A 64,085-nucleotide genomic window follows, 5' to 3' on the forward strand; every position below is an offset into this window, starting at 1 on the left:
CACTAAAGGGTTTATCAACTCAAACTGGAGCAAAATCTGGTGCAGCTCTGCATAGAAACCAATTAGCTTCCAGGATTTTTGTCAAACCAAATTAAACAAGTTGAAGTTATAAGCTGATTGGCTACCATGCACAGCTACACCAGATTTTGCAATCTCCGGTATTAGTAATTCGACCCCATGGTGTTTTGTACTAATTTATGAAATCTCAACGGCCAAAAAAAGTGAAATTTAATAAAAAAAAATAAAAAAAATCACTTCAATGCTCCAATTACATAAAAGCATTTGCATATGATTGAGTGTTTAAGGTGAACAGAAATTAGCTTTTTCGTGTGATTGTATAATTCAAGGTACTATTCACACAACTGATTTAATAAAGGAAAGATTCTCAAATACTTTAAAGAATCAGACTAATTGCATACAAATAAAAAGGAAAACAAATACATTTGCAAAAAAAAAAAGAAAAAACAACCATGGTGTCTAGGCTGGGTTCACACTGTTGCGGTCATGAGATCAGATGTAATTCGCACCGCACTGCAGTGCAAATCACATCTGATCTCTGTGCGATGCGAGTTCAGCCACACAGATAGTATGGCTGAATTCGCATCGCATCCGGCCCAAACTCGCACAGGACCCTTTTTTTGGTCCGCAGCAGAATCGGATCGCATGGGTGTTCACACCATGCAATCCGATTCAGATGAAGCCCACACATGATCGGAATATCTGATGAAATGATTCCATCTGACCTTTTCCGTCTGAAATTCCGGTCGTGTGTACGCGGCATTAGTGTCATAGTGTGTACACGGCATTAGTGTCATTAGTGTCATAGTGTGTACGCGGCATTAGTGTCATTAGTGTAATAGTGTGTGCGTGGCATTAGTGTCAAGTAATCCAAAAAGTCCCTGTGCTAGTCCATGAAAATATGAGTAAGGCCGCGTACACACGGGCGGACTGTTCGCCCAACCTTGTCCGCTGAACAGTGTTTGGGCGGACAGTCCGCCCGTGTGTGGGCTTTCAGCGGACAGTTTCAGCGGACAGTTGGACGGACAAAGTCTTTCGGAAATTCCGAAAAACTGTCCGCTGAAACTGTGTTTGAGCGAACAGTCCGCCCGTGTGTAGGCTACTTTCGAAATGAGCAAACTGTTCCCGCTCGGAAAGTCCGCCCATTTCGAGCGCGTGTACAGGTAGGCGGGGCCCGCGAAGGAGACGTCGCGGGCTCCGCCGCCTGGAATGGGCTTAAAGGGGAACCCAACGCCGAAAAAAATCGGCGTGGGGGTTCCCCCAAAGTCCACACCAGACCCTTGTCCGAGCACGCTACCCGGCCGGCCAGGAAAGGGGGGCGAGCGAGCGTGCCCCCCCTCCTGAGCCGTACCAGGCCGCGTGCCCTCAACATGGGGGGTGCCTTGGGGAAGGGGGGGCCGCGCGGCCCCCCCACCCCAAAGCACCTTGTCCCCATGTTGATGAGGACAAGGGCCTCTTCCCGACAACCCTGGCCGTTGGTTGTCGGGGTCTGCGGGCGAGGGGCTTATCGGAATCCGGGAGCCCCCTTTAAGAAGGGGGCCCCCGGATACCGGCCCCCCACCCTATGTGAATGAGTATGGGGTACAATGTACCCCTACCCATTCACCTGTGAAATAAAGTACAAAAAAAAACACAACACAGGGAAAAAATATTTTATTGCACAGCTCCGGGGGTCTTCCGTCTTCGGGGGTCTTCTCGCCGGACTCCTCCGCTATCTGTGTGTAGCTCTTTTGCTAGCGGAGGAGTCCGGCTTTCTTCCTCCCCGCCGCCGGCCTCTTCTCCCGACTTCGGGGGTCTTGTCCCCCTCTTCGGTTCTTCTGCCGGGCCACCGCGCCTTCTTGTAGCTCTTTTGCAGGCGGTGGCCCGGTCTTCTGTCGCCGCTGCCTTCCGTTCTTCTGTCGCCGCCTTCGGTTCTTCTGCCGGGCCACCGTGCCTTCTTGTAGCTCTTTTACAGGCGGTGGCCCGGTCTTCTGTCGCCGCTGTCGTCGCCGCCGCCGCCGCCTTCCGTTCTTGTTCTTCTTCTTGTTCTTCTTCTTCTTCTCCTGGAGATGTTGACTCGACGAGCTCTCCGGCCGGAATGCCAGGGACACGCTCCGCTGCCACTTATATAGTGACAATGGGGCGGTGTCACATGGTATATGTCACATGGGTTGGTCACATGGGTTGATGTCACATGGGGACTATGACATCGTAAGGGGGCGGGGTCACCATGTGACCAACCCATGTGACATATACCATGTGACACCGCCCCATTGTCACTATATAAGTGGCAGCGGAGCGTGTCCCTGGCATTCCGGCCGGAGAGCTTGTCGAGTCAACATCTCCAGGAGAAGAAGAAGAAGAACAAGAAGAAGAACAAGAACGGAAGGCGGCGGCGGCGGCGACGACAGCGGCGACAAAAGACCGGGCCACCGCCTGTAAAAGAGCTACAAGAAGGCGCGGTGGCCCGGCAGAAGAACCGAAGGCGGCGACAGAAGAACGGAAGGCAGCGGCGACAGAAGACCGGGCCACCGCCTGCAAAAGAGCTACAAGAAGGCGCGGTGGCCCGGCAGAAGAACCGAAGAGGGGGACAAGACCCCCGAAGTCGGGAGAAGAGGCCGGCGGCGGGGAGGAAGAAAGCCGGACTCCTCTGCTAGCAAAAGAGCTACACACAGATAGCGGAGGAGTCCGGCGAGAAGACCCCCGAAGACGGAAGACCCCCGGAGCTGTGCAATAAAATATTTTTTCCCTGTGTTGTGTTTTTTTTTGTACTTTATTTCACAGGTGAATGGGTAGGGGTACATTGTACCCCATACTCATTCACATAGGGTGGGGGGCCGGTATCCGGGGGCCCCCTTCTTAAAGGGGGCTCCCGGATTCCGATAAGCCCCCCGCCCGCAGACCCCGACAACCAACGGCCAGGGTTGTCGGGAAGAGGCCCTTGTCCTCATCAACATGGGGACAAGGTGCTTTGGGGTGGGGGGGCCGCGTGGCCCCCCCTTCCCCAAGGCACCCCCCATGTTGAGGGCACGCGGCCTGGTACGGCTCAGGAGGGGGGCGTGCTCGCTCGCCCCCCTTTCCTGGCCGGCTGAGTAGCGTGCTCGGACAAGGGTCTGGTGTGGACTTTGGGGGAACCCCCACGCCGATTTTTTTTCGGCGTTGGGGTTCCCCTTTAAGCCCATTCCAGGCGGCGGAGCCCGCGACGTCTCCTTCGCGGGCCCCGCCTACCTGTACACGCGCTCGAAATGGGCGGATTTGCCTCCTCCTTACGTGGGCGAGTCCGTTCATTTCAAAAGTTGAGCGAACTGTTTGCCAAACAGTTCGCTGAAACAGTCCGCTCGTGTGTGGGCAAGTCCGCTCATGCAAATTTTGAGCGGACTGTTTGCCGAAACTGTTTGACGAACAAGGTTGGGCAAACAGTCCGCGCGTGTGTACGCGGCCTCACAGTATGTATGACTTTGTATGATTATTTATGGTTTACATGACCATAGATGTCTACATGTGTGTGTGCTTATCTTTCATATATTTTGCTTTAAGCAACGTTTAGACCCCTTTCACATCACACCACCCATAGCGTGGGCAGTAAGATGCCGCTATTTTTAGCGGCGGTTTACCCCTGGATTTGCGGCGCATTTCGCCCGCTAGCGGGGCGCTTTTACGCCCGCTAGCGGGGCGCTTTTACCCCCGCTAGCGGCCGAGAAAGGGTTAAAACCGCCGGAAATATGCCGCAATAGCGGCGTTTTGCCAGCGGTATTACAGCGCTGCCCCATTGATTTCAATGGGGAGCAGTGGTGGAGGAGCGGTAAACACACCGCTCCTTCACCGCTCCAAAGAAGCTGCTGGCAGGACTTTTCCCTGACGTCCTGCCAGCACACCGCTGTAGTGTGAAAGCTCTCGGGCTTTCACACTACAAACAATGGTGCAGCTTTTTTAGGGCGGATTGCAGGCGCTATTTCTAACGCTATAGCGCCTGCAAAACACCCTGGTGTGAAAGGGGTCTTAATGAAATGAAGAGATGTGTTTATCATGTGTGGCACGCTTTATCATTTTTGAATTACCTTAGGTCTTTATTTTTCAGGTGCTTATGTGCCTGCAAAGATTTAGCTGCAGCAGTAGTCACAGGTTCAGAGTGTAGAAAACCAGGTTCTGAGATGTGTAATTTAGCATCAAAAGTAGTGCAGTTATTCCTTAACTGTTTTGTTAACCACTTCAGCTCCGGACCATTTTGCTGGCCAAAGACCAGACCACTTTTTGCGATTTGGCACTGCGTTGATTTAACTGACAATTGAGCGGTCATGCGGCATGGCTCCCAAACAAAATTGACGTCTTTTTTTTCCCCCACAAATAGAGCTTTCTTTTGGTGGTATTTGATCACCCCTGCGTTTTTTTTTTTTTGCGCTATAAACAAAAATAGAGCATTTTTTTCCCTCAGTTTAGGCCGATACATATTCTTCTACATATGTTTGGAAAAAAAAAATCACAATAAGCGATTATTGATTGGTTTGCACAAAAGTTATAGCGTTTACAAAATAGGGGATAGTTTCATGGCATTTTTATTAATATTTTTTTTTTACTAGTAATGGCGGTGATCAGTCATTTTTATTGTGACTGCGACATTATGGCCGACACACCAGACATTTTTGACACATTTTTGGGACCATTGTCATTTATACAGCAATCACTGCTATATAAATGCAGTGATTCCTGTGTAAATGACACTGGCAGTGAAGGGGTTAACCAGTGGGTGGCAGTGTAGGGGTTAAGTGTTCCTAGGGGTGTGTTACTAACTGTTGGGGGCTGGGCTTTAATTTAGTGAACACTGATCTCTGCTCCAATCACATGGAGCAGAGATCAGCGTCACTAGTTGCTAGGCAGAACGGGGAGATGCTGTTTACAATGGCATCTCTCCGTTCAGCCTCCCCGTGAGACGATCGCTGGTATGCCCGCAGCGATCGAGTCCGTGGGACCCGCAACCGGACTCACAGGGGTCCCGACCAGCTGGCGCACTCGCAATGGCAGGGCGGCAAATTCTACTGGGACGTACAGGTACGCCCATTTGCCTGCCCGTGCCATTCTGCCGACGTACATCGGCGTGCGCTGGTCGGGAACTGGTTAAAGAGGAAGTAAACCCTGATGGGTGTTACTTCCTCTTTGTCTCCCTGCAAAGCTAAAGCATAATGGGCTACTATGCATCACATAGTAGCCCATTATGTGTCACTTACCTGACACAGGAGCCAGCGATGTCACCGCTGTCCCCTGTAGTCCAGAGCGTCCATCTTCCTTCCGGATACCGCTGCTCCGGCCACTCACAGTGCCGGAGCAGCAATGACGTCACTCCCACGCATGCGCATGGGAGCCGCCACTAACTGCATATCACCGTTAGCAGCGGCATGCCGCTAACGCCGATAGTGCACCTGCGCGCCGCTGTTCATCCATTAAGGGCGCACGGGCGTGGCCCCCTCTCTCCAGCCACACCCTCAGTGTAGAATGGGTAGATTCATGCATAGTATGAATCTATCTATGGCCACTGTAGCCACCCCCTATTCAGGTGTCTGGCCCCTTTTTTGGACACCGGGCGCCTGAAATCCAGCGGTGGGGGTGGTTTTTTGAAGCACCTGATTAGAGCCATAGGCTCTAATAGGCTTCAAAAAAGTTGGGCATTGCGCTCGCCCAGGTGTGTTAGCAAAGCAAATGAATATTTGTTTTGCTAACACTGAACTGCCTCTCAGCCAATCAGGAGGCGTGGATCTAATACCTGATTGGCTGAAGGCAACGGAACAGAAGAAGACACACGCAGGAGGACAGAGAACCATGGAGGACACAGGAGCTCACCGCCATCGTCACCCACTGCCTGACCCGCCACCAGGAATGGGGTAAGTGTGTATCGGTCAGACGGTGAGCAGGAGAGGTCACAGAGGCTGCATATGATGGGCACAGGCTGCCTATGATGGGCACAGGCTGCCTATGATGGGCACAGGCTGCCTATGATGAGCACAGAGGCTACATATGATGGGCAGAGAGGCTGCATATGATGGGCAGAGAGGCTGCATATGATGGGCACAGAGGCTGCATATGACAGGCACAGAGGCTGCATATGACAGGCACAGAGGCTGCATATGGCATACGTTTTCAATCTATTTGTGATAATAAATTAAAATTTTAAACAGAATCACACTATGGAGGTGTCTCTTTCATAAATGTGGGTGATGCAGAGTGAGATTTAAAGGAGAAAAGTACATCTGACAACGCAAGCACGGATAGATATATCTGATACCACAGATACAGACCTGGAGATTGCTGCACAGTGGCAGATACTGTGAAAGAAAAATACCCCTGTGTGGGGTTAGTAGTTCGGGTGAGTGTCATACCTATAGGGGGCCTATAAGGATCACGGAGCACATATTTGAAGAGCACCTGTCACTTTATCTTTATTTATTTTTATATTTATTTTTATTTTTACATTTGACCATTTGGTTATGAACTTATGAACTGTATATGATCACAAAATATTTATACATTTTTCACATGAATTTTATTTATGTGTAAGGATCACCAAGGCACGGTTTTGAAGAGCACCTGTCACTTTATTATTTTTAAACATTTGGATCGTTGAATTGACTTTATATGATCACAGAATTTTTACTTATTTTGTATATGTGTACTGTCAGTACCAGCACACACTAGTATATGCACCAGGCACTTGGCACTTTAAGCACGTTTATTAAATCTGATGAATTATTATTTCATTAATTATATTGGGGGTATAATATAGGGACACACAGATTTTTCCACGGTGGTATGCAATTACAACACCCCAGAACAGCGCCACACCTACCTTTTTCCATTCACACTGGTGTTTGTATTCCACCTAGGTTGTTGTACCAGTAGGGGCAGCAGTTGATTTTCAATTCAATTTCAATATCTATGACCATAAGCGCGGGACCACCCACAATTTTATATACACAGCCATTAATGGCTAAACCGCTGGCAACAACAGTGAGTGCACCCCTAAGTGAAAATGTCCAAATTGGGTTCAAAGTGTCAATATTTTGTGTGGCCACCATTTTCCAGCACTTAACCTTCTTGGGAATGGATTTCAAAAGAGCTTCACAGGTTGCCACTGGAGTCCTCTTCCACTCCTCCATGACAAGATCACAGAGCTGGTGGATGTTAGAGACCTTGCACTCCTCCACCTTCCATTTGAGAATGCCCCACAGATGCTCATTAGGGTTTAGGTCTGGAGACATGCTTGGCCAGTCCATCGCCTTTACCTTGTGTTTGGGGTCATTATCATGTTGGAATACTGCCCTGCGACCCAGTCTCCGAGGGGAGGGATCATGCTCTGCTTCAGTATGTCACAGTACATGTTGGCATTTATGGTTCCCTTAATGAACTGTAGCTCCCCAGTGTTGGCAGCACTCATACAGCCCCAGACCATGACACTCTCATCACCATGCTTCACTGTAGGCAAGACACACTAGTCTTTGTACTCCTCACCTGGATGCCGCCACACCCGCTTGACACCATCTGAACCAAATAAGTTTATCTTGGTCTCATCAGACCGCAGGGCATGGTTCCAGTAATCCCTGTCCTTAGTCTGCTTGTTTTCGGCAAACTGTTTGGGGGCTTTCTTGCGCATCATCTTTAGAAGAGGCTTCCTTTTGGGACGACAGCCATGCAGATCTATTTGACGCATGGCTGCATCAAATTTTATCGTCTGAGCACTGACAGGCTTACCCTCCACCCCTTCAACCTCTGCAGCAATGCTGGTAGCACTCATACGTCTATTTCACAAAGGCAACCTCTGGACATGACGCTGAGCACATGCACTCAACTTCTTTGGTCAACCATGATGAGGCCTGTTCTGAGTGGAACCTGCCCTGTTAAACCGCTGTATGGTCTTGGCCACTGTACTGCAGCTCAGTTTCAGGGTCTTGGCAATCTTCTTATAGGCTATACTACCTTATGTAGAGCATCCATTGTTTTTTTCAGTTCCTCAGAGAGTTCTTTGCCATGAGGTGCCATGTTGAACTTCTAGTGACCAGTATGAGAGAGTGAGAGCGATAACACCAAATTTAACACACCTACTCCCCATTCACACCTGGAACCTTGTAACACTAACGAGTTACATGACACCGGGAAGGGAAAATGGCTAATTGGGCCCAATTTGGACATTTTCACTTAGGGGTGTACTCACTTTTGTTGCCAGTGGTTTAGACATTAATGGCTGTTTGTTGAGTTATTTTGAGGGGACAGCAACTACTTTACATTGTAGCAAAGTGTAATTTCTTCAGTGATGTTACATGAAAAGATATAATAAAATATTTACAAAAATGTGAGGAGCTTACTCCTTTTGTGAGACACTGTATATATATATATATATATATATATATATATATATATATATATATATATATATATATATATATATATCCACACACACAAATGTTTATTTTTGTGCTTTCATTTCTATTTTAAACTTACATGGTAAGGGTTTACATCTACTTTAAAGTCAAAGGGCCAGCTAACAGCCAAACAGCTTGCATTTTCAGAAGGAGGTCAGCAATGACAGCCAATGTATTCTCCCATCATACTGTAAGTTAACTTTAAATAATGAATAGCAGCATAGAAATTGTATATTTCAGTCATGCATTTAAAGTGTGGAATAACATCAAGAATACATATAAAATCATGACATTTAATTCCTCCCATTGCCACAAATTTAGGGAAACTTTGCTTGAAATTGCAAGGTCCACTTATTGCCTTGTCCCTCATCCCCTGAAAAAGATGCAAATTATCCATTAAAAATCATTAGAATAAAATCCTTACTTTAAGCTCAGCTTACAGTCTATGTGCAGGTGACTTCACTGGGGAAGTGAGGAGTCCAAACCTCACACAGCTTTGAATCATTTTGCAAGATTTGGGAGTTTTGAACAATTTTGTCCGCCTCTCTTTTTTTTCATCTCTCAAGAATAAGTCTTCATTATGAAATACTGATATGAAAGCAGCCATCAGATGTCGAATGGCTGTTTCACGCCACAATTTCAGCATTCCGGAAATGTTTTTTCAGGCACACTTATGCCCCGTACACACGAGCGGACTTAAATCCGAAGGAGTTTCCGCCGGAGTTCCGCCGGAGTTCCGCCGGAGTTCCGACGCAACGGACTTGCCTACACACGATCCCACTAAAGTCCGCCCGTCTGGTCCGCGGTGACGTACACCAGGTCCGACGAGACTATAAAACGGAAATTCAATACCAAGTGCGCCACCCTTTGGGCTCCTTCTGCTAATTTCGTGTTTATCACGTGTTAGTAGAAGTTTGGTGAGAGACGATTCGCGGTTTTCAGACTCGTATTTTTCAGACCGTTTTTCACTGCTTTTCAGTTTGTGCTTGTGAGGTTTGTATCTGTTTTTTAGTGCGTGTAGTCAGTTCGTGTCTGTATTTTGCAGTGCGATCTAACTGCGCTCGCTGACTTTCAGCTCGCTCTTCACAGGCCTTGCTGTTCTTCAGTGACGTCTGTTAAGTTCGCTCTGACAATCCGACCGTTTTGAAGCCATGTTGCGTGTACGTACTCGTCGTCGAGTTCGTGCTTTGCTTGCGCTTGGTGTTGTAGTTCATTCTGCAACCCAAGAACAGTCCGTGGATGGGGTGTTGAGGAGTTCATGGACGAAGAATTGGTTGCTCCAGCGTGACCAGTTCTCGCACATGCCTTTGCTTCGTGAGATCCGGGAGAATAATCCTGATGATTTCAGGAATTATCTCCGGATGACGGACCCCGTTTTTCACCGTCTGCTGGCTTTGCTGACCCCTTATATCAGCAGGCAGGATACCTGCATGCGGCAAGCCATCACTCCGGAGCAGAGGCTCGTCGCCACGTTGCGCTACTTGGCGACAGGGAGAAGCCTTCAGGACCTGAAGTTCTCGACAGGCATCTCCCCCCAGGCTCTGGGGATCATTATCCCAGAGACCTGTTCTGCCATTATACAGGTCCTGCAGGAGGACTATATTAAGGTAAGATTTAGCATTTAACATCACATTTTATTGTCTTTAATGTTTGCTAATGCCTTGTATTTCTTTCCTCAATCTCTAATTACCATGATTGCAATATGCTGTGAATGTCCCCTTTGTCCTCATGCATGCTGCAATCTTTTAATGCTCCTTTTTTGTTTTTCATGCATATTTGCCTTCATTAAACCTCACCAACATGCTATGGTAGGCCCATATCCACCTAGTCTAGTCACTTAAAATGTCTTTTGTCAGCTCCATTCTATTGCTTTATCCTAAAACCAAACATTTTAAAGATTATTCCAAATGGTCTGTGTCCCCTTAACTGAATCCCCCCCCCCCCCCTTAATAGTATCCCAAATGGTCTGTGTGTCCTTTAACTGGATCCCCCCCCCCACACACACTTAATATAATTCCAACGAGTCGGTGTGTCCTTAAATTAATGTTGAATTATATATTGTATTTTTAACACACTTCAACCCTGGAATGATTTTCCCCCCTTCCTGACCTTCATCACTTTTTTGGGTGATTTGGCAGTGCGTTGTTTGAATTGACAATTGTGCGTCCTTGTAACATGGCTCCTCCTAGTAAATTATCTTCATTTTATTAGCACAAAGAGATTTTGTATTTGGTTGTCTTTGATCACCTCTGCTTTTTTAGTTTTGGTGATTAACCACCAACAAACCCAAAATGCATTTTTCTAAATATGCATTTTTTTCTCTCTTTTCGCTCTAAAGAAAGATAGGCACAAAAATATATCACCATGATTTTTTTGGACATCATTTGATGCTGATACGTAGTCTTTTAGTAAACAAAAATGTGTTAAAATGAATCACAATTTAAGCGTTTCTTGATTGTTTTGGTTAAAAGTTCAATCGTTTCGTAAATATGGTCTATTTTGCTGGCATTTGTAAAATCTTGCCATTTTTGAAAATAGTAATGGCGTTGCTAACCGTTTTTTTTTTTTTTTTTTTTTCTGGTGACTGCCACATTATGGCGGACACATTGGCCAATTTCCATACATTTTTGTGACCATTGTCATTAATACAGTGATCAATGCTGTCAAAAATTGTCTTGATTACTGTAAAAATGTCACATGCAGTGAAGGTGTTTTATTAAGCACAAGGGGGCCAAGGAATGGTTTAAAGTGTGTTCTGGGTGAGTGTTTTTCTTAACTGTCTGGGGGATGGGCTAGCAGTGACATGACCCTGATCACTGCTCCCAATGACAGGGAGCAGACGATCGGTGTCATGTGACTAGGCAGAAGCGTGAAATAAAGTTTGTGTTGTAATGTACAATGTTTAATGTGCAAAAGTACTTATTTAGTTTTTTTTCTGCTTTTTGCCTCCCCAGTTTCCTTCATCGCCACAGGAATGGCAGACTGTGGCATCCCATTTTGCCACCCGTTGGGACTTTCCTAACTGCGGTGGTGCGATAGATGGGAAGCACGTCCACATTGTGCCACCACCCCATTCGGGGTCATACTTTTTTAATTACAAGGGGTTTCACAGTATTGTGTTAATGGCGGTGGTGTCGGCACAGTATGAGTTTCTATATGTGGACGTGGGGAAGAATGGCCGGATGTCGGATGGAGGAGTCTTCGCCCAGACGGAGTTCTACCGCCGTCTACAGACAGGTGGCCTGGGCTTGCCACCTGATTCGGAGAATGTGGAGGAACTACCCTTCGTATTCATTGCTGATGAGGCTTTTGCTCTTGACGACCACATCATGAGGCCATTCCCCCAAAGAGCCCTCACCCCGGAGAGGAGGGTTTTCAACTACCGGCTGGCCAGAGCGAGAAGAGTTGTGGAAAATGCATTTGGAATAATGGCCAGCCGGTTCCGTGTATTTCTGACTGCTCTAAACCTAGCGGAATACAAACTGAACTATGTCATACTTACGTGCTGCATTTTGCACAATTTTTTACACAAATACTCAAATACTTATTTATCCGGAATAATGCCGGAGGCTGGAGTTGGTCCAGAATCCATGACAGGCCTGGATACTGGCCGTACTGGCTTGGCCCCCCAAAGTGCACGTGAAGTTCGCGAAAGATATGTGACTTATTTTAACGGTAGGGGGGCCATTGCAATGCCACCCAATCTTTAATTTTTAAAAAGAGGAAAATAATAAAAGAACCTCAAATCTGAAATGTGTTTTCTTGCTTGCTTTTGGTTTGTGCTGTCTCCTATGTTATCCTAGTGCACTTGTAGTGCCAAGTGTATTTTCATTAAATTCAATAAGGCCCATTGTCACTGGATACACAAAATCCCTTTTCCCAAACTGGTATTAAGCATTGAAAGAATACGCCACACATTCTTGATTATTCAAAATTTTAATTTGGCCACATTCACATGTGCCATTGAATATTTAGTGATGTAAATTTTTTTTTGGGTTTATTTAACTTTCTTTGCCAAACATTTTTTTGTTTCCTTTTTTTTTAAATTTTTAAAAACATTTTTTTTTTTTTTTTTTTGTGGTTTTTTTTTTTCTATAAAAAATATGAAAAATGTATAACAACAATCAGCCACAATCATAAAAATTGGTGAAGTAACAATCTTTGAACTAAAACAAGGGAAATGAAGAACATGATCGATATTATGGAGAAACGGATTATATTCTCCCCAAAATATCGATCATGTTCTTCATTTCCAGCTGCATATTGTCAATCTGAGTCTTCATGAGATCCAGGCTAGTTCGCATGTCATCTAGTTCCCCATTCCAGCCCATTATCTGGCCAATCAGCCTTTGTGCGCTGTCACTGGAAAATGGGGCCCTTTCCACAAACAGAACATCACCTACAATAGATGGGAAACATTTGGTCAAAAATTATGCAGTCATACATGGATTTCAACAAGCTGGGGTGTCAGACACTCACCTGGTGGGGTGCCCATCTCCCCTACTTCCTCCACCTCTCCTTCCTCAACCTCTCCTTCCTCGACATCCTCGGGGGGGGCACTGGTGCTTGGAAATGTGTCGCTTTCCACAACCACAACATCACCTAAAATAGATGTAAAAACATGTGTTTGGAAATATGCAGGTATACATCGATTACCTGAAGCTGTGGTGTCAGACACTCACCTGGTGGGGTGCCCATCTCCTCTCCTTCTTCCACCTCTCCTTCCTCCACATGCACATCCACGGGGGGGATGGGGCTAACCTCACATTCCTGCTGGCAAGGGTGGCGGTCCCTGGGATCCTGCTTTGTGAGGCTTTTCTGCCCTATGAGAAATTAACAAACAAAAAGGTATACTTTAGCACACAGATATTTAAGGCCAGAACTAGGAAGATGAAACCTTGATTAGAAGTGTTGTACAATTGTCGGTTTATGAAGAGATGCAAAATGTGAAGACATGATAAATCAATTCACTTTGCCCAAAAATCAAATAATTTGCTTTTTGTGCCAAGGTTCACACATGCCCAACCCCCCCCCCCCCCACCCAAGTATACCAGGGAACCCCGTGTGGCGTGTGGTTTACCCTAATAAATGTTCTCTGGTGTCCCACACCTTTGCTCATGAGTGCAGATGTGTTTTTACCCAGCTGCCAAGTGTCCTCTCCTTCAATTACACTGAATGTTCTTTTCTAGTCATTGTATTTTGAAACACATCTAAACCACAATGTCCTAATCATTTTTTGTGTCCTAAAAATTACACAGCCAAAAAATGCTGTTCAAACCCTGTATCATAAATGAGGTTTGCCACGAACAATTTACGAGGGTTTGTTAAAACGATACGATTATTTTACTGTATACAACATGAAAGCAGCAATTTTTTACATTGTACAAAGGTAAAGCATATGGATCTGTATGCAATAATCATAAAATAGGAACACACGACAAGTACTTACTTTTTTTCAGAACTTTCTTGATCCTTCTGTATTGATCCGGCTCCCTCAATTTCAGGTCGGACCACCGTTTCCTTAATTGGTCTTTTGACCGTCGTACCCCAAAACGATTATGCAGGGTCTTAACTACTTTGGCCATGATTCTGGCCTTGCGCAAGTTCGGATGGGTGTATGGTCCATACTTGCCATCATAATCCTTACTTCGCAAGATTGCCACCATCTCCACCATCTCTTGAAATGCCAAATTTGAGGCCTTAAATCTCCTCTTTCCGGATCGGGACGTTTGTGGCTCCGGGGATTCGTGACTACTGGAGTCGTTAAGATCAAGCACCTGTTGTGTTTCCGCCATGTCTCTCCTACTGCGCACCGTAGAGAAAAGGGGGCGGGAAATATTCTTGTAAAAGAACGTCAGGGGCGGGCAACGCAGGCGTAGTTCTACGCGTACGCACTGGATCTTACGCCAAAATGCACATGTCGTACGTACGGTAAGTGCGCAGAAAGGGGCGGGAAAACATGAACTTGACTAAAAGAACGTCAGGGGCGGGCAACGCAGGCGTAGTTCTACGCGTACGCACTGGATCTTACGACAAAATCACACGTCGTACGTACGGTAAGTGCGCAGAAAGGGCGGGAAAACAAGAACTTGACTAAAAGAACGTCAGGGGCGGGCAACGCAGGCGTAGTTCTACGCGTACGCACTGGATCTTACGACAAAATCACACGTCGTACGTACGGTAAGTGCGCAGAAAGGGGCGGGAAAACATGAACTTGACTAAAAGAACGTCAGGGGCGGGCAACGCAGGCGTAGTTCTACGCGTACGCACTGGATCTTACGACAAAATCACACGTCGTACGTACGGTAAGTGCGCAGAAAGGGCGGGAAAACAAGAACTTGACTAAAAGAACGTCAGGGGCGGGCAACGCAGGCGTAGTTCTACGCGTACGCACTGGATCTTACGACAAAATCACACGTCGTACGTACGGTAAGTGCGCAGAAAGGGGCGGGAAAACATGAACTTGACTAAAAGAACGTCAGGGGCGGGCAACGCAGGCGTAGTTCTACGCGTACGCACTGTATATAACGACAAAAATCACATGTCGTATGTTCGTTTGCGAAAATAGGAACAGAAGTTGGGAGCAAGCAAAACGAAGGTAAGTTTAAACCATTTCCCCAAATAAGTGGCAGATCCTGGAGTCTATCTTGGGCTAAGATTAGGAGAGTCTGAGCTAACATTATGTTTTTTGGCTTGTGTATTGTCTTTCAGAAAAATGAATCAAAAATTCAGGGATCCGGAATTTTTAAGTCTGTTTATCGACAAATATAAGGAGATGTCAAATCTGTGGCATGCCAAGCACAAGGATTATTTTAATAAACCAGTAAGGAGGGCAACACTGGAGAGATTTTTGACATTTGTGCAGACTTGGATCCCAGAGGCAGACGTGGACTTTGTGGAGAAGAAAATTCAAATATTGCAAAACATGTACCGAAAGGAAAAGAGGAAAATCGAACAATCCAAAACATCAGGAGCAGCACCAGGTGATGTGTATGTACCCAGGCTGTGGTACTTTGAAAAGCTACGGTTCCTGGACGACCGGTGTAGACCCAGGGAGTCGCTTTCTACTCTTCCCTCCACCCTTCCCTCCACCCTTCCCTGCAGCATTCCCTCCACCTCAGCAGAGGCTGATGAGCCTTCCATCCTGGAAGAAGCGGATGCACCCAGCTGGAGCCAGGTATTTTTTGAGCAAAAATAGTGATATTCATAATATTAATGATGTTAACTAGATGTTATTCGAATTTGTACGCTATTATTGATGTTAAAAAATAGTTAAAATTTGGACATATCAATTTACAGTAGTGGCCACAAATGTTTGTCACCAGCAGAAACAAGAAATAGTGGTGTCATAATGATACTCTTTTATATGTATTAACAGAATTTTGAAGTCAGGAGCTGAAAAATGTTTAGGATTGATGAACAAAAAACTAAAACAATGTCCCTTTTTTATACACAGGAGGAGCTCAGCCAGGAGGAAGGTGGGGAAAGTGGCAGGCAGGAGGAGGCCGTGCCCTCTGTCAGCCAGGAGGTGGCCGGGCCTAGTAGAAGCATGACAACATCACAAGTGCCTCCCCTCCGTCTTCCATCAAAAAGGGCAAAAAAAAATACGCTAGCACAGGAGGAATCCCTGCGCCTAATTAGAGAGGCTACTAATGTCTTAAACAGCCCCCCTGACGCAGAAGAGGCCTATGGCTGCTACATCGCCAGCCGTCTCCACCAATTAGAGATGGGCCAACGTCTCCACTGTGAAAGGCTCATTTTCTTGGCGTTACAGAAGGGGCTGAGTGGAGAATTATCGGCCAACAGCAATATTGTGGAGCAAGTTCCTCCTGTTCCTCCTCCTCCTCCTCCTGCCACGAGTACACCACCGGAGACACAGCCTCCCAGGAAGGCTACAGGGAAGTCTGCAGGGAAGGGTGCAGTGAAGGGTGGAGCGAAGAGAAGAAGGTGATGACCTGGCTTCACTCTGGTCCGACCAAAAAGACACAGCCTGTTGTACCACAGCCTGGGGACATATATACCATCTGATGCTGCTCTTGATGTCTGGGATTCTGGGACCATATTGGATTTCGTAATATTTGAATTTTCTTTTACACAGAGTTTCACGTTTGCCCTGGGGCCAAAACGCTACACAAATGTCACAATTTTCTCCAGTGTTGCCTTCATTTTTTTGTTTGTTCAACCAGAATAAATGGATATTTTTTTTTGAAAATATAATTGCCTATGTGTTTTTTGGTCAAATACCTTTCTATAAAAGACAATGTGAAATTAACAAGGGACACTAACCTCCTTGAGGTTATAAACAAAATAAAAATGTTATTGTGGTAACTTGTCACCAGAATAAAAATAAAAAGGTTATTGTGGTAATGAAAAAAAAATAAAAAAAGTTTTTGGTGTTAACGTGACGGAACAATTAAATATGGAGATCACAATAAAACAAAAATGGTAAAGAATTCTACCAAAAATATGTTTGAAAAAAATTAGTCAACACCATTTTTTATTTATTTATTTTTTTTTTTTTGGAGTAATTTTTTCATCAAGATTTTTTTGGGAATTCTTGAACATTTTTTTTCTTGTGATCTCCATATTTAATTATTCGGTCAAGTTACCAATTTTTTTTTTTTTTTTTTTTACTTGACAGAATAATTAAATATGGAGATCACAATAAAAAAAATGGTAAAGAATTCTACCAAAAATATGGAGGCCAAAAATTAGTCAACACCATTTTTTATTTATTTTTTTTTTATTTTTTTGGAGTAATTTTTTCATCAAGATTTTTTTGGGAATTCTTGAACATTTTTTTTCTTGTGATCTCCATATTTAATTATTCGGTCAAGTTACCAATTTTTTTTTTTTACTTGACAGAATAATTAAATATGGAGATCACAATAAAAAAAATGGTAAAGAATTCTACCAAAAATATGGAGGAAAAAAAGTAATCAAAAAAAAAATATATATATTGAGATGGGGCTTTAAAATAAAAACAAGATCATTCATGAGATGAGGAGAAATAAAACAGAAATGTGTTTGGTGAGAACTCTGTGAGTGAATATGAGCAGCAAAGCAACTTCGTTCTTCTAGCATTATAAATAAAGACTTCGTTCTTCTAGCATTATAAAGAAGATGCGCTATACATTTAAACGAGCACAGAATTTGCAGCATGACGAATGTGCTACTTCCAATACGAACTGGAGTTTTACAAGACCGAGCACTTCCGTCTCGTACTTGCTTCAGAGCATGCGTCGTTTTAGGACTGTCGGAACAGCATACAGACGAGCGGACTTCTACATCAGAACTGGGTCCGGCGGAGTTCCGTCGGGAAAATTTGAAGCATGCTTCATTTCTAAAGTCCGTCAGACTTTTGCGAAGCTAAAGTCCGTTGCAGCCCACACACGATCGGATAGTCTGACGGACTCGGTCCGTCGGAGTTTGGATGTCGAAAAGTCCGCTCGTGTGTACGGGGCATCAGATGCATTTTTGACACTTTTTCAAGCATTCTGGTGCATTTCTTTCCTCTTTTTTTATTTTGACACTTGAATTTTCTTAGAACAATGGTGCGTTATGGTACATTTACATACATTTACACATGTTTTTATGTATTCCGGACAAAAAAAAAATGCAGAAGATTTGTACTTTAGTTGAAAGTACTGAAACCGACCACACTGGTGTGAACTAGGGCAATTGAAATATATGGTAATTACTGAACATGCATTCCAGATGCATTTTAAAAATGCACTGGAAAGCATCTGGAGTGAACCAGCCCTAAATTTATATTTTTATCTTCTATGTTTATAGAAAAAGCTTAAAACAGCAATACTTATTTTTGGTATCTAGCTCTACATTTGATTGACAGGATATAAAACTCCAGTTGGAGAACTGGTGTTATTTGATGTTCAATAAATATGGTCAGCACCCCGACCCTCCTCCTCACCATCAGCAACTCAACACTCTTCTTCCTTCTCATTGCCAGGGGTGTATGGCATTAGGGTGCTATGCATGGTGGTAGTTGGGAGTCTTCCATTGCATAAAGCTTATATGTTAAAAAAAATACCTGAAAAAATCTCCAGAGGTCTATGGACTGGCCTAGGGGATAGTAGTGTAATTCAACCATTTGGCAGGGATATAGTGGGATTAGCAGAAGAGAATGGAAGGAGCTCATGAGTGAGCCTCAAAAAATTTCTGCAATGTACTCTTGAGGAGGAGAGGGAGGAGCGGTCACATTAGCAGTTTTCAAATTAAAATGGCTGCTATTCACCCTTAAGGAAGAGGAGAAAAAAGGTGCATTTGAATCATTATTAAATTAGATAAGGGGCGCATGTCTGGCAAGTGACCAAGCTGGTCATCTGATTTGTGAGCTCAGTTAAACAGCCACCTACCAGCAATGCACAGCAGTCTGGAGCACTGAACCCTAAACACTGCTGCCACTGATTCCCAAACTTAGCACTGCAATGCCCAAGAGAGGGAAAGTGAAAAGAAGGCTGCAGCATCTAATGGACTTCTTTGCAGCCACCATGGTACATGGTCCATAACATAGCACCGCCTCCTCGCTTTCACTATCCTAGCACACTGCCTGCAAACACAATAGGAACTCAGAGCTCTCACAGCAACATGAGATCAGAGGCACCCAGTTGAGTGAGTGTTCTCTTATAACTTGATCTGGGTTGATAAATGTGGGCTCAATGCAAGACAAAAGAAAAAAGAGACCATATAGACACCCATACTATCCCCCACATCTCATCCTACCCTCTCTTCCACCACCACCCCACCCCAATCTTTATTAGAAGGGGGTCCAATGCCAAAAGGGAAAGCAAAAAGGAGAGCAGGTATAGGGCTGGAAGGAGAAGCCAGGGGAAAAAGGAGGAAGCATTAAAAAATACTGGTATTTTTAATCTAAGTAAGGTGTAAATATCAAATAGTGAGCTATCCCTACTCAATAAAGGTCTGAAATATGCCCCCCCCCCCCCCAAGAAATTTGATACATTTGAAACCTCTGTGGCTATAAACAAGTATGTTTGGGTCATTCTGTGGAAAATGTGGATAATATTTTACATACTAGATTGTCCAGCACATCATTATTCAATCCTGCAGGTGTCTTGCCCCCTAATTTGGCTGTTTAAAGACCTGATGATAAAGGACTTGAAAAATGTTAGGATTAAATATAGGTCAGATACTCATATTCAGGAATGTGATGTGTCCCTTTGTGAAAGGAAAGACCTTGTTATCTGCCCCAGTGGGACAAAGGGGGGGGGGGGGGGGGGGTCATGTTGCTTAAAAAATCTGACTACCAACAGGAAATGGAAAAATTGTTATCAGATGATCTCACATATCATATTTTGAATAAGGACCCCCACGTATAGTTTCAAAAAACTCTAGAATGTATAGTCATAATGGTTTTAGAGATGGAGATTTTCTAGTATCCCACAATCCTAGGATTCCTGTTATTTATTATCTGCCCAAAATGATATAATTCAGGAGTAAGGCATACCCCCAAATATTTAATGGCATGGGATTTCCACGCATATGAAAAGTTTTCCGACAGGCGATGTACTTCCGCGGGAGGGAGGTTGAGTGGGATAGCTTTTGATTTAGTTGGGTTAACCTTGTAACCCGGCAGGGATCCACATTCCTCCAAGAGTTTATGGAGGTTAGGGAGCGTAATGTGCGGTGTGTTAGGGTCAGGAGGACATCACCTGCAAACAATGACATTTAAATTCATGGCCCCTAACCATTACGCCGCTGACATTGGGGTCCCGCCTGATCTGGGCCGCCAGGGGTTCGATGCACAGGGTGAAGAGCAGCAGGGAGAGCAGGCATCCTTGACTAGTTCCATTTGAAATAGGAAAGCAAGTGCATGCCTCAAAAGGTGATTTGACGGAAGTGGATGGAGTTGCGTATAGGTACATAATCGCCCTGAGAAATGGCCCCCGAAAGCCCAGATGTTCAAGGGTGGAAAACATAAAAGGCCAGCTAAGCCTATCAAAGGCTTTCTCAGCATCTAAGGTGAGCAGCAGCACTTCATTTTTTTTGGCTGTTTATGATATCTATTAAATTGATGACTCTTCTGGTGTTGTACCCTGCTTGATGTCCTGAGACAAAGCCCACCTGGTCCTTATAGATCAGGGAGGGGAGGACGTAATTTTGTAAAAATTTTCAAGTCTGCATTTAATAAGGCTATGGGCCTATAATTCCCGCACAGTGTGTGAAATTTATCGGGTTTGGGTATGAGCGTGAGATGTGATGCCTGCAGATCTCTTGGGATTTCTTATTTGCCCATGAATCCGTTAAATAAACAGACCATATGTGGGAGCAGGATGAGTAGAAAAGATTTGTAATATTTATAAGCCAGAGGCCTTATTTGGAAGGTGTTCCCAAGTATCGGAAATGTCTTCGTCAGTGATCAGAGAGTTAAGGGAGTGCAAGGCCTCTGCTGGTAAAATGGCCACCCTGGTGGTTGCAAGGTAGGCTCGTACGCAGCCCTTGAAAATTTCTTGGGTCGGTAAGTTCGGTATGGAGGGGTTGTTAAAAAAGGTCCGAGTAGTAGTCTCTGAGTAATTGGGCAATGTGGTCGGGGTGACAGTGAAGGGTACCAGTTGGGTCCCGTAGGGCCTGGGGAGCCGATGTATGAGTGTTTTCCCAGAGTTTACGCACTAGTAAGGTTTGGGCTTTGTTGCCTTTATCAGTATAACTGACGCAGCCTCTGAAGGGCTTTATCTATCTTGCCTATAACTATATATTTAAGAACTGCCCGTAGGCATATAATTTTTCTCAGAAGATGGATTGAGGATGAGGTCTTGAGTCTGGATTCTAAGTCCCGTAATCGCTGTGCTGTCTGTTGTCTCAGTAGCCTGGTATTTTTCTTCCATGCCGTGGAGATCGCTATGCATTGTCCCCGTAAAACCGTTTTGTGTGCTTCCCAGAGAGTTCCCACAGAGATCTCCGGGGTATTGTTTTGTACAAAGTACAGTTTTAAGGTGTTCTCCAATTCTGACCTAAGGGTGAGATCCTTCAGGAGGAAGTCATTCAGCCGCCAGTGGCGGTGTTTGAACTTAGAAGGGTTCAGTTTAGGTTTCAAGAGGATTGGCGCATGGTCTGACCATGATATAGGCAGGATATCCACGTCAGTGATTGCTCACAGGGAGGGGGCATTAACAAAAAAGTAGTCTAGTCGCACGTGTGTGCGAAATGAATGGGAATAATGGGAGTATTGGCGTTCCGTCGGGTGTTCTATGCGCCATGCATCAAACAGAGCAAATTTGCGAGTGACCTGATGGAATTGTTGGGATTGTCTGGAGAGGCACAGAGAGGAATTTTTTTTGGTGAGGGATGTTCTGTCTAGAGTGGGAGAGAACAGAAGGTTGAAATCACCTCCCATGACTAAAGAGGAATGTTTGGTTCTGAAAAGGCGGTTGTACACCTTAGTCACAAAGGGTATCTGGTTCACATTTGGCAAAGAGGATCAGAGAGAGTCATTAAAAGCATCCATATATCTTAACAGGAGGGGATGATTGACGTCTGAATGTCCAAGTCTCGTAGTATATCACAGGAAGGGCCTACCAACTGTTCATATTGCAAGATGTTTAGCCTGAACCCAGGCTGCCCAAATTTGGTCAAATTTCTTCAGACAGTTAAGCCCCATATACGTACGTTTGTACAAGGGCAAAGTACTTTAGAACTATATTTACCTAGAAAAATGGTGACGTGTTCAATACTTATGTTACACACTGTATATATGTCACTGTGATGCACATTGTACCACCCCTTACTTATTTATTATTAAAAAAATTCAAAAACTGATTTTAACAAAAAAAGGAAAACTCATTTTAGCTTCTAGAAAAAATCCTCCTCTGACTGAAAAAAAATCTTAACAAGATTTTGTATAAATGGAAGGAACGCTACAAAACTTCTAGTATGGGAAAATATTTGCTATCAACAACCTTGATTTTGGCCTCTAGCTCCATAAAGAATTGAAAAATACTTTCCAAAGACGATGCTCCTTCATGTCAAAATATCCCCAACCCACTTGGAGTCTGCCTGTACTTGGTTAGTCACCCCCTGCTCTTTCACTCATTCAGTATATTGTGACATATGATTCTCGCTATTATTCTGTTGGCCCACTAGAGGGAGCCAAATTACTGTTCAGATCATATGTTATGACATAAGAGAATGTTTTTACCCCAGGAATAAGAAATGTATGCTGCCCATCTCGTCTGAGATTTTTCTCAGGTTGTTTTCACTTGTTCATTGTTCTTGTTCTTTTACTTAGCAGTAAAATCTATACAACAAAGAGATTGACTTCTCCACATATAAGCAACAAAAAAACCTTAAGACTACAGCCATCGAATTTCAGATTGAGCTGTTTGCCCACCATCTCCTACCACAAAAGTATTCTCCTTGTACTTACAGTATATATAGTAAACCACAGCCACTACACAACCTCTCCTCTGCTAACAATGACAACTAATCACTATAAATGCAGGGGAACTTAATAGTCCTTACAAAACATCTGCTTCACAAAAAAAGCTACTTCTCTAAAAGGAGATGTTCACCCTCAGAGCGTGACGTCCTCTCACACACATCCCCATCATATCGGAGGCTATCAGTGCTGGCTGAGGAGACACTACTGGTGCCTATTATGTGGACTGTAGCTCAAGTTGAAAAATCAGTGGACCTCGTTTTTGGATCTATTGCTCCTTCCCTAAAAACTATTTATCTATATATTCACGTTTTGCGAGTGGAAATAAGCTGCGGGTGAGTGTTTCGGCTCAGCTCGACTCAGGCAGGAGTGGGTCCGCACGGGTTGGGTGAGGAGGCAGGCAGGCCAGCCAGCCGGCTCAGCTCGGGCCGGGGGCGAGTCCGCTAGGCTCAGACAAGCCGCAAAAGCAGCCTCAGGGATTGGTCCCACACATGGTACTCTGGGAATTGTAGTCCTCTCACATGGCAGACAGGAGGCAGCGGAGATGTAAGTGTGCACAGGCCTGCAGTGTACAGGGAGGATGGGTGCAGGCCACCCACTTACTGACTCACACACCTACGTACCTTATTCAGATAAGAAGTGGAGCACAGTGCAACCACCCATAGCAGCCCATCAAATCTCAGCTTGTGATGTTTGGGATGCCATTGACAATGAATAGCGCAGCAAATGTGGTTTGGTTTTAGCACATTTTATAAATGCACGCAGAAATGCACAATTTTGCATGCATTTACAAAATGTGCAGGTGTGAGTGGAGCCTTAGGGACGGGCTCGGTACGAAGCCAGAAAGAAGGTGTCACTTCCGCCTAGTCACCAGCCAGGGCATTCCCTGCTCCCCACAGGTGCATGTACACAAAGGAGCAGAGATGTGCTTGTGACATAATTTACCTAATATGGCTACATTACATCAATGTCATTGACCAAATAAGACCATGTGACCGTATTAGGTCAATGATGTCAAAGGGCTTAAGAAAAAACCTTTTGCTCAAATGCCCCCCCCCCCCCGCTATGTATCCAGGGCTCCGCTTTCTCATCTGCGGGCCTCATTAAAGAGAACCTGCCACCTGTCTTTTTTTTCTCTTACTTAGATCTATGAAATATGCTTTATATTAATATTGTTTAAGTTAATATTTATTTTTGTAACCTAATTCAGCATGAAACATTTAACAGTGTAATTTCATGAGATAATTTTCTAGAGGGTGTGTTTAGGGTTGGAGTTAGGGGGTAAGGGTTGGGTGGGGCAACTGGTGGCGAGTAACTCTTAAGGCCTGGCTAGTAGCTCAGGACTTGAAATGTTGAGCCCTGTACTGTATTTATATATATATATATATATATATATATATATATATATATATATATATGTATATATATATATATATATATTGACAGTGCAAGGTCCTCCAACACAGGATTCTCAAAGTTGCTGTTTTAGAGGCTCCAGAGTATTTGTGAGTGGAGAAAGTTGTGTTTTAAACTTTCTTTGGGTTTTGTATTCCCAGATTGGGGTCTGGGGCTTGTAGGTTTCGAAGTGTCTTGGGAGGGATGGAATCTTCATTCCTGTGTCTGGGTTTTGCTGGATGCCTGCAGACTGTGTGAGTACGCATGTGTACAGGTGGAGGTCTCAGCTAGGGGTCACTGTGCCTTAGCACACTGTCCAGCATGGAGCTGTGAGTCTGAGAACCAAGGAAGCAGTAAGAGAGATGCAGAGGCTGGATTCTGGGAGATGGTGTGTCTCAAGGCAGAAGCCTATACAGTCCAGACACATAGTATACACCACTCAAGCAATCAAGAAAATTGTTGACAGCTGTAGGTGCTCACCCTGGCTTGCCACCGTAGATACAGATGAAAGAAAAACAAAAGGAATGGTGGCACATCACAGTCACACGTTTTGCATCATAGCGATGAGTAAGCATGAGTGATTTGTGTGAAATGCGTCAACCTTCCTTGTTTTCATGTCTGTCTTGTTGACAATAAAGGACTTCTAATGCCGTGTACACACAACCGGACTTTCGATCAGAATAAACTCTTTCTGACGGAGTTCCGACTGAGTTCCGCTGAAACGGACTTGCCTACACACGATCACACCAAAGTCTGTTTGTTTAGAACGCGTTGACGTACGACGGGACTAGAAAAGGAAGTTCAATAGCCAGTAGCCAATAGCTGCCCTTTTGTCGTATTTGGTCCGTCGGAATAGCATACAGACGAACATTTTTCCCGAATTCATTCTGTCGGAAAGATTTAAAACATGTCCTATTTCTAGGTCTATCAGAATTTTTGAAAAAAAAGTCAGATGAAGCCCACACATGATCGAAATATGCGATGAAATTATTCCATCGGACCTGATTCCGTCGGACTTTGCCTGTGGTGTTCCACCATTTTTTTTCTTTCATCAGAAGCCTATACAGCAATGTTGATATTTTTGTGTTTTCTGGAAAACAAAAGGAGAACAAAGAGAGCAGAGGTGATGCTGACCAGCGATCCAGGTGCCTCTGCATTTTTAAGTTGTTTGCTCTGTGAAGTTGAAAACCTCTGCATGGGCAGCAGTTTCTGAATGGAACTTTCATTTCATTTTCAATAAAAGTGAGCTGCCACACCCTCAAACTGATGTTTGGACTAACACATCTCACTAAAAACGCACCTACCACATTGAGTCTAATCACAACATGAACATTTAGTTAGTAGGCAGCTCCTACCTCTAAACCTTAAGCTGGCTAATGGTGGGGCCCAATGTTTAAAATGGTGCACATGAGTATGGTCCCTTTAAGCTCTGAATGCAGTGATTACAAGCTACTAGGTGGATAGTAAGTTCTACTATTCTCAGTTTCTGCTAGAAGCAGCTATTCACCAGTCTTAGGGATAAAGCAATCTCCGATCTGGGCACTTGGCTGTCAGTAATTCTTCTGGCTCTACACTCAGGATCATTACGGGTCTCAGTGCTTCGGTCCGCAGCACTCCAGGCCTCAGGCTACAGATGATGAGTACACACACAGCAACCAAGAGTTGCACAATGCAGTCCCCTACAGCAAGTGGAAGTCCTCTCCCCTGAAGCCTATGAAAAACTGGCCCTTTTTACTCCTCTGTTAGGAGTCTATATCTGGGAGTTGTAGTCCATTGTGCTATTTACTCTTATCCAGGATCCTCTTCCCAGGCTACATTTCCCATAATTGGGTGCGGCCTGCACCAAACTCTTGTTTCTTATGCTCTTTCTGCTTGTTAGCTCCCCCTGCTGGGTAGAGGAAACCATTTGTTAACAAGTTTAGCATGACAGTCTAGTGAAAGCACACAGAGTAACTGCAACACAGTGTCCTAGATTACTCCTGATGTGTAAAGTGTTACTAAACCCAGGACCCTGCATTCACTATGGTCTCCCACCTTACACAGAGAATAGAAATGCAATAGTTTTAGTAAATATAAACTGCTAAACATCTTTTATCATCAGCAGTTAGAGCAGTCTTGTGACTTGTTTCAGTGTCTGGTTAAAGCTTGTATGAGGAGTTTTCATTTTCCCCTGATCCTCTGGCGCTGTGCTGATCACATGTACTCTCCCAAGAAGAAAAAAAACAACTCTCAACAACACACCAAACTGAGCATGTGCAGCTTGTCTCCCAATGCTCTGTTCTATCAGGAGATGGGTTAGAGTCAGTTAAAGAAGAAGAGGATCAGAGAAGATAGGATCACATAGCCTTTATACACAATGCAGAGGATTAACCCCTTAGGTTCACCAGTGAGTATAACAAGCATGTTTTACTGCATATACAGACTGATTTTACTGTTGTGGTTTTAGTAACACTTTAACCAAGCACCTGGCTACACATAATTTGATAATGTAGACACCGCAATTCCCTGTAAACCATTTTTACTTTTATCCTGCCTTCTATTCTCATGAATCCCCCTCCTGTTTACCTTTATTCCTCAACAAGTCATCCTACATTTCCTTTTCTTCTTATTTATTATCTTTTTTACCATGACTTACAGTTTACAGTAATGTTTCTTTTTTACAACGTAATCCTGTATTATCTACATTTTGGGTAATCACCAGTCTAAAACACTTTTGATTATGGTTCTGAAATACCCACTGCATGTTTAAACCTTTGTACTGTTGAAACCAGACAAATCCTTTTTAAACACCTGTATTATCTGTGGATCTACTTTTATATGCAACCATTGAATTTGCTGATTCTGAATGTCAATGCTGTAAATTGGTATTTCTGTCAATAAAACTTTTGTAAAAGAAAGCTCAAAATAAACTCTATCCCTTGCTTCAACTGGCAGCCTCAGTTTTTAAAGATAGCAGAGAACAAGAGAGCAACTGGGAACACTTCTACTTTAAAATACAATCTAAAGCGCCTTAAAGCAAACCATTACGCTTTAAACAACAAAGTTGGTGCTTATTTACTCAGAAAGCTATGATCACAATACCTTAAAACCAGGATAGCAGTTCTTATGAGCCTCACCACCAAAAATCCACCAATCCTAGGGACATTGGTAATGTATTAAGTGAATACAACAGAACACTCTATAACCTCCAGGAGAACCCCTACACCACTCAACCATCACCAATCATTATAGACAACATTTTGAAAGACATCAACCTTACTTCAATCTTCCTTCAACAGTTAAAACTATTATCACAACTCTTTACCCCTTCAGAGATCACAAAATGATTGACTTCCTACCGAGCTATAAATCATCAGACATTGACAGCTTCCCAAGAAAATACTACAAGCAATGCAAAGGAACTCTAGCACCTTACTTGACTGATATTTATAATCTAGCTACATCCTCTGGCCTTTTTGCAAAAGAAATGTTCCAAGTTATAAAAATGGCAATAATGAAACTCAACACTTATTGATAAATTTCACATCTCAATTCTGACATCAAAATCTATGCCAAAGTCCTCACACAGAAACTAAATCACTTGAACCCTAAACTACTAGCCCTTGACCGAATGAAGGCCTCAAATGGCACCAGATGCCATATTAATTGTATCAAACATGCAGACTGCCAAAAAACGCCTACTCTGTTCTTATCCTTGGATGCAAAGAAGCTATTTGACTGGGTCCATTGGGCATTTTTTAGGAGCTTTATTACATTCATTTGGATTTGATGGATGGGTAATGTCAGCTACCATGTCACTGTACTATTCTTCATCAGCTAAAGTGTTAGCTATTGGTATTATTATTATACAGGATTTATATAGCGCCAACAGTTTGTGCAGCGCTTTACAATGTTAGGACAAATAGTGCAGTTACAATACAATTCTATACAGAAGGAATCAGAGGGCCCTGCTCATTACAGCTTACAATCTAAAAGGGATGCGTTCTGCAAAACTTCAAATGGTTTAGCCATCGGGCTGAGCAAAATCACTGAACCATGTATGGCTGGCTTTAGACTTAAATCTTCCTAACGCTCTAAAGAACCAAAGAACAAGAACATTTCAATGCATCTGGGTGCCCAGTGCATTAAATATCTTGAGCATTTTCTGCTTTCTGCTAAAACCTTGCAACTATAAGACCTAAACTGCAAAAAAAATCTTCATTCTCTACCCCAGGAATTCAATATTTTTAAACTATATGAACTATCCAAGGTGGGTAAAATCGCAAATTTTAAGTTGTTCATACACCCCAAACTTCTCTACCAATTTTGTTCTGTTGCACTGCCATTACATTCACAATTTTTAAGCATCGTACAAAATGTTATCAATCACTATGTATGGAATAGCAAACGACCCTGATGTGCTTTCCTTATTAGGACTAGACATAAACAAATCAGGGCCTCTTGAATATAAACTACTATTATCTGGCCGCACTATTTGATTAAATACATTTCTACTGGAGACCCACACTAAATGCTCATGGAAATGTCACTTTTACCAAGCAACAATCAAAGTTCAACTTACCTATCCCATCATCCGAATGCCCATTTATTCAAGTGATCCTGAAGACTTCAGCACAAACTCATTTTCAGTCACCCATGCTAACTCCAACCAGAAAATGTTACACCTGTTGCCTACTCTGGAACAGTTTATCCCAGATCTAAACTCTCAGCTCTGGAAAAGACTAGGTATTATTAAATGACAGCATCTTTTTAAACATCACTCCCCTAAAGCTGACCAAAGAGAGAATTCAATATACCTTGAGCTACACACTGAAAGTTGCGACTTCACCTTTAACCAACTAGTACTAACTATTATCTAATCATAATTACCTCATTGTCGGGTGATTCCGTTTCATACACAAATATATCTCTGTGCATAGGGGACACAATGATTGACAAAACATAGTGCTTCATACACTGTTCTCTGCTTTATTATGGCTCAGACAAGGTGTTAAAGAGGAGGTATACCTAAAAAAAAATATTAAAAGCCAGCAGCTACAAATACTGCAGCTACACATATTTAATAAATGGACACTTACCTGTCCCAGGGTCCAGCGATGTCAGCAGCAGAAACCGATCAATCACTCGGCTCTCAGCAGCTGCCACCCCCATCCTTGGTCACGTTGCGGCTTCACTTCCCGGTTCCCTACTGCTCATGCGCGAGACACGCTGCACATCCTAACTGGTCCCCGCTATCTCATGGGACCCCTATGTGTCCCAGCAGACAGTGTGGGGGGACAGGAAGAAGCATAGACTCCTGTGGGAGACTGTGCCTGGAAGTGGGTGCACAGGTATCTGCACCCCCTCCCCCCTGAAAGGTGCCAAATGTGACACTGGAGGGGGGGAGGGTTTGAAAAGCGGAGGTTCAATTTTTGTGTGAACGTTTAAGTATAAATCAAAGGTGGTCATTACCGACCATCTCCCACCAACAGGAGGTACATGTTCAAATTACACATTTCCTTTTAACATACATTCAACCAATCTTAGTCATTAAGTCTTTACATCTCTGTATCTAAGAAAACTCATTATGTCACATTACATTATGTCACCTAGACAGATATAACTCCATCCCATGAAAACTACATAAATCCCTATGTCTGGTTTTGATTTCAACACAAGCTCACTTCTTAAACAACAATATATATTTACTTGATAAGCAAAATGATACTTAAAGGAGCAGTTGAGCCTTAGATTAAAAAACACAATATGAACATAAGGGGGTCTTTTTACATGCCCCTTTCACCCACCATCAATATACATGAAAATACCATCTCTTAGCCCTTGTACACACGGTCGGACATTCTGACAATCAAATCCGTTGGATTTTGTCAGACGGATTTTGTATGATGGATTTTGTCCGAAACTGCTGCATACACACGGACGGACAAAGTTGTCGGAAAATCCGATTTTACATAACGTGATGACGTTATTTCGTTACGACAGGACTACGTTCAGGCTAGTAGCCAATAGCTTTGGTCTAGGAATTTGATCTGAGCATGCGTGGCACTTTGTCCGCCGGAGTAGGCTACACATGATCGGAGTATGTCTGATCGGAGCATGTTGTCGGAAAATTTTATAGACAAGTTGGAAAACTTGGTCCGTCGGATATTCAGACGGAAACAGTCCAATGGAGACCACACACAGTCGGATTATCCAACAATACGGTCCGATCGGACACATTCCGTCGGAATCTCCGACCGTGTGTACAAGGGCTTACACTATACCTGCATGAATACTAAGAAACCAATAGATGGTTACCATGTATTCATTTTTTTTAACAACCCCTGTTACGTACATGGCAGAAGACCCCTGAAGAGGTACAAAGAGTCTAAAAGACCCTACTAGTTCTTGCAAGATGTTGTTGCTTTGTTGTTGATTTACGGAGAAGTAGGCAGCCTATGGCTATATGAATCAATTGAACTTTTTGCTGCTGCCTGCCTTGGACATAGAATTTACTCCTCCGTTTGCTGCTGCCTGACCCCACCACCACTGCATTTTGGAAGCATAGGCAACCAATGGCCCCCTCCCTATTGCTATAGGTTTGTCCCCCTGAAACATTCTGTAACATCTTTCTATGTTCAGAGCACAAAAAAAGAGCAGGAGGGCCCCCCTGACCCTCACATTCCCTCCGAGCCAAGAGCCCTTCCCATTGATCCCAGGGCCCTTTATTCCCAACCTGGAACCTTTTAGTACGGTCCCTAAAAGCTTTAAGGACCCTCTTTGCCTGGGCCTGGAGTCTCCTCACTTTACAAAACCCTCAGTTCTTCCACCAACTTCACAAAAAACACCTATATGCTTAAAGGAGGGGGATGAATCTCCAACAAGAGTCAAGTTGGTGTGAGATATCACCAAGTTTCATGTGCCTTAGGTATCCTGTACCCTTGACCCTCCTCCCTTCATGAACAATTCTCTGATTTGATATTTTCAGTATGACAAATAAAAAGAAGAGAGGTGCTATAAAAATATTCAACCTCTGTGATGTCAGACACATGCTGTGTAGATTTTTGTGATCTGCCAGCCTTGGCAGCACTGTCTGTGCCACTCTTCTCTCTCATTCTGTTTAGAGTAATTGAGTTAAGGCAAATAACCTGTCCATTCCTTCTCTTTGCCTTTTTTCTAGCTCATTCTGTTGTGCTGAGTTGCTGAATAGCAGCAAAAGAGGCAATGACCCCATGTCACACTTGTGTCTTTGTCACTCACTGTAAATTAAACCTTTTTGTCCTCCTATGTGTACAATGAGTGCGTGTGCTAAACAATTTGGATATGTGCTGTCAGCCTATTCTTCATAGAGTGGCCCAGGGGCATAGTCCATCACAGCCTGCTTTCTGTAACCTGGAGCTACACGATGTGACTTTCACCTATGGAAACCTCTTGCATCCTATTCAAGAGGACACTTACAATAAGGTAAGTGCAGAACCTTTCCAAGCCGATGATTGCATTGTTGCCATCCCACAGACAATACTATAAGTACTAGCTATAGGAATACCAATAGACATCAGGTTTAAGTAGGATACATAACACATGTATTCATAATGGCATTGTTATTACTATATTTTTTATTTTAATTTTATCTTTATTAATATATCACTTTAAACTTCATAACCCTACTATAAAAATGTGAACCTCACGGATGACAACCAGGGTCATAAAACATTTGCTTACTTTACCGTATCATGTAAGAATGTATATATTTATTTATTTCAATAGGTATAATATATCAAAGTGTCAGAAATACCTGCATGTATTGCCTATCAGCAACTCTTCCCATTTAAACAGACATTTCCATGTTTTTCTTTTCTGTTTTAGGACTAAATATGATGCAGGCAAATCTGAATTTGTTCTGAAAAAAATGTTAATAGTAAGAATGCCCATAAAAATGTGTTTGAATCTCATCTGATCCAGTAAAAAATCCAGGCAACGATTTAGATGTCTGCGGAGAAACAGACATCAGCAAACATCCTCTGCAGGCTGATTTCAGGAAGAGGGGGTGTCAGTGGAATTTTTCAGTACATGTAAATCATACAATAAGAAAGTTATCCAACAGTGCTATTATGACACATAGCAGGTGCATAGACCTGAGCGGTCGATTACACTCTGAAGAGCAATCCGCAGTGGGTCTCTTTTTTAGAGGGAATTTGAAAGGTGGCAAAAGGTCGATATGTCACCTACTCTTTTAACCCTTAAAATACCCACCTCTGCAAAGGTGCTGCATGTGTACACCCCCGTCTGTTGCTTTTGCAGCTTAAACTGGGATTGAGATTGAGGGATTGGCATGTGCTCAAGATGGTGAACCTGACCCTGAGTGTTATGCTCGATACAGCAGAAATAGCATTTAAGATTTTGGTTTGGGCTTCGATACTAACCTTCCTTGATCACTAGTTCTTTTGTGGACATAAGAGAATATATATCCCCCATTCAGGAGGTTTTAGAAAGATATACTATTTCCAATTCTGGAGGTGGAGTATTTTCAAGGGTTTTGGTTGGTCTTCTCACAGGCCTGGCAGGCTTTCTACTACCAAACAATTCATGCACAGTACTCTATAATAGGATCCGAGGTCCCTGATGAAGCGGGATTGCCCATAAAATGCATTGGCCCAATAAACAGATCCTAAGGCCAGAAAAACGAATTATCCTGGATGGCTAATCTATGGAGATTTTTTAACTAATTTTTTATATTTGTGATATCTCAAATAAAATTCTATATTTTTATATATAAATAGTCTGTCCTTGTCTGCATTACACCCTAGGAGGTATATGCAAAGTCCCATATCATTTTTGTACTTTTTTATGCATTACCTTGGGGATGGCACCACCAAAATATTAAGAAATTTTATAATGCTCTACCCCTCACAGTAAGTGAAAGTGTACAAAGAATAACTTTTTAGGGCTGATTCACATTTATGTGGCTTATTGAAGAGCATTAACACACACACACGTTAACCCTTGTAACTGTAGTTACATGCTAACATGCATTGCAGCAGTCCATTCATTATGAACAGGCTGCAACCTCACAGGAATTACTGGAAACTTGGATATTACCCTTTTCTATGCAGCATGTCACAACACACTGCATTGTGGTGTGTTGCATTCTACTGTATTAGTGTGTTGGGATGTCATTATAAATAAAAGCTGCCACAGCTAAATGTGCCAATAAATGTGTGTTAGTGTGCATTGCCTCAGTGGTCTAGTGCAGGGATGGCAAACTCAATTTAATTGCGGGCTGCATCAGTAGTATGGTTGCCCTCAAAGTGGCGGTTGTATCTGGGGTGTGCTATGTACAGAGTGCAGAGTTCAGGAGTGCATTACATACAGGGTGCAGAGTTCAGAGGTGTGCTGTGTATAGAGTGCAGTTACAGGGGTGCCCTATGCGCAGATTGAAGAGTTCAGGGATGCACTACATACAGAGTGCAGGGCTTAGGGGTGCACTACATACAGAGTGCAGAGTTTAGGGATGAGCTGTATACAGACTGCATGGTTTAGGGGTAAGTTGTGTACAGAGAGCAGGGTTTAGGGGTGCACTATGCACAATATAAAACACTACTCCCCCCAAGTTGAATTCCAGCACTTTGCAAAAAGTGCAGGCACATTATGGGAGTTATTTATAAAAGGGAAATCCACTTTGCACTTCAATTGCAAACTATAAGTGCAAAGTGCACTTGAAATTGCACTTGGAAGTGCAGTCGCTGTAGATCTGAGGGGGACATGCAAGGAAAATAAATAACAGCATTTTAGCTTGCACATGATTGGATGATAAAATCACCAGAGCTTCCCCTCATTTCAGATCTACCCCTCAGATTTACAGCTACTGCACTTCCAAGTGCAATTTCAGTGCAATTTCAAGTGTGAGAGAGGAGAGAGAGAGAGAGGAACACGGAGCTGCTATGCCTGCCACTCCCTTCTGCTGCCCATTCAGAGAAGCCTTTATATTATGTGAAAGAGATTGCATAATACAAAGGGTTCTGTGATTGGGCAGAAGGAGGGGAGGGACAGCCATAGCAGTGGCATTGACTCTAATGTTGAAGATGCTTAGACCTGAAGTATTAGCATGAGGTTCATGGGAAATTCCAGTGCAATAAAACTGTCAGATGTAAAACATAGAGATAAGTGCAGGAGCTGTTATGTCACTCATAGTGTGCCTTCACTTTTTTCCTGGAATTCATCTTTAAATTGGGTGAAGTTAAGCAGACAAGCTAAGCTCTAAGGAAGAGTACCCTCGAAACGCATCAGCTATGGTTTCTGATGCTCAAGTCTCATGTGACATCTGTGCCTGAGATTGATGTTGTCACTGGGGTTCTGACTACCCCTTAAAACTTATAGCCATACGTCTGTTTTTCCATTTTTTTTATTTCGATTTTAAGATTTCCCCTAAAGGAGCTGCAAAGCCCGAAGCATCACCTGCATATGAAGTGAAGCTCTATGTTCTTTGTCTCAAAGCAGCTTTTTCATTTTGGTTCATATTACTTTAGTGCTGATATGTGTTTTTCCATTTTTTTGAATAGTTTTAGTGCTATGAATGCTTGCCTGGGTGAGTGATTCAGAATCTATAGAAGATACAGAAGCATACAGTTCTAAAAAATTGCAATTACACGTAAAAAATAAAATAAGTCAGAATATGTCAAAGTCCTAATGTCATTTACATCTGTGTGTATAACACTCACTGCCTGGACTGATACAGATATATTTACCTAATTTTGCTGTGCAAGTGTTAGCAGCCATGTTAGGTGTTGGGCAAAAATCCCCCCCCCCAACATCAAAAAAAAAAAAAAAAGGAAAAAGAAAAAACTGTTTTTATCCTATAGAAATAGAGGCAGAAAATGTCTGAGTGTTCATAACCAGGGCTGCTATTGGAAATCACAGGGCCCCATACAGCTTACCTGGTAGGACCCTTCCCCCCCCCTCTGAAAATATCAAGCGACATTTAACTAAAATGCCACGGCCGTGATGTTATGCTTCAAGCCATGGCATAAATTATACCCCCATCAAACCAGACCCATTTAAGAGCTCTGCAAGCACCCCGCATCTGTGTGCAAAGCCATCTGCTAGTGCATGGATAAAGCAGGCGGGCCTACTTACCGCCTGCCAAATGCTCTCTGAAGTGCAATCCAAATGCTGACTGCTCTTCAGAGATCAAAGCACAATTAAACAAGTATTTTGGATTATTTTGTTTAGAATTTACATTTCTTTTGCATTCCTTTTTTTAGGATTGTATTTTTTTATATTCATTTTATTTTATTTTTTTCACATTTTTTTACTTCCCATCCGTGGGGGCTTTGGTGAAATATTTGATGTCTCACATTTTAAAGAAGAGACTGAGGGCATAGATTTACCAGTCCCTTTCTCTGCAGCCCCAGCTACACTGGACAGTGAATGAATGGGAAGGCTTCCAGTTAATTCAAAAACTGAAGCATAGAAAACACAGTTTCTATGCTTTAGTGATAAATGGACACAGGAACAATCAGTACCGATCGCTCACTGTGTTCACGCCATCCTGAAATTGATTTCCCTGTGTGCCCATAGTAGATGCAGGCGGGAGAGGAGAGGAGGGAAGCTGGCAGCGCTTAGGGGGAGGGGGTGCGACAGGAGGTGGAAAGGGGGCACAGATCCAAGAACTGATCCCCATGCAGTGCAGCCGCAGAAAAGAGAAGCCGGAAATACCGCAGGGGGGATGCACAAGAGTCACATATGTCAGCAATAAGGCAGCACAGCTGGCCCTCCTGCTCAGCAGATTGCTTGGGTGCCTTTTTTGGACTGAAAGGGTCAGGGCCCGGTACAGGAGGGTTGGCTGTACTACCTTATCAGTGTCCCTGTTCATAGCTAACACTCTTCACTGACCATCGTCACTATAAATACCTTCTGGTAACCTTTCTGCATAATTGTACACAGTGGCCCAGATGGTGATATACCATAAACTGAACTGGGCATGCCTTGAAAATGCTAGTTACCTATCAGTTAGCGAGGCTTAAATTCTAACAAAAAATTATACAGATAAGGATTCTGACTTCACTTTCTGCATACTTATTTCACATCAGAGGCTTAGGGCACAGACAAGCAAGGCAAGGCAACAAGTATTTTCAATATGGTGTAAGCTCTCAGGTCTACCTGTGATCACACCACATGTTTTTCTTTGCTCAACAAAGTGCATAGACATGCCTAAAAGAACCACTTGACCATATATGAATATGCTCATTCTGGATATTCACAATTCTGTAGTAACGCTTCATTAAATTCTACAGTTTCCAATAAAAAAAAACAAAAAACTCTTACTAGTAAGTTTTCTGATCCTTGTTATAGGTTCCAGAATGGGAGACTGGTCTATCTTGGGACGTCTACTAACGGAAGTCCAAAACCATTCTACTGTAATTGGAAAAATATGGCTGACAATGCTCTTGATATTCCGAATCCTCTTGGTAACACTGGTGGGAGATGCAATGTATGGTGATGAACAGTCTAAATTCACATGCAATACCCTTCAACCTGGATGCAACAATGTATGTTATGACAGCTTTGCCCCGGTTTCACATCTTAGATTTTGGATCTTTCAGATTGTCCTAGTGTCCACACCTTCTATTTTTTACATCATTTATGTACTGCACAAAATTGCTAAAGATGAGAAGACTGAGCTAGAAAGGGCCTACATAATGGAACTTCTTCAAAGTTTATCCATTGGTGAACATTTCCTGAAAACCAAACAAGGTTCAGATGCAGATGAGCAGGTGGAGGTTAAAGACATATCTAGAAAAGGAGAGAGGTTCAAACCAAAGTTTGCTAATGATCCTGTGCGGGGTCCCATTCCTGTGTTTGATAAGATGCATGTTATTTACATTGTCCATGTGGTGCTCAGGTCAATTATGGAAGTGGTGTTCTTAGTTGGTCAATTCTACCTTTACGGCTTTGAAGTACCTCATCTATTCCAGTGTCGCACCTACCCTTGTCCTACCACAACAGACTGTTTTGTCTCCAGAGCTACTGAGAAGACAGTTTTTCTTAACTTCATGTTTGGAGTTGGTCTGGGTTGTTTTATTTTGAATATTGTGGAGCTGCATTACCTTGGGTGGTTTTATGTATTTAGAATCTTAGCGGTTGCTTGCAATACTTGTTGTGAATTCAAGAGCAGGAAGAAAAAGAGGCGCATGGTACTGCACCCTGAGCAGAACAGTCTACTTATACATCTAAAGGACACTATTCAAGAACGATTTGTCCTGAAGACCTCATCAAGCCTTTCCACAGAGAAAATTGGCTGTCTACCTTCCCCGCCAGTAAACACGATTTCCTTCACAAATGATGACACCGATGATACTACCTCAAGGAGGAGCCCAGATATTAAACACTCTAATATAGCCAAAATACCCAAGGGCAAGAAATCATGGCTATAAGTGGTTGAATTTTAAAACTGTCATAGTGTTTTTGGTATTTTAAAAGAAAGTGTGGTATTTGACTATTTAGTTCACACCTAGGTGATTATACATTAGTTTATAAATGCATGCCCCTGTAAAAATATATTTTTAAACTTAATAGTTAGCCATGTTTTTAAATCTGGTATACTAAAATGTGGTCTTCTGTGTTGCTGATATAAGTTTAGGTCAGATTATAAATTCATAATCTCTGAATACCTGAGACAAGAGGCTTTGGAGGTAATTTTTTTGTAATCTGAAGTACTATTTGGATTTATTTAATTTAATGAAGAGGATTAGGGTTGCAAAATGAGAGTGGACACCACACCCCAATTTTTCTGAAGAATACATGAAAAAAAGTAAAACTACAGGACTTTGAAGGTGTCAAGAAGGAAAAGATGATATTTTTTAATTATAAAAAATATGATTTATTAATAACAGTAAAAACATTGTCATAAAAAATCCCTTATTTCATATCAAATTAATTTTGTATACAAATACAGACTCTACTGCTCTACATGTTTTGCTTTAAATTAGCTTCCTCAGGAGATCCTAGGGTGCTGTATGAAATGATTACTACAAGAAAAAGTGAAAGAAGACAGCAACAAAATAGGAATTAATTACTTGGAATTTTTTGTAAATTAAAGATAATTACAAATGATCAAAATATAGGTATACAGATGTACACTTGCTTTATATTAATTTCAGCAGAAAAATAATTTTTCCAATCAAAGAATATTTTTGAAACATAGATGGACCTACCGGGTAGGAGTGATTGCAAATAAGACGTGAAAGCGTTCAGTTTCTGAATACTCCAAACAGATACCTCAATGTAAGGAATAGAGTGACCACAGGGGGGCAATGTAAATATAAAATGAATAAGGAGACATATATGCATATGCAGATATATATATATATATATATAGATATACTGAACACATCCCAATTGCCCATAAAGAGTATATATCTATATTATTCTAAAATGTAACCCAACTGACACTATGGAAGGGGATATAAAATTAGTAAATTACCTTATTTGAATTGATGTTAGTAGGATCAACAAAAAAAGAGGATAACGTTCAAGCAAATAATTTTAGCCTGAAACTAAGGATTTGCCAAATGTGGGCTTTATAGAGTAGAGTCTAAACCGATTCGGATATCTCTCCTCTAGAAATTCCCAAATATTTGACTTCCTCGGAGGTAGATATGCTAGCCTATAAAATAATCCAACTGATAAAGGCTCTATTAGAAATGTATCCATAGTGTATAAAAAGGGGCCAAAAAGAAATCATTCAATGAAATGAAAAAACATCAGTGAGTCAGCATATGAAAACTTACCTATCGGTGGAGAAAAGGCAAAGAGTGCAACTATGGGTACTACTGCGCACACGCAATATCCAAAGGGCGGAAGTGACGTGATGCGCATTAGGCAATCACCAGATTCGCCATTCTGGAAATGGGCTGCCAGCGTCTTGTAACGGTGCTGGGTATAGACGACTCAAATCAGCGCAACGGTTGCAAAGCAGACTACGCTAGAGGGACACAATGCTAGGGAGACCTAGCTGATGGTTAGCTCAAACCAAAAAAGAGGGCAATAATAGACTTGTAACCATCGGGCTCCAATCACAATTCGCACTTGATCAAATGGGAAAAGATGACCAGTGCCCGGGGCGTCCATGTGGTCACTAATTAGTCCAAAAACAATTGAGATTGATCTGCTGGGTTATTTACAGAAAATATATGGATTATACTAGAAAAATAAAGATTATATATCGGTAACAAGGTCCTTCTTATTGTTTCAGTACAAAGCTGCATAAAACAATCTTGGTGAGAGAATTTACATAGTTGGATATTGAGAATACTTCTTTAAAATATGTACTTATAAGAAAAATGCATGAAAGATATATGTATAAGCAGTTAGAGAGCCAAATTGAACATTAAGCTTAAAAAATTTTTTTTTCAAAAAGGGCAAGCATTGTGATGCATTATGCCTTTCTACAAAAAGGGTTTGTAGCTCAGTGCATCATTCAAGCCTGGAGATTTTAGGGCTGACAGAATATGGATCCAAAGAGCTTCTCGCTGCAGAAGTGTTTTATCGTTATTCTCCCTCTCTCATTTGGAGGAATATGCTCCAGAGCATAAAAATGAATCTGAGAGCAATCAAATCCGTGGAACAGGCTCATGTGTCGGCTGATCAGTGTCTCCATTCTTTTTTTGGACACCATGGATTCATGGTCATGGATTCGGTGAAAGAAGAGTCTTTTGGTTTTACCCACATATGCCCCACAATTACATAGCATAATGTATACCACTCCTACTGATTGGCAAGAAACCAAATATTGAGGTCTGAAAAGACGCCCATCAATAAGAGTAATTTCCGATGCCTTAAAAATATATCTGCAAAAATTGCATTTGTTGCATGGGATAGTTCCTTTTGATGAGTTCCTACCATTAGTTCATAATGACTGTGGACAAGTTTGTCCTTGAGCAATTTTGATCTTCTGAAAGATGGGCGTCTTTTCAGGATAGGTTTTTAGATGTTTAGAGATAGTATTATCAGACATTAGGAGATACCAGTATTTTTGCATGATTTGACAAACTTGTTTGTGTTGACCCAAAAAGCGGGTAATCATTCTAACTCCAGAGCTAGTTTTAAGAATTTTCTTACCATAGATTAATGAAGCTCTATCTTTAATCTTTGCATTTCCTGCTATAGCCTCATTGTATAAAGCGTAGCTGGAGTGCTTTGGCTTCTGTCTCAAATGTCTGATTGTCGCTACAATTTATTTTTAATCTGAAATATTGTCCATATGGGGCGCTGGCCACTAAAGAAGTTGGACAAGAACTATTGACATGCAGTAGTGAATTCCTGCAGAGGGTTTACGAAACAGGGTAGAGCCAAGGGTCCCATTATGATTAACTAATATCTGAATATCCAGAAAATGTAATTTCTCTTGCTGATATTCTAAAGTGAATTTGAAATTATATTGGTTAACTTTTAATTTCTCAAAAAATGTAAGAAGCTCATCTTTAGTCCCAGTCCAAATAAAAAGGATGTTGTCAATGTAGCAACGCCATGAGGGTATCTTGCAAAGAAAGGATTGCATCTCTTCCCTGCAAAATAAGTCTCCTTCCCACCCCCCCAGGTACAGGTGGGCGTATGATGGGGCACATCTGGTCCCCATCACCACCCCCTTCACCTGGAGGTAGTGGGAATGACCAAACAAAAAAATATTGTTGGTCAGAATGAACTTCAAAAGATCCAAAATTAATTTGTTGTAAGGTGAAACAGTGGGATCGCTTTCAGAGATGAAGCCCTCCACAACAGCTACCCCTTCTCATGAGGGCCTCAACATCTAGAGCCACTAACCAGGCTCCTCTTGGGATATGTATCCCATCAAGGGCCCAAAGTAGATCTAAGGTATCCTGTAAATAGGATGTGAGGCCCTCTACATGAGGTCGAAGGTAATCGTCTATCAATTGACTCGCAGTTTCAGTGAGACAACCATTACCGGAGACCATCGGTCATCCAGGGGGTTGCATTACATTTTTATGTATTTTCGGAAATGCATAAAGAGTAGGTGTCTTAGGACATTTAACATTTAAAAACTCCCATGTTTTTTGTTTATGAGGCCTTCATAATTAGCAGAGCCTTTTAGTTTGCGATAACGTATCTCTGTAAGGCTGGTGTTACTCTCTGAAATTTTTTTGTACCATTCGCAATTTTTTAATAAAATCATAACCGTGGTTTCATATTGTTGACAGTCCATCACAACAAGGTTGCCTCCTTTGTCTGAGGACTTGATAATTAAACCTTTATTTTGTTGTAATGAAATGACTGCTTCCTGCAGAGCCAGGGTTAGATTAGATTGAGATAGACCTTTCCAACTGGTTTGACAAATCTCATTGGTGACTTGCTGCATAAACGCCCATAGATTGGGGTTACATTGTAAAGCTGGAAATATGTGGGATTTAGGTTTATAATCCTTAGGAGTTGAAGTTTTTAAAGAGATGTTTAATAGGATGGCCCAAGCCTGGCTGGACAGAAATTCCTCAGAACTTGAGGATTCAGGGTCATCCGTGTGGCTTTCCTCACATAAATCCATGAGATCATCTAATGTTTTGATGTCATTAATTGTTAGCTATTTCCAAAGTGTATTGGCCAGAGAATGACTTTGGGAATTGGGCAGTTCCTTATCATATATAATCTTAAACATTAATTTTCTCAAGAAAAAATTGAGGTCCTTGATGAGTTCAAACTGGTCTATCCTCTGAGTGTGGCAGAATGTCATTCCTAAACCCAGGACCTGAACCTGCTCCTCAATAAGTACATAAGAAGATAAATTAATTACTAGACATGTGCATTAGTTTTCGTCCGAATGCATTTTCGTCCGAATTTCAGGTATTTTTGTTTTCATTTTGACAAACGATAACGAAAGCACAGATTCAAAAAAATGAAAGATCCGACATAAAGAAATGCTTTATTTTCGTTTTCGTTGTTACAACAGTAACAGAGGAGATTCGACGTGACTCTGACAATAACAATCTGTGTCTATTGAACCTGTGGTCGAATGTGCCTAACCTTACTTCTATTAGTCCAAGATTATATAGAGAAAAGATTCGACAGAGAGAAAATATTCGACATAGAGAGAAAAGATTCGACAGAGAGAAAAGATTCTGGAATTGGGTGGGGGAAGTAAAATAAACATAATGATGATGATGAATGTTATTGGCTGATTGTAACCAAAGAGGAGGAGCAGTAAAATAGCTAGAACTAAGTACACACGTACAGCCAACTTACTTTCACTTACGAGTGCTAGCAGAGAGAGACACACACACTGAATCATTTCAGAAGTCAATGTTAGCTGGTCCGTTTGAATTGTCACTTGTCAGGGAACTCGAATTATTATTAAGCATAAGCATAGCAGCAGAACAATGGTGAAGCAAGCTACAGTTCAACTTAGCTTTTTCCTAATAATCTGCTGCTATTATGTTAGTGTGAGAACCTTATAGTGATACTAGTGTTGCTGCTAGTGTTGTTGTGATAGCCTCAGAGGCTGCCTGTGTTGTGGGGGGGATTTATTATTATCGAATTTTGTTACCTGTCTGATCAGTGATCGCTATCACCAGTCCACCAGTTTCTGTTTGAACGAGTATATAATATATATACAGAAACACTTGTAGATGGCCCAGGAACGTCCTCCAATGCCTCCATGTCTCTCTCACAATGGGTTGCCGCCATATTCGTTATTATCAGTCACTCACTATTTGACACCTGACACTGTGAGACTTAGCCCTTGTACACATGCTCGGATATTCCAACAGAAAATGTCCGATCGGACCGTGTTGTCGGATAATCCGACTGTGTGTGGGCTCCATCGGACTGTTTCCGTCGGAATATCCGACCGACAAAGTTTTAGAGCTGGGCTATAAAACTTTCCGACAACATGATTCGATCGGACTTTGTCCGATTGTGTGTAGAGAATTCCGATCGGACAAAATGCCACGCATGCTCATATCAAATTACTAGACCAAAGCTATTGGCTACTAGCCTGAACGTAGTCCCGTCATAACTAAAAAACGTCATCACGTTACGTACGATCTGATTTTTCGACAACTTTGTCCGACCGTGTGTATGCAACACCAGTTTCGGACAAAATACGTCGGAATGTCCGACCATGTGTAGAAGGGCTAAGACCATTTATTCAACATGAATGACGGAGATTCGACAAAGCAACGAAAAACACACACCTTTATAATAATATTAGATGGAGCATTGAAACTGTACGACGCTGCAATCGTACATTTCAGGAGTCAAAAGCTCCGCCTATAGGCTATATAGAGTTTAGCAGCTCCGTCGAATCTTCTTTACACATTCGACAGACACAATAAGCCTTCAAAGACAGATTTGACCGTAATTCATGTGGATTTTCAGACGAATGCAATTTTTGAACGAAAAACGAATTTCGGGAGTAACTAAATTAATTTTTCGGACGAAAACGAAATTCCGAAACAAAATATTTCACTCTGCACATGTCTATTAACCACTTTGCACCGGGTGGACGCCCTGGGACGGCCTCGACTTTCAGGGGTTATATCTGAATGATGCCTGAAGTTACAGACATCATTCAGATATCGTAATTTTCAGCCGGCGATTCCCTGCACCATAAGAACAATCATAGCGGCTGTTCCACCACTTGATCGTTCTTACGGGCAGCGGGAGGGGACGTCCCCCTCCCGCCGCCCTCCAGTGCTTCTACCGACTCACCGTTTCCATCGGTGAGTCTGACACAGGATTCGACGGCCCCCGGATAATGATCATAGAGATTTCCGGTAGACAAGATGGTCGTCGGAGTCTCTATGATCGTTCGAAGGCCGGGCGCGATGTTATGACGTCACGCCTGGCCTCTGCATTCAAAATAACGGCACCGCCTCGGCTGGGAAGGGTGATCGTTTTTTTTTTTATTATTATTATTATTTTAGGCTTATTTTAGGCTTCCCAGCCTAGAGGTGAGGTGAGAGGTCTTATTGACCCTATATCTCAGTGGAAATAGGTCCGATCATGCTATATTCCTATTACAAGGGATGTTTACATTCCTTGTAATAGGAATAAAAGTAATCACATTTTTTATTTTATTTTTTAAGTGTCAAACTAAAAAAATAAAAGTAAAATTAACAATAAAAAAAAAAAAGTAAAACGTCCCTGTCCCCATGAGCTTGTACGCAGAAGCAAAGTCCCACCCACTTATGAAAACGATGTGCAAACCACACATGTGAGGTATCGACGGCGAACCTTAGAGCGAGAGCAATAATTCTAGCTCTAGACCTCCTCTGCAAAATATGTAACCAGTAAAAAAATTTAAAGCGTTGCCTATGGGGATTTTTAAATACCAAAGTTTGGCGCCATTCCATCAGCGCGTGCAATTTTGAAGCCTGACATGTTGGGTATCTATTTACTCGGCGTATCTTCATCTTTCACATTATGCAAAAAAATTGGGCTAACTTTACTGTTTTTTTTTTTTTTAAAGCATGAAACTGAAAAATTGCTGCGCAAATACCGTACGAGATAAAAAGTTGCAACAACCGCCATTGTATTCTCTAGGGTCTTTGCTAAAAAACATATATAATGTTTGGGGTTTCTATGTAATTTTCTAGCAAAAAAATTATGAATTTTACACGTAGGAGAGAAATGTCAGAATTGGCCTGGGCACGAAGTGTTTAATTACCTCAAATTTGTTTTGTTTGCATGCAATTTGGGATTCACTAGGTCCCCTTTCTTCGCGTCCAGAACCGGTTGGGAGAAAATCGGCGCAGGGCGGAAATCTGGTTTGAAACTATTCCCAATTGATTGGCTTACCAAGTATGAATAGTGCCTGAGTTTGTGGTGAATTCCGAGTGACTGGCTCCTCTCTGGGAATGAGAAGATTTGGCCTGGATTGATCGTGCAGTGTTTTGTGCCCAACCCGTGTTGGGGGTGCACTTTGGTGAGGAAACTTGTACATTATCACTATCCTTTTTACGTTTAGAGGAACTTGGTGTCTTGGTCATGCAAGTCCATTCGTGTGCCTGTGAAGAAGAAGCAGAAGAAAAATTAAAAGTGTCAGAGTCATTAGGATCATCGGTTGATTCTTTAGGTTTGTATGCTTTGTGCACAGTTGTAGGCCTGATTATTATCATAGGATAGTTTGTCTTGCATGAATTTCTTCGCTATCGTTTTTAGTATTTCTATAACATAAGTCTCTAGGTTACTTTTCAAGGTGGTTTCTCACGCATTAAAGAGGGAGTCAGAAACAATTTTTTCATTCCCCCTATGTAGTCTTTCAATTTCTTTATCTAAAGATATTAATTCAACAGTGTATTGATTGAAGTAATTCCATCATTCGGATGGAGCAAATCTGTAGATTTTCTTCCCAGTTTGTTTTAAAATCTGATTCTTTTGCATTGATGTTGGGACAAATTTGTATCCTTAAACCCCAGGGTGAAATTCTTTCTTCTATATATTTAAGGAAATACCACTTATTCCAATAAATTCTGGACTTTTTTTCATACATGCTTTGAAGTCTAAGGATAAATCTGTCCATTGAAAGACCTCATTTGGGATTGATGAATCTGATCCATCAAGCCACTAAAGACATTGCCACAATAATTAGCCATTGGTGGAAAACAATTATATATAAATTCGTCCAGCAAAAAACAAAGGATGGAACAACAGGAAAAAGGGAAAAAATTTAAGTATTAACTATGCTCATACAATATGCAAAACTTTCAACCAGAAAGATTTTTCTGCATTATTTTAAAGATTTGTCTGATCAAGCTTTGGCACAATTGTTTTGAGTGGGTAACAACCTGGTATATAAATTTAATGAAGAGGATCAGGGCTGCGAGATCAGAGTGGACACCATATCCCAATTTTTATGAAGAATACATGAAAAAAAGGAAAACTACGGGACTTTGAAAGTGTCAAGAAGGAAAATATGTCATAAAAAAACATTGTCATAAAAAATCCCTTGTTGCATATCAAATTAATTTCATATACAAATACAGACACTACCACTCTACATGTTTCGATTCAAGTGAGCTTCTTCAGGAGTAACTAGAGCGCTGTATGAAATGATTGCTACAAGAAAAGGTGAAAGAAGACAACAACAAAATAGAAATTAATTACTTGGATATTTTTGTAAATTAAAGGTAATTACAAATGATCAAACTATAGGTATACAGATGTACTGTACACTTGTTTTATATTAATTTCAGCAGAAAAATAATTTTTACAATCAAAGAATATTTTTGAAGCATAGATGGACCTACCGTGTATAAGTGATTGCAAATAAGACAGTTTCTGAACACTCCAAGCGGATACCTCAATGTAAGGAATAGAGTGATCACAGGGGGGCGATGTAAATATGAATGGATAAAGCCTATAAAGGTGACATATATGTAGATATATATATATAGATATACCAAACATATCCCAATTGCCCATAAAGAGTATATATCTATATTATTATAAAATTTAACCCAACTGACACTATGGAATGGGATATAAAAATAGTAAATTACCTTGTTTGAATTGATGTTAGTAGGATGAACAAAAAAGAGGATAATGTTCAAGCGAAAAGTATTAGCCTGAAAAGAAGGATTTGCCAAATGTGGGCTTTATAGAGTAGAGTGTAAACCGATTTGGATATCTCTCCACTATAAATTCCCAAATATTTGACTCCCTTGTATGGATGTACACCGGAGGTAGATATCCTAGCCTATAAAACAATCCAAGTGATAAAGTCTCTATTAGAAATGTATCCATAGTGCATAAAAGGGGCAAAAAAAACATTCAACAAAATGAAAAAACATCAGTGAGTCAGCATATCAAACTTACCTATCGGTGGAGAAAAAGGCAAAAAATGCAGAGGGAGAGGAGAGATGTGGACTCTTTCTCTCAAGCGAGCCCTCTGACAGACAATGGCAGCGCGAGCCACATTCTTAACTCCCCCCATTTCGGAAGCGTCTGACATCACTTTCAGAATGCGGACGTAACTATGGGTGTTACTGCGCACGCGCAATATCCAAAGGGCGGAAGTGACGTTATGGGCATTACGCAATCACCAGAGTCACCATTTTGGAAATGGGCTTCCAGCGTCTTGTAATGCTGCTGGGTACAGACGACCCAAATCAGCACAAGGGTCACAAAGCAGACTGTGCTAGAGGGAGATAATCCTAGCATTTGGATATTGCGCATGCGCAGTAGCACCCATAGTTACGTCCGAGTTCCGGAAGTGATGTCAGACGCTTCCAGGAGAGGGGGGTTATGCTCACGCCGCCATTGTCTGACAGATGGCTCGCTTGAGAGAGAGAGAGAGAGAGAGTCCACATCTCTCCTCTCCCTCTGCATTCTTTGCCTTTTCTCCACCGATAGGTAAGTTTTATATGCTCACTCACTGATATTTTTTCATTTCGTTGAATGATTTATTTTTGGCCCAATTTTAGAGCCTTTATCACTTGGATTGTTTTATAGGCTAGCATATCTACCTCTGATGCACATCCAATCAAGGGAGTCAAATATTTGGGAATTTCTAGTGGAGGGATAACCAAATCGGTTTAGACTCTATAAAGCCCACATTTGGCAAATCCTTCTTTTCAGGCTAATATTTTTCGCTTGAACATTATCCTCTTTTTTGTTGATCCTACTAACATCAATTCAAACAAGGTAAGTTACTATTTTTATATCCCCTTCCATAGTGTCAATTGGGTTAAATTTTAGAATAATATAGATAGATATACTGAACATATCCCAATTGCCCATAAAGAGTATCTATCTATCTATCTATCTATCTATCTATCTATCTATCTATCTATCTATCTATCTATCTATCTATATATATATATATATATATATATATCTACATATACATATATGTCTCCTTTTAGGATTCATTCAGTTTATATTTACATCGCCCCCCCCGCCCGTGGTCACTCTGTCCCTTACAGTGAGGTATCTGCTTGGAGTATTCAGAAACTGAACGCTTTGGAGTCTTTTTTGCAATCACTCATACTCGGTAGGTAAATATTCTTTGATTGTAAAATTTATTTTTCTGTGGAAATTAATATAAACCAAGTGTACAGTACATCTGTATACCTATATTTTGATCATTTGTAATTACCTTGAATTTACAAAAATTTCCAAGTAATTAATTCCTATTTTTTTGTTGTCTTCTTTCACTATTTCTTGTAGCAATCATTTCATACAGCACTCTAGAATCTCCTGAAGAAGCTCACTCAAAGCGAAACATGTAGGGTGGTAGTATCTGCAGTTGTATACAAAATGAATTTGATATTTAACAAGGGATTTTTTATGACAATGTTTTTACTGTTATTAATAAAAAAAGCTTTTCCTTCTCGACACCTTCAAAGTCTTGTAGTTTTCCTTTTTTCATGTATTTGGATTTATTGATGGACATGTAAATATCATGTCCTGTTTTTGTGACCCGTTCTAAGCATGCCTGGTCTTAGTCACCTATTTTCTATGGAGTTTCTTGCATTGACTGTGGGGAAAAAAGTCTCATGGTCATGCTTGAGTGCTTGAATTTTTCAGCAATAATTTTGGAGCATACAGTAGATACTTGTGCAAAGCTGGGTCATCTTTGAAAACAATCTAAATACCGCTTCATAATCACATATGATTTAGCAGAGAAACTATTGTAATTCATGTGACTCTAGTCTAGTTCATCAACAGCTAAACAGAAAAGCCTGATAAGGTCAACTGAAGACTGATTTGGTAGAAATTACGATCTTCAGTTCTTGCAAATGTCTCCAATTTACAATGATGACATAGACTCTCTGGTTTGACCTAGATGCACTGGGTCATTAGGCAATTTACATAGCAAATACATAGATAAATCTAAAGTTAGACCACTTGGGGGCTAACAAATGCATACATCATACATTCTAGGGGTAAAACATGGATCTGGGTATCTTTCTAAATTACAAAAGCATGCACTGTTAATCTGCAGTTTCTATACAAGCAATTTATATAGCCTCTGATGTAGTTTACTTTTGTGCAGTGGTTCACAGAAAATTATGTCCTTTAACTGGAAAGACAACAATTAGTAAGGGAATAGAAGACATTGGTGTTGATTTACTAAAACTGGATTGTGCAAAATTTGATGCAACTCTACATAGAAACCAATGAGCTTGAAGTTTTTTTGTTTTTGTTTTTTGTCAAAGCCTTATTGAACAAGTTGAAGCCATTATTATTATTATACAGGATTTATATAAGCCCAACAATTTGTGCAGCTCATTACTTTAGGGCAAACATTACAGTTACAATACAATTCAATAGAGAAGGAATCAGAGGTGATTGTCTACTGTGCACAGCTGCACCAGACTTTGCACTCTCCAGTTTTAGTAAATCAACCCCATTGACTTTAATCACTAGAAGACCAGCTCACGCAGATATACTGCAGCAGGTTGGCTATTTAATTTGTTCATAAACAACCTGGAGGATGGGGTAAACAGTTCAATCTCTGTATTTGTGAATGATACTAAGCTAAGCAGGGCAATAACTTCTCCGCAGGATGTGGAAACCTTGCAAAAAGATCTGAACAAATTAATGGGATGGGCAACTACCTGAGGTTTAGTTGTAAGGCTGGCCGCAGGCTAGCCTGTATTTGTAGGAGGAGCCTGAGAGGGCTATTTAAACCTCCTCCTCTGTCAGGGCCAGTGTCGTTAGGATTTCTGGGTGGATGGTTGTCACTTCCAGCTCCCGCCTCCCCCCAGCGGCATGTTCCAGCATGACCCCCTTACTTTCTCCCCTCAGCCTGGCGCTCATGCGGGGGGGGCGGGGGGCCGTTCGTCTGCCCATCCATCCTCTAAATATCCATCCTTCCTGCTCTAAATCTCCCCACAGCTTCGTGGGGACAGCCTGCAGCCCTCCTGGTGAGGGGAGGTGGATTTAGTTGGCCGTTGCCGGCTCCCCTTGCAGGCACGGAGCGCCCGCCGTTTCTTCTCTTCTCCGGCTCCCCCTCGCATATGTAGTGCACCCGCCGGTTCTCCTGGCGGGGGGGAGGGGGAGGTAATCGGCCGCGCCGGCTCCCCCTCCCCCCACATATTCAGTGCACCCGCTGATTCTCCTGGCGGGGGAAGGGGGAGGTAATCAGCCGCACCGGCTCCCCCCCCCCTCACATATGCAGTACACCTGCCGATTCGGCCGTCCTTCGCCCACACTCTCCCTTCCCTCAGCTCTCCTGCGGGCAGTCCGTTCAGTATTCCCGCCAGGGGGAGGGGGGGTGATCGGCCGTCCTTCGCCCACATTCTCCCCTCAGCTCTCCTGCGGGCAGCCCGCCCCTCCCCCTGGTATTCCCACCGGGGGGAGGGGGGGTGGTCGTCCTCCGCCTTGAGATCTCCCCTCGGCTCCGGGTGGCCAGTGTGCAGCCGCCCGGCGCTCATGGGGGGGGTGTTTCGTCCGCCTTCTCGCACCTGCTTCCTGGGCTCAGTCCCCTCCCCCCCAAAAAAAAAAAGGTAAAAGGGGGGGAAAGGTAGGGACAGGATGGCTGTGGAGGGTTCATCTGAACTTTAAGTGTGTCATTTGGTTTTTAATGTGCTTGCATGTGCTGCTGTGTTGGATGGTGTGGTTTGCGTGCACTACGTGGGGTGGGGGAGGGGCCTCCAGGAGAGTATGGAGAGAGTGTGTAAATGCCATGGTCGCTCTGGACACGTAGAGTGTGAGTGTATGGCACACATTAGCAGTTAAATCTATACTTGTTCGGCGTACAAGCTCCCCCGCCCGCCTGTGCTCCATGTGGTGGGTCTTTCCCCGCCCGCCTGACCTCCACGTGGCGGGTCTCCCCACCCACTTGAGCTCCACGTGGTGGGTCTCCCCACCCCCCCTGCTGAGCTCCACGTGGTGAGTCTCCCCACCCCACCCTCCTGAGCTCCACGTGGTGGGTCTCCCCACCCCCCTCCTGTGCTCCACGGGGTGGGTCTCCCCACCCCCCTCCTGAGCTCCACGTGGTGGGTCTCCCCCCTTCCTGAGCTCCACATGGTGGGCCCCCCCGCCTGTGCTCCACGTGGTGGGTTTCCTCCCCCCCACCCGCCTGAGCTCCACGTGGCGGGTCTCCCCATCTGCCTGAGCTCCACGTGGCGGGTCTCCCCATCCGCCAGCGTTCTGTGCTGCATTTCCGTCACAGCGTTCTGTGCTGCATTTCTGTCACAGCGTTCTGTGCTGCATTTCCGTCACTGTGTTCTGTGCAGCATTTCCGTCACTGTGTTCTGTGCAGCATTTCCGTCACAGCGTTCTGTGCAGCATCTCCTGTCAGCGGTCTGTCCAGCATTATTGTCATAGCGGTCTGTCCAACATTACTGTCATAGCGGTCTGTCCAGCTTTTCAGTCATAGCGTTTCTGTCCAGCATGTCTGGCATAGTGTTTCTGCCCCTGGATTTTCCCCTTTTTAGTTTTGGCTGTACTAGTTCTATACATGTATATCTTCTGTGTTAAGACAGCTTGTTTAAATCACAGGTTCATAAATCTATACCATGTATAATGGGATATATGTTATGTATAGCTCTTTTATTATTGTCAATTTTATTTTTTGGCCACTAGGTGTCATTGTGGCACAGTTACAGCAGCATTAGAGAGGAGATAATGTGGTTTACATATCCAAGCCTCGTTTGTATTACTCGTTCCGTACCGGAAGTGATGTTTACCTACTTCCGGTTCCTGTGCGATCATAGACGCACACTTCCGGTTTCGTGCTAGTATTTCTAATGAGAACTTAGTATACCCCCATGCCTCCCTATCTAAATTGGAATAAACGCATATATATATAAGGGGATGGCCCCACTTTCTTGATAGTGGTTATACGATTTTTTTAAGTAAGCACCCTTCTTTCTCTTTCACTGTGAATGGGTGGAACGCATGTTTGTCTAGGCGTGGAACGCACGCCACACCGCCATTTCGGCTGTAACCGGAAGTTGAGCGATCACCATTTCTAACTATGCCCTCCAGGCCTAAACAGATTGGATATATGGGTGGAACGCATAATTATAGAGGCGTGGAACGCACGCCCGTCCGCCATTTTGAAAACCGGAAGTGGGCTTGATTATGACACTTGGGGTAAATGCATTAGTTCATTGTACAAGTACCTATATAAGGCAGTATGACAGTAGCAGGAGCCCACCCCAGATGATGACCTGTAGGTCGAAACGCGTCGGGAGGACTCCGCTACTGCCACCTTTGTCTCTCTGACATGCTTTACTATTCACTCTGGAAATGTGAGTTTTAGAATATTTTTTATTAAAGGTCTTTTTTAAAAAAACGTTATTATGCCATGTTGGCTTTGTTTCTTCATCTTCCATGCCTGAGTTGTTGTCGGATTTGCACATATATATGAAGAACGGTGATTACATCTAGTCGCCTGTGGGGATCGTACACGGCACGATTGACACATCTAATCCTTGGCTAGGACCATAAGCTTTGATTGACCCCTGAGACGTATGTCTGCTAGGGTCATCTAGATCCGGTAAGCCTGTACCTTATAAGGTGGTGGGACCGTCACAGGGTGAAATATCATCTCCTCCGGTTTAATATCACAGAACTTTTCATTGTCAGCACAATACTTTTGGATTGATACCTTGCACATTTTCATATGGACTATATGCCTGTTTATGGACTTTCATCATTTATTACTAGCAATGTTTGTATATAATTATAGTCATTGTTTGGCTTCTTTTTCACTGGGATAATTTTTTACCCACATAGTCTCTATTTTTTGGTTTTCACATATATATTTATAGATAATCTTATAGTTATTTTTTGTCACCAAATTGCAATATTTCCCCTTTTGTTTTGGGGTTATCTTAGATGTATTTTGAGACACAGGAATACGTATGATCACCAAAAAAAACACATACATATAAGTTGAGCGCTTACACTTTACCTCTGACATGTTTCTGCCCCTGGATGCCTGTCATAGCATTGTGCCCCGGCATGTCTGTCGTAGCTTTCTGCCCCAGGACTTCTGTCATAGCGTTCTGCCCCTGGACTTCTGTCTGCCCCTGGACTGCTGTCATAGCGTTCTGCCCCTGGTCTGCTGTCATAGCGTTCTGCCCCTGGACTGCTGTGGCGTTCTGAACCAGGATTTCTGTCATGGCGTTCTGAACCAGGATTTCTGTCATGGCGTTCTGAACCAGGATTTCTGTCATGGCGTTCTGAACCAGGATTTCTGTCATGGCATCCTGAACCAGGATTTCTGTTATGACATTCTGAACCAGGATTTCTGTCTTTGCATTTCTGTCTCAGCATTCAGTCTCAGCGTGTTTTCAGGCTTTGCATTTCTGGCCAGGATTCTGCTGTTGCGCCGCTGTCTCAGTTTTTCTGTTATAGCTTTTCTGGCCCAGGATTTCTGGCATTTCATTTATGCCTCAGCGTTTCAGTCTTGGTTGTTGCTGTCATTGCGTTTTGCCTCTGGTTCTGTCACTACATTTCGGCATCAGCATTAAGTTTCAGCGTTTTCTGTCATGGTGTTTTTCATCATGGCATGTTGTGTTTCTGTCTCAGCGTTTTCTGGCTCAGCGTTTTCTGGCTCAGCGTTTTCTGTCTCAGCGCTTTCTGTCTCAGCGCTTTCTGTCTCAACGTTTTCTGTCTCAGCGTTTTCTGTCTTTGTGTTGCTGCCAGCATGCCTGTCATGGTATTTCAGACTTGGTGTTCAGTCTCAGAGTTCTCAGAGGGGCGTCGCTCACTCATGGCATACTCTGGTAGTCGTTCGTCTTTGTTGATTGTCATGTCCCATTGTGTCTGTGTCATGTTTTGTACCTGGGTCAGGTAGCTAGGGCTCACACATCAGGATCTGTCACATCTATAGATCCATACGGGCTAAAGTTTCGTTTATTAATTGATTGTTGTCCACAATCTTCTCGCCCGTATACCATATGTCATATGTTGCATGTTCATTCACCACATCTATACGACTACCCACCATTGCCTGTGGGTACACTAGCCCTGAGTTTTCAGTTAATTACCTGTCTCTGCACTGCAGGTTACTCTGGCTCACTTACCACTTACATGTGGGTGGGGGGTCCGTCCGTCAGGTTCTTTTACGCGCAGTGGTCCTGACTTTTCTGCTCATGTTTCATTCTTAGTTAGGCAGGGGGGTATTGTTGTTCTCATATCTGGTTGTCTGTCATTTCTCTAGTTTGTGTTTCAGGTTGGGCCGTCTTGACATCCATACCGATATCATCCATGCTTGCTATCACTTCCTTCAGCCCGGCCGTTGTTAGGGGCTAGTTGATTGGTGCGGATGTCTTTTCACCACTGGGCTCACCCTTGGGTCAGAAGCAGTCGAAGACATTTTCCTTCCGTTGATGTCCTGTTGTGTTGAGGCCCTGGTTACTGCCCAGGGATGTGTAGTCTCTCTCAGGGTGTTTGTTAGCCACGTCCCCGTGACAGTCCTTGGGGGGGTAGGTTGGGCAGATGTCATAATGGCTTTGGATTCCACTCTTGGCTCTGATCTTGTTTGAACTTATTGCATGGAGTTCCACTTAGGGATATCAGTCCAGTCGTCTTTTCCGATCCCCAGCTTGTTCCAAGTAGGGGGGGCTTGGGTATGTCTGTATCATGCCATGGGGACTATTTCCCCGGGAGGGAGTCTGGCCCTCCTTGGTTCAGAATTCTGTCCCAGCTGTTGGGTTCAGGCTGTAGCATGACCCGATCGTATCCGGTGGGACCTGGGTCCTGCGTCCGGTATGGTTTTTTCCAGGTTGACAGTATTATTGCCATGATGCATGGGCCTTATCCGCTTACTCCGTCACATCCATCAGGTTTCCAGCTTTTCGCACTCCTGCTAGTGGTCTTTTTGCCACTCACCCTCTTGGGGGGTATGTCTCTGGGCTATTTCACTGGTGTTCATTGGGGTATTTCGCCATCTTTTGCAGGGGTTTCCTCGGGCCAGGCCTTGTTCCTTTCCCCTCTCGTATCCTCTCATTTCACAAGCAGTTCATTCTCGGGTCTGAGTGTCACGGGCATCCGGCTCAATTCAATCTTTCAGGGGTTGTTCAGTTGGGTTCAGGGTAGTGTCACAGGTTCAATAGGGGGTTCCTTCTCATCGCCAAGTCAGGAGTCTGTGTGTTCTTTTGCCACTGCAAACACTTTCCGGTTACTTGCTGGATACGTACTGCTGCCGTCCGGGAGCACACCTTTATCCGTGATGGTTCATTACCTTCCCTTCTTCACCTAAATTTTGTGTCTTTTTGCCCTCTTCTCAGGCATACTGATCAGCTAGGCCAAGGCACACCTCAGGCCTTGGTTCTTAGGAGTATCGCATTTCCCGCTTGAAGACTCTGACTACAAGTTGTAAGGCTGGCCTCAGGCCAGCCTGTATTTGTAGGAGGAGCCTGAGAGGGCTATTTAAACCTCCTCCTCTGTCAGGGCCAGTGTCGTTAGGATTTCTGGGTTCCCACCCACCCGTTCCCCAGTTTCATACATTCTCATAGTATTTTTGTTCTTATTCTTACATTCAGGGTATGCCCTCTTCTCAGGCATACTGACCAGCTAGGCCAAGGCATACCTCAGGCCTTGGTTCTTAGGAGTATCGCATTTCCCGCTTGAAGACTCTGACTACAAATGTAGAAAAATGTAAAATAATGTATTTGGGTGGCAAAAATATGAATGCAATCTATCCACTGAGGGGAGAACCTCTGGGGGAATCTAGGATGGAAAAGGACCTGGGGGTCCTAGTAGATGATAGGCTCAGCAATGGCATGTAATGCCAAGCTGCTGCTAACAAAGCAAACAGAATATTGGCATGCATTAAAAAAGGGATCAACTCCAGAGATAAAACGATAATTCTCCCGCTCTATAAGACTCTGGTCCGGCCGCACCTAGAGTATGCTGTCCAGTTCTGGGCACCAGTCCTCAGGAAGGATGTACTGGAAATGGAGCGAGTACAAAGAAGGGCAACAAAACTAATATAGGGTCCGGAGGATATTAGTTATGAGGAAAAGTTGCAAGCACTGAACTTATTCTCTCTGAAGAAGAGAGTGGATATGATTTCAATATACACATGCCATACTGGTGACCACACAATAGGGATAAAACTTTTTCGCAGAAGGGAGTGGACACTCATTAAAATTAGAAGAAAAGAGGTTTATTAAAAATTAGAAGAAAAGAGGTTTAACCTTAAACTACGAAGAGGGTTCTTTACTGTAAGAGCGGCAAGGCTGTGCAATTCTCTTCCAGGTGGTGGTCTCAGCGGGGAGCATTGATAGTTTCAAAAAACTATTAGATAAGCACCTGAACAACTGCAACATACAGGGATATACAATGTAATACTGACATATAATCACACACATGGGTTGAACTTGATGGACTTGTGTCTTTTTTCAGCCTCACCAACTATGTAACAAGGCTATTCCCCATTTTAGTGACATGACAGAGATTTACTGTTCCCAGTGATCGGGAACAGTGATCTCTGCCATTTTCCTGGCAGCCCATCGGGGAGATTACAGTTAGAACACACCCAGGAAACACACTTAACCCCTTGATCGCCCCTAGTGTTAACCCCTTCCCTGCCAGTGTAATTTTTACATGGATCAGTGCATTTTTATAGCACTGATCAATGTCATAATGTCATTGGTCCCCAAAAAGTGTAATTTGGGGTCAGATTTGTCTGCCGCAATGTCGCAGTCCCGCTAAAAATCTAAATAAAAAAAATAAAATATAAATTCCCTAAATCTATCCCATAGTTTGTAGATGCCATAACTTTTGCAAAAATATATGCTTATTGGGATTTTTTGTACCAAAAATATGTACAAGAATATATATCAGCCTAAACTAATGAATAGATTTGTTTTTTTATATTTTTTTTGGATAGGTATTATAGCAGAAAGTAAAAAAAATAGCTTTTTTTGTTTCAAAATTCTCACTCTTTTTTTGTTTATAGCGTAAAAAATAAAAACCTCATAGGTGATTAAATACCACCAAAAGAAAGCTCTATTTGTGGAGAAAAAAGGTTGTCAATTTTGTTTGGGTACAGCATCGCATGACCGCGCAATTGTCAGTTAAAGCGACGCAGTGTCGAATCGCAAAAAATGCCCTGGTCATTTCATTAAGGGGGCAAATCCTTCCTGGGCTGAAGTTGTTAAAGAGGAAATGTTGCTGTAAATTATGTGGGGGGCCCCATTACAGTTTTTTTTACAGCTCTCCTCTACAATACCCCTTCATCTCCATAGGAGTCCTTCAGTCTTCTAGGTCTCCAATCCAAAAGACTTAGCTTGGATAGTCATTGTCCTGGCTCCTGAGCATGGTGCCCTACAATCACATTTTATTGGTGTCATAATGTCAGTGGAGCTCTCTGGGTCAACGAAGGCCACCCACTGTCAGGAGAAGACTAAAGAGGAGGACCGTTCAAATCACCAGCCAGAGGACATCAGTGGATGGTAAGCAAGTTAAGTATTGAGTATTGAATATTGAGTGCATACTGTACTTACTTTTCAGTAAGCCAACATTTCTATATTAGAAATCCTTTTTTTTATTGGTCTTATGTAATATTCAAATTTTCTGAGATACTGAATTTTGGGTTTTCACTAGCTGTAAGCCATAATCATCAAAATTAAAAAAGAAATGCTTGAAATATATCTCTCCGTGTGTAACACATCTATATAAAATATATTTTGAATTTTTTGAATTTACTGAAATAAACTAACTATTTGACTTTACATACCTCCCAACTGTCCCTCTTTTTTTCGAGGAATCGTCCCTGATTTGGAGCAATGTCCCTCTGTCCCTCATTCCTCCTCATTTGTCCCTCATTTTGGTCTGATCTATATAGATGTATATAAAATGCACTTTTTAATCTTTCAAAAAGTGTTTTCCAGTGCTAAGCCTTTCATCCAATTTCTAAATTGCTGCATTTGTACATTTTAAAAGCCAATATAAAGGAATAGTAGTGGTAAAAAAAGATCTTAATTAACCTTTTTTGGGGTTAATTCTCCTTTAAGGGAGTGTGGCAGGGGGCATGTCCTATGCCTACATACATTTGCTATTAGGTGTCCCTCATTCCCATCTCCAAATGTTGGGCGGTATGATGATATTCAAATTTTATGAGATGCACCTGTATGTAACTATAACACATCAAGAGATGATGGCTGAGAGTGTTCTCCACTAAAACACTTACACAAGATGCACACACCTAATGTGTTTGTGCTACAGGGGCACAATGCCAACTCAATGTCAATTTTTAACTCTTAAAAACTTTTCACACTTTTTTCCCCCCACAAAGTACTACCTACTAAAGCTAATTAAATAGTCTTCTTTATTCACTTATGGGCAAAGGTTATGCATTTATTTGAAACAGCCAGTCTGCAGGCTTCTCACTTGCATTAAAACTTAAAAAAAGTAGCCTGTCATGTGAAAATCACAAAGGTTGTTATTGCTGACCACAAATGCTAGTTACCTGGCTGTGAAGTTAATACATTAAATAGTTGAAATGGCCATACACCAATTGAAATTCACCCGGTTCCTGATGAACTAGACAAAAGTTGTTCAGTGGGGGGCCCTGTTGGCCCCACTTAATTTGGCAAAAGTTTATCACTCAAACAACTTTTGTAAAAGGAGTGTTCTGGAAATTTTTTAGCTGAACCGTGACAAAAATTCTCACCCCCAAATCCCCCCTCTTAGTATACCCCCCATCATAGCAGCACAAATCCTCCCTCCAAGGTACAACACCTGCCCAATCCCCCTCTTAGCCTGACCTGCCCCCCCATAATTACCTGTCCCAGCACAAATACCCAACACAGTTTGTTCTCAGATCAGACTATACACAGCTTTATTACCCCCATACCCCCCTAATCTACTCTATCTGATAGGCAACCTCCCTGCAGCAGCAAATGTGAGTAGGGGATGGGTACAGTCCATGCACACTCTGACCTGGGTGAGAGTGATCTTATGTCATCTGCTGTGTAGAGTATTGCTGTTCTGACAGGAGTCTGGAGAGCACAGCCCAATAAAGCACCTGCCTAGATCTGACCCCGGCGGAGAGAGCATGCAGGCCCCGGAGGGAGCGCAGGGGCTTGGGGGCAGCAGAGGGAAGCTGAATAGTAGGGGTGGCAGCCTATAGAGGAAGCAATCCATCCTCCTTTACAGCCTGCCTCCCTTCTTATACACATTTACAGGGTGGGTGCACGGGCCCCCTGGAGCATGGGGCCGTGTTGCAATTGCGACCCCTGCAAACCCTGTAGCTACACCCCTCCTGACAGGTGTGCTTACAATGATCAGCTTTTATTTATTTATGTAAAACCTTTATTTGAAAAAAAAGACAACTGTTGCTGTATCTGCTAAAGTGTTAGCTGGAGTTTGGCCTTCATTTTATAGGGTATTTAATTCTGCTAGTGCATCTAATACTCCCCTCCTGTCAGGAACCATGAATCAGACTGAGACAGAAATGCAGTAAAAATCACACCCTTTAATATCATGGTAAAAATGGTACAGATCCGTAGATGTGGTCAAAACATATTATACAAGTAAAAGGTGCAAAAATCTAAAACAATACATATCCTATAAGCATTTGGTCAATGTGCTGGGTACGCATAATATTATATGCACAATGAGGCACCAAGTCCACAATCTCTATGATTGTTTAGGAGGAAGTTCACGATAACAGTTAAAATAATTAAAAGGAAAAGGTGGAGGAGGACGGGATAGGGATAATCCACTCTCAGGGCTGCCATTACAGAGGAACAGAGGCCATCTTCCCAAAAACTGAAAAGGCAAAAAGAGGGAGGGCTTGAAAAAGGAGTGTGGCTGTTCACATCACCCACGGCCTGCATGCTCGTGAAATGCACCGCATTCCGGTGACGTCACCCCCCCTGGACACTTCCATGTGCCTCAAGCCTCGTGTTGAGGATAGACTCCACCACAGCCGGCTGAACATCATTCAGTAGTGTACGAGGAACATCACAGGACACATACAGACAGGAGTGAACAAAGGGATCTACTTCACTGAGGACTGCCCCATGTTTTGGGATATTACCAAATTCCTTCTTTTGACTCCAGAAATGTGAGTGCATTGTGAGAAAACTTTTACTGCATATTAAAACTTGTTAAAAATATACACCCAGAGACGCCTCTTCTCCCTCTTTTTGTGGTCAAAACATAAGCCAGGGAATCGGTAACCACAACGTGTAGTCAGACAGGCCAGTAATTAGGAAATAGGAGATCAGCGTAGTCGGAGGCAGAGGAACATGATCGGGAACCAGAACGGATGCCAGCCCGCAAAATATTTCACAGGAACACAGCCAAACATCTCCAGATATGTTGACCAAGGCAAAGGTAGGAAAGGAATGTACAAGGCAGTTTAAATAGCTAGATGGAGCTGGCTGTAGGCGGGACTGATGAGCAGATAATGATAACCGGGTGAGCCACTGAGGGATCAATGTCTGCTGAGAATTATCTGGCAGCTGAGCAGCCTGAGCACAGAGAAGGGAGCTGCTAAGAGCCCAGCCCTGACAGTATCTCCTCCTCAACGACCCCCTCTTCGGATGGGCACCAGGTTTGACGGGAAAACATCTATGAAAAGCACGGAGGAGGACAGGGGCATGTACATCCGAGGATGAGACCTAAGAGTGTTCCTCTGGACCGCTCTCCTTCCAATTAACAAGGTACAGTATGCACCCACGGGAGTGAATGATAGATTGTATTTGATACTCCTGAACCGGGCGAGTACGTGGTACCGAGGTGGTGAAGTGGTTGCACACCAAAGGTTTTAATAAGGAAACATGGTATACATTAGAAATACATATGTTGGAAGGAAGCTTTAAAGTAGGGATCTGCAATTAGCGGACCTCCAGCTGTTGCAAAACTACAAGTCCCCTCATGCCTCTGCCTTGTAGTTCTGCAACAGCTGGAGGTCCGCTAATTGTATATCCCTGCTCTAAAGCATAGACCACTGGGTTGATCCTACAGAGAATACAGACAGGCCCAATATACCAGTTTCAGTGAGGGAACACGGAGTTGGAAGTTTACGAGATGACAGCCAGAACCTCTCCCCAACTTGGTAGGAAGGCGTAGGTAGGTGTTGGCAATCTCGGAACACCCAATAAGAGGATAGTATGCGACCGGTCTAAACTATGTGGCATGTTCACCAATGCCAGGACCCTGGCAGACAAGATGGGTGAACTAGAGATACTGTTGTACGCGGATTTGGATTTTGTGGGAATTTCAGAGACCTGGTTCAACAGCTAACCTGATTGGCTGGCAACCATTCAAGGGTATACCCTTTATTGCAGGGTTAGAGAGGGTAAAAAGGGTGAGGGGTATGCCTATATATCAAGAATAATGTACAAGTGAATGTGAGAGATGACATCACTAAGGGAGCTAGGGAGGAGGTGGAATACTTATAGGTAGAGGTCCAAAGGGATGAAGCTAAGGGGAAAATAATACTGGGAGTATGCTATAGGATCCCTAACCTGAAGGAGGGGGAGACGGATATCCTATCATAAGTTGGATTAGCAGCAAGGATGGAAAATGTCATAATGGGGGATTTCCGTCCAGGAATAAAGAACACGGAGGAGAGATAGGTTACACATAGCGGAGGAGAGCAAAAAAAAAATCCCAAGAGATTCCTTAACCACTTCAGCCCCGGACCATTTTGCTGGTCAAAGACCAGACCACGTTTAGTGATTCGGCACTGTGTCACTTTAACTGACAATTGCGCGGTCATGCGACGTGGCTTCCAAGCAAAATTGGCGTCCTTTTTTTCCCACAAATAGAGCTTTCTTTTGGTGGTATTTGATCACCCCTGCGGATTTTATTTTTTGCGCTATAAACAAAAATAGAGCAACAATTTTGAAAAAAACGCATTATTTTTTACTTTTTGTTATAATAAATATCCCTCAAAAATATATAAGAAAACATTTTTTTCCCTCAGTTGAGGCCGATACTTATTCTTCTACATATTTTTGGTAAAAAAAATCGCAGTAAACGATCATTGATTGGTTTGCGCAAAAGTTATAGCGTTTACTAAATAGGGGATAGTTTTATAGCATTTTTATTAATAATTTTCTTTTTACTAGTAATGGCGGCGATCAGTGATTTTTATTGTGACTGTGACATTATGGCGGACACGTCGGACATTTTTGGGACCATTGTCATTTATACAGCAATCACTGCTATATAAATGCAGTGATTCTCGTGTAAATGACACTGGCAGTGAAGGGGTTAACCAGTGGGTGGCAGTGTAGGGGTTAAGAGTTCCTAGGGGTGTATTACTAACTGTGAGGGGCTGGGCTTTCATTTAGTGAACACTGATCTCTGCTCCAATCACATGGAGCAGAGATCAGAATCACTAGTTGCTAAGCAGAACGTTCAGCTGCCCCGTGAGACAATCACGGGTATGCCTGCGGCGATCGAGTCCACGGGACCTGCGACCGGACTCACGGGGGTCCTGACCGGCAATGGCAGGGCGGCATTAAAGATTGGATGTACCTGTACGCCAATATGCCTGCCCGTGCCATTCTGCCAACGTACATCGGCGTGTGCCGGTCGGGAACATGTATGTAAACAGTAAAAAAGGGAGGACAGACCATATTAGCCCCATAAAGAATGAGGAAGGATATCTGGTTACATAGGATGGGGAGATGGCAAAGGTATTGAATTTATTCTTCTCAGTCTTCACAGGGGAATTGGGGGCTTCAGTAACCAAAACTGCAGTGATTATCCTTATGACACATCACAGGAAGCACCTCCATGGTTAACAGAGGACAGAATTAAAATTAGACTTGGGAAACTCAACATCAATAAATCACTGGAACCAGATGGCTTGAATCACTTAAGTAATTGCCAGACCATTGTTCCTAATTTTTACTGACAGTCTACTGACTGGAATGGTACCAGCTGATTGGAAAAAATCCAATGTAGCACCAATATTTAAAAAGGGTCAAGAATACATCTCTGGGAATTACAGACCAGTTAGCCTAACGTCAATAGTAGTGATGGACAAACTTGCGATGGGACGTTTCGCGAACGCGAACAGCAAACGTTGCCAAAAGTTTGCGAACCGCAAAGTTTGCGGCGGACCCCATCGACTTTAATGGCAGGCGAACCTTAAAAATGTACAGGTCATATTTTCAGACACAAAATACTAACTAGCTGTGCACACATAGTCCCACCACATGGACACTGACATAACAAAGTATTAAGTGAATCTGGGATCGACGACAAGCATTCTTTTTTTATCTGTGAAATGTTGACAATTCAGGAGCGCATGAAGGCCATGGAGGAGAGGCAAGGTCAGGGCAGGTTATGAAGGGGGTGCAGGAAATGATCAGTGCTACAGTCAGGGCAGTGCAGTCCTGTGCCAGTGTCCCAGTGTGCCAACCTGTGCTTGAGCCCCTCCCTCTGCCTGGCCCTTACTCTGACCTATACAGGGCTCCACTGCGGTGATCCAAAGGTTCCAGTCCAGTGCTAATTCTCAGCCATGGTGCTGGCACTGCCTGCTGATTGGCCTCTCCGCTGCTATCTCCCTCACTGTCTGAAACCAGCACCGCGATAGAGACTGAGCACTGACACCAGCACGAGATAGAGAGCACTGACACCAGCACCGAGATAGAGAGCACTGACACCAGCACCGTGATAGAGAGCACTGACACCAGCACCGAGATAGAGAGCACTGACACCAGCACCGAGATAGAGAGCACTGACACCACACCAGCACCGTGATAGAGAGCACTGAGACCACACCAGCACCAAGATAGAGAGCACTGACACCACACCAGCACCGTGATAGAGAGCACTGACACCACACCAGCACCGTGATAGGGAGCACTGAGACCACACCAGCACCGAGATAGAGAGCACTGACCACCACACCAGCACCGTGATAGAGAGCACTGACACCAGCACCGTGATAGAGAGCACTGACACCAGCACCGAGATAGAGAGCACTGACACTACACCAGCAC

The 64,085-nt window shown here is 43.0% G+C and overlaps 1 protein-coding gene and 1 pseudogene across 2 annotated transcripts; both read left to right on the forward strand.

Moving 5' to 3' along the window:
- Positions 1-14,891: 14,891 nt before the first annotated feature.
- Positions 14,892-16,580, forward strand: LOC143984270 (uncharacterized). Its single transcript, XM_077484542.1, has 2 exons — positions 14,892-15,579; positions 15,859-16,580. Exons 1-2 carry the CDS (start codon positions 15,118-15,120, stop codon positions 16,351-16,353), a joined length of 957 nt encoding a protein of 318 aa, XP_077340668.1. The 5' UTR covers positions 14,892-15,117; the 3' UTR covers positions 16,354-16,580.
- Positions 16,581-31,509: 14,929 nt separating this feature from the next.
- Positions 31,510-42,297, forward strand: LOC143982028 (gap junction delta-2 protein pseudogene; annotated as a pseudogene). Its single transcript, XR_013274399.1, has 2 exons — positions 31,510-31,653; positions 36,541-42,297. The product of XR_013274399.1 is annotated as a gap junction delta-2 protein pseudogene (transcript).
- The last annotated feature ends 21,788 nt before the right edge of the window (positions 42,298-64,085 follow it).

The sequence above is a fragment of the Lithobates pipiens genome, unplaced genomic scaffold (genome assembly GCF_037356315.1).
Source record: "Lithobates pipiens isolate NorthernLeopardFrog02 unplaced genomic scaffold, aLitPip1_a1.2 Scaffold_16, whole genome shotgun sequence".
In the NCBI taxonomy this organism is placed as follows: Eukaryota; Metazoa; Chordata; class Amphibia; order Anura; family Ranidae; genus Lithobates; species Lithobates pipiens.

What these genes read in the sequence shown, in the direction of transcription:
- LOC143984270 (XM_077484542.1), top strand. Translation starts at nt 15,118, where the DNA reads ATGAATCAAAAATTCAGGGATCCGGAATTTTTAAGTCTGTTTATCGAC. An exon ending in ATGCACCCAGCTGGAGCCAG is followed by an intron (nt 15,580 to 15,858) that starts GTATTTTTTGAG and finishes TTTTATACACAG; the next exon opens with GAGGAGCTCAGCCAGGAGGA.